The 72089-nt window shown below is 41.0% G+C and overlaps 1 protein-coding gene and 1 long non-coding RNA gene across 2 annotated transcripts; one reads left to right on the top strand and one right to left on the bottom strand.

The window, feature by feature from the left end:
* Positions 1–15374: 15374 nt before the first annotated feature.
* Positions 15375–49958, bottom strand: LOC141941723 (uncharacterized). The gene is made up of 4 exons (XR_012628397.1): positions 49933–49958; positions 46466–46626; positions 36314–36413; positions 15375–17164 (listed from the first exon to the last, which is right to left on the bottom strand). It is a non-coding gene; the product is annotated as an uncharacterized LOC141941723 (long non-coding RNA).
* Positions 49959–50112: 154 nt separating this feature from the next.
* On the top strand, positions 50113–71388 carry TRIB2 (tribbles pseudokinase 2). The gene is made up of 4 exons (XM_074861547.1): positions 50113–50172; positions 51125–51543; positions 55529–55821; positions 69041–71388. Exons 2-4 carry the CDS (start codon positions 51274–51276, stop codon positions 69507–69509), a joined length of 1032 nt encoding a protein of 343 aa, XP_074717648.1. The 5' UTR covers positions 50113–50172; positions 51125–51273; the 3' UTR covers positions 69510–71388.
* The last annotated feature ends 701 nt before the right edge of the window (positions 71389–72089 follow it).

Genomic DNA, 72089 nt, shown 5'->3' with positions numbered 1-72089 from the left:
AACACTGTACCAGAAATAAGAAGAAAATTAAAGGAAGTAACTATCTAGTCCTACATGGAAAATGATAACACTGGATGATGCAGAGAAAGCTAGAGCACTCCACTCCTTATTTGTATCATTAAAAAAAAAAAAAAACAAACAACAAAAAAACCCCCAAAAACATTATGGAAACAAAAAATCAGGTTAAATTTTAATTAAATAAGTAACAAACTTACTGTCAGCTCAGAAGAGAGGAGTGCAGTCAACATTTCAAAAAGAAAAAGTGAAATCACTGCTTTCCACTCTACGACTTCTGGTAAAATTGTTGACTACAATATACTCCATCCGTGGTAATCTTGAACATAGACAAAACTGAGGCCAATGAGAAGAAATGATTGCAGTGCCACAGCACATTACTTCCTCAAGATTGATACCATGGGCTAGAGACAAACAAAATTAAGAGATTTTAGATAATATAGTTGTGTTAAACTCAGCAGGCCCTAATGGGTCACTGGAGAGCACCTCAGCAAGGCCTTGGAGTAGTCCCTTTCAAGGAGATGATAAGGTAGGGAAAGTCCCAGAAGAGTGGAGAATAGTAAGCAATACACTTGTCTTTTAAAAAGTGATCATGGTAGGCCTCAGGAATTATAGACTGGCGTCATTTCAGAATCACAGAATCAGAATCATCATCTAGGTTGGAAAAGACCTTGAAGATCATCTAGTCCAACCATTAACCTAACACTGACAGTTCCCAACTACACCATATCCCTAAGCGCTATGTCAACCCGACTCTTAAACACCTCCAGGGATGGGGACTCCACCACCATTTAAAAGCCTTGAGAATTTTAGAACAAATTGTTGGAAACAATGGGCAAGTGACCTAGAAGGTAGCAAAGTGATTAAAGCATGTAATGTAGATTTAGCAAGAGCAGATCATACAAGCAGATCTTTTTTTAAAATAAGTTAACTGGTCTAACTAGTATGATGGAAGGCACAGATGGGATATATCTCAATTTAAGAAGGCTTTTGACATTGTCTTATGTGTCTTCCCTATATGCAAGCTAAAGAATTATGTTCTACACTTAATCTCTATTAGGCACATATATAATTGACCATAAAATAGCCTGGGATGGGGTGTGTGTGTGTGGGAGGTCACTGGATAATCTATTGTATGCCAGTTGTAGTCAATGCTGCCAGCTAGATTTTGGAAAAAAGAATTCACATATGAAATTTAAGTATGATACTCCTTCCAAAAAAAAAAAAAAAAAAAAAAAAAAAGCATGAGGTGAAAGGACAGAAATATTCAGAAGACAAAAAATTGAAATTACTTCAACAAATAGCAATTTGAAATTCAGTTAAGACAAGTACAAAGAATTTGTACTTACAATTTTGTACTGTCAACAGTGTAGCAGAAGAATCTGAGACTTGTAACAGCTCTCAAACTTAACATAACTCGACACAATATCATAGAAAAAAAAGGTGAATCTCCTCCTTGAATGTATCAAGAGAAATGCTGAATGTTAGATATGAGAGAGATGTTCTATTTAATGTGGACAGTGATGCCAGGGATGCAGCCACTGACATAGCACATCCAGCACTGGACTTTTATAAATGCATGAAAGTGCAGCATAGAGATCTCTGAAAGAACAGCAACAAACAAAAGCTTAGAAAACATGACACACAAAGCAAGGCTGGTGGGAGAGGGAGCTGAGTCTCAAGAGAAGCCTGATGTGCAACATGGCAGGAAAGACTTCAGCCGTAAAGGGGGCTGGCAAGGGGATAGGAATCCCTTGTTTTTCATTGCAGTAGGGGAAGGGTTGAGGAGATATGTTCAGCAGAGAAGATGAAGGAAGTATACTGAGGGAAAAATCGCTTCTCGGTAATTGAAAGAGAGGCCCTGGTTTATAGACTCTCTATCACTGGAAACAGACATCTGTCAAAAACGATTTGTACTTTCTTGTATTCCTATGTCGTCCTGCCTCAATGTGGGAAAATGAACTAGGTGATTTTTTTTTTTTTTTTTGAGATCTAGATACCTGCATCTAATCAGACATACATGTGAAGCACACTGCACCCCAAGGCCTTCAGTCCTTTACCACTTCAGCTGGGAACCTGGAGCAAGGTCTCTACTGTTCCCTTCTCTTTGTGCCTCTGATTCTCCTTCCCTGCACCTGAGCAGAGGCTGGGGGGCCGTTGGTCACCTGTTTTCTGTCCTTGCTTGATGTCTTGGGTTCCCCAGTTTGGAAGGAACCTTTCAGACTGAATCTCTATCATTCTTGTTACAAGTCTGCTTTGAAACCAATTTAACAAGAACTGTGCAGTCACCTCAATGAATGATTGACCATGTCCCACAGTACACATCCACCTTTATGCTATGGTGTGTGCTTGTGTGGTGGAGAGAACAGTGTGCATTATTTAATTTTGCCTCAGAAGAAATAATGCTACATAACTGAGTTATCAATATTTCCTGCTGGAAGATAAAAGTTTCCTTTCTTTCTCTTCAAGCTATGACCCTCCTTAGTCTTTGTGATCTTACATTTCTTTCTATGAAAGAAAAAAAACCACTGCCTAATTGAAACTACTGTGCCAAGCACATCCAGTGTCAGTGGTCTGTGAAAGCCTGGATGTCCTTGAGTTGCATTTACGGACACCTTATCTGCTAGCTATTTACATTCTCGCATTAGCATGAATAAATGGAGTGCAGCTGCAGACTTGTGATGCTGCTTCTGTATGTTTCTTGGTTTCTGCTTTATACTTTTGCAGAAGCAATTTCCTTCAGTCTTATTGTCATTTTCAGTCTTACTGTCATTAAGCTTTTATATGTATATATATATATGTATGTGTGTGTGTATGTGTCCAGCTTTTCCTGCCTTGCTGTTATTTCAGTTTATTAATAATTCAGACTTTTCAAACTGCCTCGTACTGGATAAATCCCTCCCCCTTTATTTGAGGATGATAAATTAAGCTATTTAAAGAATGACTCATTACAAGTATATATCCTGTTGGTGCCACCACCCTCCTACACAAAATAATTATTGAAGTTTGCAATGTGACGCACAGTCAGCACTTTCAAAGCAGGGTATCAGTGCTGGCAGTTGCAGTGCCTGAATACCTTTCTGGCACTGGTTACCCATGGCAACTAAAATGATCTATTTGTGGTGATAATGGCTTGTTGTTCTGTTTGATAGTCTTGCTGTATTCCTTCCTGTTTCCATTTCAACAGGAATCTATAGATTTAAAAATTCATTTTAAAATATGGAACAGTGAACAAAATTTCACTCTTGGTGTCTGTGCAAATATGGAGTAACAGGAATACAACATTTCATTGCAGATTTTAACACTGTACCAAACTCCCCTGAGTCTAAACTAATGAAATTAAATCATTCCACCTTGTCTATGAATGTATCCTTTTATTGTTTATTAGTAAGCACTACCCTGGAGGTTTTGACAAGTGTAAGAAAGTAGGAGAGCACATAATGATTTTTACTTACTGCATGTCTGTTATTTGCAGATTATCATGATTTCTTATTGTCATTAATAGTATTTTAAGCAAACTATCCTAAAGGTAGGAAAGATAATCTCTTGCTTTTAAACTGTTAATACAAATTTATTTAGACATAACATACAATTTGTAATCTAATGAACATTTTCCCTGCTACAAGCAATTGATAATTGGCAAGTATATTTAATTGGCAGTGCTGAACTGCAAATATTTTGGATTATTCAATAAAACTCAGTGTAACCATGGTGTCTTTTGGCAGCTTTTTATACCATAGCATGCTTAAGACCAGAATCTCTCCCTTTCCCTCTCTCAGCTGTTAGAGATCCAATAATGGAAATGAAAGTAGAAATACCAGAATGGCCTTCCTTTTACATCGCTAATTAACAGCAAAAGCATGAGAGGTGGGCAGGACACTGCCTTTTGGACAGGAGCACCAGGCTGCCCCTTCATCTCTGTGCAGCTGTGCTTGGTGGTGCTGCCCCTGCCTGGGAAGGGACCTCCATCTTCTCTTCTCTGAAGGTGTCTTAGAACTGCAAAAAGACATTTTGGTCCCTCCAGCATCTTCCCTCTTTTAAAGATCCTTACAAGTCTCATTGCAGATCTAAAGCCTCTTTTTCAGGGCAGCATCAGTCAGCAATTTTAGGCATATCTGCCCTCACTTGGCCACTGTGTTGCCACCCCATCACCTCCTGATCCATCCTGAGCTTATTTCTGGTTCCTGTTCAAGAGCAAAAATATTTTCTTCACATCCAACCTATGCACAAGAGATCCCTTTATCTTGGGAATCAAATAGGATTGCTTATCGAGTCAGATAAAAAAACTGCTGTATGTTTAGGGTATACTGATGTGAATATAAGATTCATTTTGCCAGCTGAAGGTCATAGAGCCTAGAGAGAAACTTTTAAGGATTTTCTTGTCCATTTTATTGACAATATCTCCTTCAAATCAAGGGAATAAATCCTGGTGCCCTTAAGCTTGTAAGTTTTAGTGAAAAAAATGGGACTTAGTCCAACTATGATCTAAATAAGGTTCTCAAAATTTGGCCTTATGTCAGAGAAGCTGCTTTCTATGGGTTGTGGTAAGGGTTGTGGGTTGTGATTAGAGTTTATTAGTTTCTAACTAGGCTCACCGAGCTTTCCCATAGTCCAAACATCCACAGTCCTAAGGAATTTAATTCATCCTTTCATAAGATAGCAATGTAAATTTCAGGAAGCCTATATACTATTATCCCTGAAATAAAAAGTCTTCAGCATTATCTTTAGTTATCCCAGAGAAACCAGCTGTTCCCAGGGAGCTAGGAAGCAAACAAAGTATCTTCAAGATGTATGGGTAAAACACTTTGTGATGGATGTTTGAGGTTTTTTTGTTGGTTTTTTTTTTGTGAGGAAAGGAAAAAAAGGTGATGTTTAGGCCACAGTATACCTATATTAATACAATTTCAAGACTAGCCTTTCCCCACACATATAATCACCATCCTTTACTTAAAAACTTTTTGTAAGGATTTAATTCTTTAGTTTTGTGAGAAACTGGAAGATCTGTTCCTCTAACAATTGTTTCTGTTTCTACCTTAATAAATAAAATGTAAGGAGTCCAGCCTTAGTTGTAGAGAATCCTGTGCTATCACTTATGTCAGAAAAAAACCACAGAAAATACTGCTATTCTGATTTACTATCATTTTACACCAATCTTCTCCTCTCTTTGCTCTAGAATGATCAATAGCCTGAAGTGTACAAGAAAAGCCTTATTATACTAGGCTCTATTCTACCCATTTTAAACCCAGTGCAATGGTAATTTGATTATGCTGAGGCTGAGATCAATCTAAACTCTGTTGCAGAACACAGATCATCAATTTTGATTTCACTGACCAAGCGTCTTCTCTGCTGGGAAGCTTTATGAATGATGGCCCACATCAATGAACGCTTACTCTGAGAATTGCTCCATATGTTGTAGCACAGGGATGATTCACCTCATTCATTCAAGGACTGCTTGAGTGAAGGGAAAGAATGGTAAGACGGTTGGTCATATATCAGAGAGAGTTTGTGCATTGTAATTTGCAGGCTCACTGTTGTGGTATTTCTGTGTCTTGGGTATCCCAATGAAACAGAATGTGGTCACTAATACGCAAATGATTGGGGGAAACTAATGGCACTGTCCAGACATTAAGGAATATGGATTTCAGTGTCATCGGTATAAGCTGTGATTCTTATGTCCCAGGACTTTTTGTTGGTTTATGTCAGCCTCACTTCTGTCCCTGGGAAAGTCATGGAAAGCGAAAAAGCAGCTTTGCAGAAAAAGACCTGGAAGTCCTGGTCATCAGCAAGATGAGCAGGGGTCAGCAGGGTGCCTTTGCAGCAAAGGCAGCCATCTACATCCTGGACTGCATCAGTGTAGACAAAAGTATAGTGAGCAGCTCCAGGGCAGTGATCCTGCACCTCTGTTTAGCACTTATGAGACTATTTGTGGATATTTTGTCCTGTTTGCAGCTCTTCAGCAAAAGAAAAGTGTTGCCATACTGTACAAGTCCAGCGAAGGACCACTGAGCTGGAGCACATAGAGAACAAGGAACAGCTGAGGGAACTGGGTTGGTTCAGCCTTAAGAAGAGGTGGCTGAGGGGAATCCTTTTGCTATCTGCAACTATCTATTAGGAGCATGTAGAAAAGACAGAGCTAGAGGTGCAGACTGGAAGGAGGAGAGACAGCAGTCACTATCTGAAACACAGGAAACTCCAACCTGGTAGAAAAGAAAATTAGGATGACAGTAATCAAATACGGGAGCAGGTTGCCCAGAGAGGCTGTGGGAACTTCAGTGATGATACAAGGCCCTGAGCACCCTGCTGTACTGGACTTGGTATGAGGAGGTGAGACTGGGGGTCCCTCCAGGGTCCCTCCCTTCCAATCTTCACAATGCTGCAATCATCACACACATCATTCTGTTTTGTTTCAACGATATGTTCTTTTTTCATCACAAAAATGTATTACAATTTAGCGCCTTTCTCAAGGCTATGTAATACTGTCTCCCACACAGACGACATTACGCTCTCCATCCTTACAGCAATTTGCACATCTTAATCTACATCTGCACTAGGTAGCTGAGCAGTTGCAGGCCATGGTCTGTCCCCGAGTCCAGCAGCCACATTGGGTCCCCAGCCAAACTCTAATCTCTCTTAGTCACCAGGGTTGGCTGATGAGACCCATACTTCCCTTTGGCAGGTGCAAGCTGGCCTGGGCCAAAACTGTGCAAGGACCTGAGTTAACAATAATACAGACAACCAAGTCCCAGCACCTGTACCATAAACAGTGTCAGTTTTTAAAAACTTGACTTCTCTAAGTTGGTGTGCAAAGGAGGATGAGCTGTCCATTTTACTGCTTGAAAGAGAGAGACATCTACTGTAAACAATGCTAAGTAAAAAACAAGTTCACCCACCAACACAAAACTGATACAGGCATCCCTGATAATTGGTTGCGTGTGTGTGGTTTTGGTATTTTAAGCAAACAGATGTCAGTTAGTAAGAGATTCTCTGTAAATATTGTCCTTTTGGATTTTTTCTTTACCTTGCTTCCCCTTGTTAATTTATTCTATGTATAGAACACTGCTTGAATTAGGAACACAGTACTGTTAACGTCCAAATGATGTGATTATTCAAGTTGCTCAAAATACACAGAAAGTGACCTGCAGGGAGACACCTGTAGAGTAAATGACATATACAAAAGGTATTTCAAGGTTTCTCATACACACAGTTGACACTGTGTTGCGAAAAAGTGAATTCTAGGGGAAAAATATGGAAAATTATTTCCATATTTCCACATTGCTGGTAAACTGACAGGGTGATGGTAAAGAAAGAAATATAGCAAAGCTTATCATGTTTTGGGAGACATTATTGAATTAAGCTGCAACTTGAGCAATAATTAATTAATGCAATGAGAAGATATAGGGTGGAGATCTCAAAACAACTTAGCATCAGTCTGCCTTTGTTCTGATTGAAGTCAAATTGACTTGTTCCCAGTGACGTCAATGGGAGCAGAGCTAGATCAGTACTGAGTATTTCTGACAAGCCAATCTTTAATATGTGTTGACCCAAATTGCCAAGAATCATTTGTGGTTTTGGGTGTCCAACATAAAGCACCATAATAAGGTCCTTCTTCTGAGGCAGGTGTTCAGCATTAAGATTACCTGGTTCAGTAGAAGTCTGGTAACCAAAAATCACAAATCAAATTTAAACAGTTAAACCTTAGCAACGTATTTGTTACAGTGTCTCCCAGTATCTGAGACAAACTGAAACTATATTTGTTGTATATTTGAAATTATATTTGTGTTCAATTGAAGGAACTGAAGGGCTTTGATTTTCAATAGCCTTCAACAATGTATTTTGTTTTGATTCTTTCATTTATCTCATGGAAAATTACAATTTCTGCAGAAATTGCTTTTTCTTTTGAAGTGATTTTTCTTAGCAAAATTCCCAAGCAGCTCTATTAATTAGATATGCTCAATCACACCAAGGAACATCAACATGCATTACAAGTGCCCTTGAAGTCAACATGGAGAGTAAGTTATTTTGTAAAGCAAGTAAATGTTTTGTTCCTTTCATTGCAGCAACATTCAATATATACCAGATAATCACCAACTTCAGGGACAGATAGGATTCTTTCCCTACATGTTATCCAGCCATAGTAGATCTCCCCCTTCCAGTTTCTTCAGACTTACCCTTTGAACTTTCAGAAAAACCCTCAGTTTGACTTTGCACTGCATTCTCAGCCAGTGTAAATGGACTAATCAAACCATGACATTTTATGTGTAAAATATCTTGTTGATTATTCTCATTTGGAATCTGTGCTCTAGTTCAGAGTTCCACTGACTTCTGGCAGTGACAGAAATAGATACACAAATGAAGCAAGGTGCACTGCACAATACTTCATAGGGGTTTTGAAAAAAAACCATACACACCAGCATTTACTTCTCTTTACAAGGTACAGAAAAACTTCTCTTTTAGTTCATCTCCAGACTTCCAATTCAATGCAAGATCCATCCAAAACTTAAATCCTCAAGTCATAACCATGAAGTAATGATTATTGTTAAGCCGTTGATGTCCACTCAGTATTGTCCTTTCACATGAAATACAAGTCTCAAGAGAGGAAATGCATTTGCAGCAGGGGAGATTCCATTGCTCTTCTGCCAGTCTAGCAGTCAAACATGGAAGTTTTTGTTCCATCTACTGAATTTGTTACCTTTACTGTTAGCTGTGTTTCAACTTTGTTCTTACTTGGATAAGAAAACAAGCTACAGATGTGACAACACATGTCCTAATCCCATGACACTTCTAAATGCAAGTCACACAACATGTATTATAGGTGCAAGATTGGTAAGATTGTCTCTGGATATTTTTGTGGCTCTTACAGGGCCCCACAAAAAGGTTTTTGATCTTTCCGAAAAGCAGCTTTATCTACAAAACATGTAGCAGCTCAAACAGCAGAGGGTGCTTTGTAAGCAAATACAAAACACTTGATCTAAAATTATTGCTGTAGATAGATCCTGCAGCTGTGTGGATGCTTTACTACCAGCTCTATTCATGAAGTAGCAGATTCAACTGCTCGCTGCTTATTAGAATTGTTTCAGATGCTCTAATAAATCTGTGAAAACCACCCCCAAAATTCTACATATAGGGGATAAAATTCTACATATAGGTTATAGGTCCATGTTTTTAAATAAGATGAACAGTATGCTATGAAATAATACATTATTCATAGATTCATACTGTTTCAAAACCTTAATAAAGAATTTGATTAATAGTCCAGGCACATGTCCCTCATATTTATACCCTGGTATGCATACAAATGTAATGTACAACATTAGATACTTGTAATATCCTCTTGTCTTTTATGCTTTTTAAGCATTTACAATGCAGAGCAGTTGAATCAAATTGCAAAACAAAGCCAAGCACACCAAATTGTTATCATTCTGCAAAGTGGGTGGGTGGTTATCCTTCACAAGGAGCTCTATTTCACCACTATTGTGATGATTTGGAAAAGTTTTGGGGAAAAAAAATGCTTGCATGGCCAGAGTTGCATATTATGAATGAGCTGTGATCATAGGATACCATCTAAAGTATAAAAAAGAATCTTCATGCAAAATGAAAAAAAGCAGGTTGGCTCTGCACATCACAAAAATATTTAATCTTATTGGCAATCTACTGCCATGTAAGGCATTCAGCTACTCTGGGTGAAAAGAGAACAGACTTGTTCCTAGGAAGTTGTGAGCTTTTGAGACAGTTGTGTAGGTATTTGCTAATGGACTATACGTGCTAAAGAGTGCTATATGGAAATAGAACTAAAGTTATGGGTTCTCCACAGGAACATATGGACTGATATAATCCACAGTGCTGACCTATGTAAGAAATAAATCATAGTTTTGAGGAAATTTTTTTAAGAGAGGGAGTTTACAAGACCTTCCAATATTTGCTGCTGCCCATTCATCTGACTTTTCCACACTTCTTTCATACGTGGTTGACTGGGTCCTCTTTTTTATAAATCTCCTTTGAGTTAATCTGCATGTTTACATTTTTTTCTTTCTTTGATAAATTAACTTTCCCCTCTTCAGCATTGCCATAGACTGTTTCCATTGTATTTCTCTTCTAAAAAGAGAAAAAGCTGAGCAATGAAAAGAGTGGCAGTGTTTTCAGGTATGGAGGCAAACAGGTAGGAAATGGAGGACAGGGTGAGGGAATCATTAGATCTTCAGTGCTAACATTTATTACAACTCTGAAATTACAGTTCTGAAACTACGATGTCACCAGCTGAGGATCTCATCCAGAAAGCTTTGGAAAGAAAGGTGGAAGAAACTACGTTTTGGGCCCATCCATTTCATCCTGTTATAGTGACAGAAGTGATGGATTACGGTATGTTGAGTAAAGAGCTTGAATGAAAGAAAAAACAGAAAATGTCGAAGACATAGAGAAGCCTGTTTCAAAGGCATCACTATAGAGTTGAATCACATGAATAGGAAAGATTGAATCAGGGAAGAGGAACAAAGGTGCTGAGGTACAAGTACTATCTGGCACAGTCTTTAGAAGACACCAATAGGCAGATTCACTCAGGATGTCATTGGGGAAAAATAGTTACTGAGGTAGAAAGCACACCGCAGAGTACAGAGAAATCCCAGGACGTGAGTTCTCTCACATCCAGACTTTTTAAACTAGACTTCACTCATATTTTCACATTTTTATTTCACTTACACTTCTGCTTGCAAGATCCATTTCTGCAATTGAATTTCCATTGAGTTGCAGCTTCTGTCTACACATGCCATGGACACCTCATAACCCCTTATTTCAAGGACAAGTTCAGGGCTAAAGTGGACCATGTAGATCATCATGTTTGACTTCTGTCAGCAATACACCCTCAGCACAACAGGTCTGAATTCTCGCTGTATGATATTTTTTTAGAAGTGATAATAAATGTCTTCAAGTCCCTAACTTAAGTTATTCCATTGGCTACTTCTCCTCATGAATAAAACTTTGCTGTACTTTTGTAGACTGACCTTGTCTTTTTTTTCAGTCATCTATTGCCAGAAATCTCTTCATATTAGGTCCTCATAAGACACAATGAAGTAACTTTTTTTTTTTTTTTTAAATAAGGGAAGCAAGAGATGTAGATCTTCCATTGTAGACATCTTTCATATATATATATCTAAAAAAATTACAGCTGTTTTCAACTCTTTCTGGTTAAGCATAAGTTTTGAGAAGTTGATGAATCACTGGCTGCAGTATTGCACCAATAACATTTCCTTGTTATTGTTATTTCCTGGTAATGAGGCATCTTCTGCACTGGACTCCAGAGGACATGAGTGATGGGAAAGAAGAAGCAGTAGAAAGTGGTTGCTGTTATAAACAGAAAGAAAGGGCAATATATAGGTTTGTCCTGTTGGTAGACAGGGTTAAAAGGTGATACACAGCACATCTACATTAGAGATGAACACTGAGTACAAAACCTTGGGGTAGTTTCAAATGGAGAGAACACTCCAGACTAAAATGAGAGAAAGATACAGCATTGAACCTGTACTATGGTGATGTAAGGGCATCAACAGAGAAAGACACAGGGAGTAAAAAGGGGACATTACAGTAAAGGGGATATTACAGCTCTGACAAATACGGGAATTGAGGAGGAGGAAAGTCAAGGAAAAGAAAAGTTAGGGAGATGAATGATGACATGGATAGTAAAGGGAGGGGAGAAGCAGTGGGACACAAAGGCAGAGGAAAAAGCTTGTTATGGCAGGAGTCACCAGATGGCATTGTTACACATAGTCTTAAAGGTTATTTTCCTTGGCATATAAGCAAGTTTTTGTTTCAGGAAAAAAATTGTGTATTTTAACTGTTATAAATGTCTACAGAAGGAGTCATAACAAGCAATGGAGTTAGAAACAGTGTTAGAGATGGAAACTCTGAAGGAACTAGACAGGAAGGTTTGATTTTAAATTTAAAAAATAAAATAAAATTACTAGCTCTTCATGGGTGATTTTGTTGAGCCATGACCGATGTATAGGCACAAGAACTGAGCTAGAACTACAAGCAAATCCCACTTTTTGTTTGTTTTTTAAAGTAGTAAGATAATCTGTAAGTCCCTGACAGCTCCCATCCTTCAGTAGAAATGCAGTCTGATGATATCAGGAAGGACGTATGGTCTGAAAACAAGAATCAAGTAAATGGAGGAGAAGAGTATGAAGTGGAAAAATAGCAACATTGGAAGAGAACAGGGAAAACATTAGATACAATCAATGGGTAGTGAAGCGCATCTGCAAGTCAAGGCAGTCGACAGAACAGCAAATACAGAACAATGAAAATGGCTCCAAATACCGTGTAGAAGTGATATGAGGCCAAAATAATGTAGGTACAACATTATAGTGTTGTTTCGGTCTGTGCTAAAAGTGCTAGCATATTTAAATAGCACAAACTGCACTAGAAATGAGGACTTGGTGAGAAGAGCATTGCTGGGGGTAGGAAAGACACTGGAATAGAGGGTGCAAGCAACATCTGCAACATACACCACTTGCATTGCTACTGAATGGCAGGATTTTTCTTCTATGATACAAAATAAAACTATTCACTTAATACCATTTCTTTCTGGTTTTCAAGCTTATTTCAGGGCTTCTTGCTTCCTCAGTTCTTGTGTATAGTCCAGTAATAGATTTGAATTCTGTAAATAAAAAAAAAACCCAAACAAACAAATGGCTTTTAAATGTCTGCCCTCTTGCCAGAAAGCAAAATCCCTAACGAAGAAGTCCAAGAGATGGTCTCTGAGGCATGCTGCTTACTATTCAAATGGAAGCTGGGGAGAGAGGATGTAAACAAATGTATTCCCACCCTTCTCCGGGCAGAACATGCACCATGTGTTCATTCCAGATTTCCCTCCTTCCTGTGGCGTGACCTTTATGATAACTCATATGACAAAACAAAAGCCTAAGAGTTCTTCACAGTCTTGACTGCTCATGGAGCTTCCCAGAGAAGCTCAGATGTCACAGAGTAAGCCTCTCAGCAGAGAGTATGGTTCAAGAACCTGTACGTTCTGCTACAATAAAAGTAAATTCCACTTAGTTGCATATGGTAGTAAAAATCCTTCTAGGTGAAATCTGGGACCCACTGAAGTCAGACCTCTGCCCTCCTTCTCACTCGATGGGCAGCCTCTACTCTGAGCTTGAGCTGCAGCACAGAGCTGTCCCAGATGCCTACAGCTCTGCAGCCTGCCCTTTCCTTACAGCAAAACTGGGAACTCAAAGGCTGATTGCTAGCAGGGCTAGCTAAGCTAAGCTCTACAGCTAGCTGGGTAGCAGATTCCCAGGGTGATGTCCTGGGGCAGACTGTGCAGTATGTGTACAGCTACCTCCATGGACTGTGGAGACAGCCCTGAGTTCCCTTAGCAGTACTTGCTCTCCCACTATGGCCTAACTGGTAGGGGTCATTCAGCCCACTAAGGCTCAAGTCACTCTTACCTTAAGGTTTTCAACCTACAAACACTGCACAGCAGGAAAAAAAATAGCATGTAGTTGAAAACAGGGTAAAATAATAGTAAGAAAGGGTAAATCTTAGAGAGTTCAGTGTATCAGAGTTGGAGAAGTTGAGCCTTTGGAAGATGAAAACAAGCTTGGTTAGGAGAGAAGGACCATGCTGACTGCCAATGACAGGATGGGCTGCTCTCAGGTGAGATGGGCTACCTTCACTGTGGTCCCACACTGCTCTTCTTCTCAGCTTCTCCTGTTAAAAGGACCTAAGCTATATTTGTGCTCAGATCTTATAACCACCTCCATACTTCTTTCCTGTCCTCAATCCTATTCCTCTTGCACTCATTGCATACTGAACTTTTTAGGGACATACTCAACTCTTTGGAAATCCAGGACCCAACCCAGACTAATCTTAGTTGGTTTCAGAGTCCTCTTTTTGGCTACTCTGCTGTGCCTAACCCTCCTTCTCACTCTACTCTGGGACTCCTTCCAGAACTACCTGCTCTTAGGAGGCCCATGTTTTTAAATAGCATTAGCTATTTTCAGCTAATCAGGGCCTGCTCTACTTAAAAGCATATTACACCTGCTGGTATTTAAAGTAACTTTAAAAAAGGAAACAAAGCACTAATACATGACTCCACTCATCTGTTCTCACCTCCACATGGACTCATGGACCATTTAGCATCTCTTTCTGAAATAACAAGTAAGCAGTTATCTTGTTAGGACAGAAGACTAAAAGGAACTGGATCATACTAGGAGGATCTCTTTTAAAGGAAAACATTTTTAACACTGTAGCGAAACTGGTCAGTCAGCAAAATTTATGAGCAGCAGTTTATATTTCTGTAACTATTTTCCTAGGTCTGGATTGCATCCCTTCATATTTTTGTTCTGTTTGGTTTAGCTGATCCCAGTTACATAACTGTTCTCTTTAGTCAGTAAACTTAAAGGTCAGTATAACATAATGTCAAAATCAGGATTATATCATGTGAAGGGGCAACATAACAAGCTAATGTGCTTTGAGCTGGTGAGCCCATGTGATGTAGCTGACTAGTTCCTCCCCACTTCCTATATGTAATTGTCCTGTGACTTGCATCTCACTGATACAAGCCAGAAGAGAAGCATCTGTGCCACCACTCAGAGTTAATGCTTTGAGATGGAATTAGTTCCCAAGAAAGGAATTTTTTACAGATTACTGGAAACTGGGGAGACGGTGTATGTAAAAAAATACAAGGGAAAAAACAAGGAACAATGGTTGCTAGGAAATTCAACAGTCAACAGGCATGGTCATGCTCTTTCAACCTTCAAAAATGTGTCTGAATGAAGTACTGGATCACTTCCAAACTAAAGTAATCATAACAAGGTAGTACAAGTATACACCTCCTATACATTGTAGAGACCACTTCCACCGTAAATGTTCCAGGATATCCAAATACAAAAAATATTTTGTTCCAAAAAATAAAAAATCAAATTGTATATTTTTAAAGAAGTAGAACACTGAAAAGTCAGTGAAGGAGCTTCCAAGTAGCACAAGAAACTCTCAAATCCTCTAGGCAAATGATACAATTTCAAAATGAAAATTTGCAAACAATAATGCTGTGTATGAATTTAAATATCTTTACCTGAAAGGAAAAGGATCAGAATATGGGTAATTTCCCAGTTGTTCAAGAGGATCAATCCCATATCACTTGCAATTTCACACAGGAAAATATAGAGTCTTATAAAAATGAGATACCCACAGTTTTGAGTAGCATGTTGCTACTTAACTTTGCTGTTCATTTCTAGTTATCTGCAAATTTAGTCTCAGTTCACCTTAACTTTGGCACATGCCTTTCAGACTTTTTAGAGTTCACTGGAATTTGTCTATGTGTTTAGAAATTTTGTAGTATTAAGAAATAAAACAGATTAGCAAGGCTACATTTCTTTCTATGAGTTTTATTGTTCTAGATGTTTTAGTAACAACTCATTCATTTGCCATTGAAATTTTAGAGATGGCCATGAGCAAACATGAGCATAGGAAGGTGAGACTTAAAAGACAGACAGAGAACAGTTCTTAAACAGACAGAACTCTAAAGATAAACTCAATCACTGTCATTGCTACTCACTTTTTTCAGTAAAAATACCAGAACCATTTTTCCACATGTGAAGCAGCATTCATCTTCCACCATAAACACAATGCTGTCACATTATGGTCTCCAAATCATTGCTGTTAATCTAGTTCAACATCACACTTGCTACCTTTCATGAACAGGAAAGTTTGTCTGTCACTTTGTCCATAGAAGATCACACTCTAAACCCACTCAATTTTACATGTATTAAAGACAAATTCATAGCAAATGAACTCTTATTTTAACCTCTTACACAAGGGGACAGAATTATGGCTCTTTCACAATGGGGACAGAGTTTTGGGTGACTATGATTTTTAAGTGCTTGACTTAAAGCTGAGACAAATCATCTGATGGTAGGTCTGTTTTGTTATTTGTTTTGGTGTGCAATCTAGTATTTGCTTAGGGTAATGATTTGAAAATCTATAATGCACTGTCTGCTTGTGAACTTTTTAATGAATCAGCCCCAGATCATAGCTCTTGTTTTTGTTCTCTCTTATCAGGCAAGAGATGGAGTCCATGGAGGGAGATGATGACAATAAGCTCTCTAGAACATACCAAGTTGGATGATTCAGCACAGTGTCTCCACACACTGTAATTAAAAGGCAGGCAGACACACATTTTCAATAATGTGAAGGAAAGTGTTTTCTAATTGCTGGGTTTTTTCCAATTGAAATACACTTGTTTAACCTATAGTGCAATCCATCCCTTCCTACCATTATGTGTCATCAGTGAATCTGAAGGTTTATTCAAACTCTGTGTTATACTCCCCCGACCATTTCATACAGGGAAGCTTTAAAGCATGTGTTAGCATTCTGCAGAATTGTCTCAGACAGTCTATACAGGCATTTTCAATATCTTTACTAAAAATTCAGAAAGGATGGACAAATCCATTTGAAATCAGGTCTGAGAGCGTCTAATGATTATAGATGAGAACCATGGTATCATCAAGTCCTATGTGGAGTATATGCATCTATTTACACCTCTCCATGTAGGCGGAGTGGTTTGTTCTCACATACCCTTGCAATGATACATTTACATACAGAGCCTACTCACAGTCCATATCAACTCTGAAGAATTTGGCACCATGTCGCATTATATTTAATGTTAGCACTTATGTTAAGGAAGGATATACCAGGAATACAGAACAGTAGTGTAAAAGCATCTCTTTCTTTCAGTTTCTCTCCCTTTCCTAGCCTGCTGTCACCATATTATTCAGTACAACACAACACTAATTTATATTAAATTTTAACTTTTCTTTCTATAGAGCATAATTAAGCCTTTTTTCTTCCTTGCTTTTATTTTGCTGATTCCCAATGATGCAGTTGCTGTTTAGTCCTGGGAAGATGTCATTACTGTGCAAAGTTTTTTTTCATTCACTAGTATTTTTACACCTGAATACAGTTAGGTTTGGACTTGATCTAATGTTCCAGAGCCACACATTTCATGACCTTCGCTGAAGCAATTATGTTGGCTAAATTAACTGAAGAACCCTTGTACTGCTGCTGATTCAGGGGATCTTGAATTTTCAGCCACTTTTCAGCGAAGACAGTTTCTAGAAACAGTTTCAGGAAAGAGTTTGTAGATTGAGATTAGGACCTGAAATTAAATCAGAAAAGGGCAATCATCACAAAGAGAAGTATATAATTTTAGTGATTTTTTTTCCTCCCAAGTATAAAATAAACATTCCTTTAAACAAAGGGTTTCTTTCAGCTGTAACATGTAGAATAACCATACATAGTCAAAAAAGGAAAAGGGTGAAGAGTTACCAAAGGAAGATGAGAGTTCAATACTGGCATTTTGACGTGCATTGATAGTACTTAGGTTTCAACAATAGCTTATTTTGTTGAATAACAAAATTCAGCCTAAGAGGCTCCTATTTTTTTAATACCTTGTCTTAAAGATCATTTTACTGAGGAAACCATCATGGAGCTTAAAGTCTTAGTGAACATTATGCCCATTATTAAATATTTTTCCTATGATCAGTGTTGATTGAATAAAGCCTTAGGTTGTGGAGAAGCCTGCACAGAAGAAAATTTTGCTGCAGCTTATTTTGTTCCTAACTAATGAGGGAGTAAGAGAGCTCATCTATATGACAAGTCTACTTAGTGATGTTCGGGCCCAGACTTTTATTAAAAAAGCCCCAGGCTGTGGAGCTGTAACAGGTAGATTAGGCAAACCTACCTCTGCTTGGTTTCTGGTGCCTACTTAGTTTACAGTCAGTAATAAATATTAAAGATCATCTTGGCAGGTCACACAAATAGCCTCAGGCCATATCTACAGTGGGGATTTGTTCTTTCTGCAGTCGTTGCACCATCCCACGGAGCTGCTGCACCAACACTGTCCTCAGGCTCGACAGACAGGGCTGGAGTGTGAACAGTGGTGCTCACACTGGCTGCAGGCAGAAAGAGCAAATCACTGATTGTATATAATGGGTCTGTCTGGGTCTATGTGCCTACAGACAGAGAGGCAAATGAGAACCCCCCCATACAAACAGGGACAGAGACCCAAACTGGATCTCTTTTCCTGTTGACATAAAGACAAGACCTCTTGATTCACAATTTTCCTGGCAATTCCTCTAAACACCTTTGAAACACTGGGAGTACCTAATTCTGAAAGCAGGCTTGGTCCTGCTCCTAATGAAATCATTAGAAATGTTGCCACTAACATTGATAGGTGCAGGACTGGGCCTGTAGCTCACATAAATCATGTTTCCTGAAATATTAGCTAGACCATGAGTTGCAGAATGCCACACGGCATCCCTGCCAATCCCCGTCCCTCCAGGAGCTGTTTATATGGAAAAGAAATCACCCTGGCACTCCTGATCTGTTTTAGCTTACCAGTGGTTCAGGGACTTCACAGACTTTAATTGAATGAAGTCTATAAATATCATTTCTTGCACTTGGAATTGAAAAGGTGACTTGGAAAGGAGTTTGCTTTTGTTTTGAAATTATACTTACCTTCTTCCTGGTTTCTTTAAGAACATCAAAGTGAAAAGCTAAAGTTTTTATTGTGTTTTTAGATCATGATATTTGACAGCTCTTGGCCTTCTTTTATGTACAGGGAAGAATCTCCTGATTGTCACAGAATGAGCATTAGCTCCCACAATTTAACAGATAAAGGCTCAACATAACCACTGACTTCCTTCCTCCAAAGTACTGCTTAAGTAAAAATAGATGTGAACAAGGGCACCAAAAGGTGAGGAAGCAAGAAATCTGCCTGCTACCCTTTCCATTCCTAAATGCATTTGAAAGCACGCCTCCCTTAAACAGTCTTTTCTTCTACCCCACGTGAGCAAGTTAGGTGGAGTAAACATGTCTGTGCAATGATAATACAAAGAGAGCCATGTATCATTTCATCCCGAGGGAAGGAGCATCTGGTGCATCACAGATTTGTCAGGAATTAGGTTGGGAGTCACAGTACTATGTTTTTTAATCTTGTTTGACTTAAAACTGTGTTTTGTAATCAGTGTAATAGAAAGACACTGCTGAGACACAGGGATTAGCTGTAGAGAAGAAAAACAATAGTACACACAGCTCTCTGATATATTTCTATTTGAATTAGAAAGTGGCACTTTAACAGCTCAGAGAGCTCCATATAAAATCTCAGCTTAGCAATCACACTGTCCAGTACTTGAACTTCTTGCAAAGCATTGTCAGACAGATGCAAAGTCTGAGCAATTTAGAAGTGCAGTAAATGATTCAGTATGTAATAAATCACAAGAAACATGGATCATATTGAGTGGCTACAGCTATCAGTAATGTCAAGCATGTTGAGTAGAAAGGAGCATTTAGTAATGAAAATGAAATGTTTAATAGAAGACATTTAATGAAAGAATGCCTGTTCTTTAATTAGAGAGAGTGGAAGGGAATCAGGACAAATACTACATATGACTTTAGACTTTCCTTTTGTGTGATTTTTTTGAATCCTGGCTTACAAACAATCATGGAGACCTTCTGTCTGTGGAACATAAACTGGGATTTATCACCCTAGAGGAACTGCCACTGTAGAAATGCCTGTTTCAACATTGTTAAAAGCTGAACATATTTGGCAGCAGAGTAAAGCATTAGGAATTCTTTAAAACCCATCTTTTGATCCAAACTTGTATTGTAAATAACACAGCAGCAGCTGCAAAGGATTCTCAATTTCCACCATTAATTTGGTAGGCAGAGACTTTTTCTTTCTGTAAGTACATTTAAAAATTGCTGAGCTGATTCCACAAAGTTATACACATCCATAAGACTGAATAAAACCAAAATATATGCTTTTTATTATTTTAGTGGATCTGCTTCTACAGATACTACACTAGCAAATCCTTCTTAAATAATAGAAGTTTTGCAAGAATTTGAATTACAGAATCAGAGCTGAGTGTACACTGAATGGTTCCTTTCTGCTGACAGTCAAGTTGCATGCCATCAGCATTCCATGGGGAAAAAAAAAAAAAAAAAAAAAAAAGTTTAATTTGGAGTTTTACAAGGTAAGTTTTAAGGAGAGAACATGGCCCAAAACTCTCCACTTCATGCCACACAAGCTCTGAGAAATCAGATGGTCTGTCTGAGAAAAGGGCTAATGAGGCTAATTTTGGAAAGCTGCTTTAGGCTGCATCAGAGAGAAAGATCCAGAAGTTTAACTTAAGCAGAAAACCTAAGACTGTATTCCCTGAGGTATAAGCCAGTGCCCAGTTCAGCTGTGGCCAGTTCTGTTTCTATTCATGCGCAGCCACATCTCTTTCTTCCAGTGCTAAGCAACTCAATACTTGGTTCACGACTCAGCCTACAAAGATATACAACCTAGACAAACTCTTTGCTATCTCCTAAAGGATTGTGTTTTCCTTCTAGCAAAGGCAGAGCCTTCACTTTTCCACAGTAGTTTAGTGTGCAACTAAACAAGCAGAGTTCCTTTGCTCACAAGGAATTAAAACCCACACCACTGCTTACTAGGAAAGGACACTCACCACCCAACTGTAGACTGCAGTGGTGTGGATGCATAGCAGACACCTCTCTCCTCATTGGTTTGATGCTCCATCTGGCCTGTATCCATTAAAGATAATTGAGTAAAATTATTTGCCAGTGTGAAGACATGAACTTAGTTCTTATTCCAAAAATATGAAATAAACTGTTCTTGGAGCAAGGAGTACAACTCAGGATGTCTCCATTTTCTCAGGAACCCAGGCTATTGACCATGTACTTGGAGAAGCTGACTCCACGGAACACGAGAAGATAATTTTTTTTTCGCCTAAGCTGCCTTCTGCTTTTCTTTTTCATGGTCAGGCAATGATCAAGTTACTTCATGGTCCACTGAAACCTCTAGGAACAGGAATTGATGATTTCAGACATTAAAGTTGCCCCCTCCCCTTTTCACAAGCCAACAGTTTTGCTTACAGCTCAAATCTTTTTAACTATCAGGAACATCAAATTACCTCATAAAGCACGAGGGTTTGGGTGGAACACCTGGAGGAACTCTCCTGGCAAGCCTGAGTTCTTCCCATGCCCAGTAATAAGGACAGCCAGGTATAATAATACGCTGAAACTGTACAGGAAATGTAATTGCTGCTAAGAAAGGTTTACCCTACTCCTTGGCAGCAATCAGAAGTGAAATAGACCCTTTTTGTTTCCACAGAATGTCACAGACTGCCTACACAGAGAGAATGCTGGGTATCAGCAGAGAATTGATGGGAACTGTGAATCTAGAAAGATATATAAGGAGGAGTTTGATTTTTTTCTTTTCTGAGACTTCAGGAACAAAGTAATCAGCAAATATTTGATATATTTAGTATAAGACAACAAATAACAAGACATCTTCTTTTTCCTTTGATCTGTCACAAAAACCTTGCCCTTCTTAAAATTTGCCAACACAGCACCTTATTCTAATTCTGGTTTCTATGATTTTACCCTGAACTCTCACTTCTCAATAAAGCCAACTTTCATCTGTTACATAACTATTTTGTAGCACATGTACCGTGCTACCTGCATCCAGAGTAACATTAAGGTAGTTGGTGTGAATGGCTTGTTCATTAGTACAAAAGGATTTTATATATATATATATTTATATATATATCTCTAAGATTTTTGATGTGCAGCCTGAGCATTTGAAAACTTACATGGATCAAACTGGTGTCTGAAATCTAGATCTCAATGAACAACCTTTTTGTCAGGAGCAAAGACTAGACATGGGGAATCACTTGTTCTGGTTGCTATCAGTGGACAGAGCTGAGGCATATGTTAGACTGGTGAATCCAGTCAGAGAAACTAGCATTATTTTTTGAACAACATTGTTGTTGACAGACTGCCATTCAAGAGCACTATATGCAGCTGGACAGAAAAGTAAATGCAAGGAATATCCTATAACCTACTTAAATGTGGGATACCACAACGCTTATCCCTTGACCTTTCTGATTCTCAGCTGGAGATCAGAGAGGTTACCCTTCCCATTTCCCTTTCTTTCAAAGTAAATTCAATGAGGCTATGACAGTTTTCACCTGATAGGGATTTGGCTCACTGAATAAGAGACTAATGGCTTCAGAAAACACTTCAGCCTTGGCAGCGATAGTAAATACTGTTTCATGTTAGTTATGTATACCTCACACACTTAGGTCTAACTTACTGTAAATAGAATGAAGAGTGCCTTGTTGCTGAATAATTTATTACACATTAAATATGGCCCAAGGCAATAGAATTTTCAAGTTCTACAAAGGCCTTATATATTTCCTGCTGTTATAATTATGTAAAGGAAATACTGACAGTCTGAATTATGAAATATAGATTATCCATACAGCAACAGTTCAAAGATATATTGTGTGTGAGGGTAGTGAGAAAAGACAGGGGATTTCAAACATTATGTGTATTCTTATGGTAGGTACAGTATCTGTTTACCTCCTTGCTGCATAGCAAAGTTACAGAACATGAAGAGACCTTCAGTTACCCCAACAAATGGGCATGACTGACACTACTGACTCATATCTCCTTTACAGCCACACTTTTTTCTCTTTCCTTTGTTTCCTAGTCTCACTTTATCCTTCTTTTCATGTTTAACGAGACATAAAAATACCTTTACTTCACTGAGCATCTTTTATCCAAGCAGCTCACAGAACACCACATTAAGGCTCACAACACCACTGTGAGGAAGGCAAGAGGTACCGACAGATTTTTTTCACCTACCATGAGCTGTATATATCTCTGAGGTGGAGGGCAGTAACTCTTCTGAGAAGCAATGTATCTCAAGATCACTCTTAAACAGCAAATTCCATTGATCTAGTCCTGCAAGGTACTGCACGACAGATCCTCAGTCAAGAAAAGTATTCAATACTTGTGCTTAAATTAGATGTGTAGATTTCTTGGAGCTACTCATTCTTAAAATGTCAGGTGATTAAAAGTTTCACTTCTACACCTCAAAGAACCAAACATTTTAGGAAATCAGGATCAGTGGATTCTGAAGTCTCAGTGAGACCTGAAGAAATTACCAGTTGACATGCATAGGTTTTCAGCTATGGACAAATTTTAAGAAGGATACTTTGCAATTCTGTTATGACTTCCATCACAGTTCAATATGCATTATAAAATTTATGAAGCACATTATCTCTGTTTTACAAATGAGGAACCTATGCACAAACAGATTATATGATTTCTAAAGTTTTACAGCAAACTATCATGGTACAAACAGGAACACCCTGCTGGCTTCCTGGCCCCTACTTTTCACATCAGGTTGTACTCCCTCTCATGTACTTTTTAGAGAGATTTATATACTCCCTTTTGAATCTAGGCAAAGATATCCATTGATTTTAATGCTGGAAACTCTGATCTGGTTGTTTTGTTTTGTTTTGTTTTTTTAAAAAAAAGCCATCAGGCAGGGGACAAAGATATTTTGAAAATTATAAACATGTAGATTCAAACACATTTTTCTCTTGATTCAGGAGTGATTTTTTTTGTGTGTTTATGTTTCTTTGCTTTTTAAAACAGATATTCAATGGAAGGCTTTCAGAAAACCCACATTTTTGGTAGGAAGTTTGCTAACTTTTCCAGATCCTCCCAAAACATTCCTGGCCAAATGGAATTATGAAACTTTCCTATGATACTTTTGACTGATGTGTCATGATATCTATGGAGATAATGCATCATAAGATTTCTGTATTTCAGAGCATGGAAAAAGAAATGGTTTGACAATCAATGACATGCCAATATTTTAACACAAAAACTACTTTTGCTGAGTGACATTCACTATCTGATTGCCAGATCAAATGCACTTTGTTCTATATATGGCATATATACAGCCTTAGTCATGCAGTCATGGAACTTCACTCTCGCTATAACACTGTATGAAAGGAAAACAGGCTGAGAAAGTGATTCCAGCTGATATAATGAGGATTGGTTGGATTAAGTTTAACTGAATCAAAAGTGCACTGCAGCCACTGGGAGGGGAGAGTGAGAGAAGGAATTCTTGGCACCTGTGAGAAATAGCAAAACAAGTGTGATTTGACTAAATGGCAGATTTAGGGAAGGGGGCTTGATTTGCCCATACAGCCCCTCTGCTCTTCCTTGTACTTAAGCATTATGATTGAGTATTTAATTATATTGATCATGTACTATTTTTTTAAATTCTGCAGAATCACTGCCTCATTTAGTGGGTGGTACTCAGTAAACAAGGCAGCTGTTCAATATTCCTTTTTATCCACTTTATTCACTGTGTGTGGTCTCATGCCTTATTTAGTTCACACAATCCCAAATCGGCCCTGGGTCTGGAATTATTCACCAAATAGTATGTGATTATGCAATTAAAGACTGTATCAAAACACACAAAAGGGTAGAATTAGGACTGCATACAACTGAATTTAAGTTAGTTTAATTCCCTACATTTTGAGTGCTTGATTTTTCCACCTTAATAATCTTCTTTCAGTAGTTTTCGTTTTATTTTTGCTAACCTTCTGAGGAAAAGTCTGTGGTGGACCTTTGTAAGCCTCAGTTACTAGAACTGCAAAGTTGTGGCCTAAGTTGTGAATGGTTTGCTGTGTGGAGCTAAAAAGCCTTAATTCTCAGTGTATCCCCAGAAAAGCCTCAGGACTTCCTCTGCTGGGTCATTGCCTGATGCAGCAGTATCATTCTTTCCTATGCCATTCTCCTAACGGAGCCTCCTGAGAAACAACCTCACCTTTGCTGGAGGAGTGAAAAAGGCTCATTGTAGATCCTACCTAATATAACACTGTGCCTTACACAAGGAAACCCACAAGGGTCTGGAGAGAGATGACGCATCCTGTTCAACAACCCCTGGCCAGATGGGCATACCTCAGGTACGATGGCATCCCTGATCACAAACTATGGACTGTGCTTGTGGGTTTCTGGGGACATCTCTTCTTCCTCACTCAGCAAACAAAGGGTATAAGCTGGCCCTTTATAATATTAGAGATAAAAGACCTATCCTGTCACCTACTTCATTTCCCCCATGGTTTTCACCCATTTTTGCCTTATTCCCATGTATAAGGGAACTCACTGTTAGCAAGGCTGTTTTTTCATGCTGCTTTTTTTTCCCCTTTATTTAATCCAAGTCTAATTATACCCAAGTATGTCTAATTATATCCCCTAATAGCAGGCTAAATAATTTCCAACCCTTCTTGGCTTTTACCCTGTTTAAATATTTAAAACCAGGGCCAGAATCTCCTCTCATTTCTACTGGGCTATGTCAGAGATTAAAATTTAATTTAGACCAATGGAGCTGCAGACTCATGGTAGCGTCAACGTGGTGTGAGAAGCACTGTCTCATACTCCAGGTTAATCCTAGGATACAATCACTTTGGTAATTTGGGCCTAAATTGATTCAATTTGGCAATTTTCCATAACCAAAATTTCTGAGGCTTTGTGGGAGAGAGGAGGTGGAAGGGAGCAGGAGGATTAACTCATCAAAGAATAAACTGATTCTTTTGAATTCAAGTGCTGAGGCTTTGGTAAATGAATGCACAGAGAGCTCCAAGCACACACCTAGAAGCACTGGGTTGTGGGCACTACAAAGGGATAACTGTTAAATAATTATTGTCACATATGTTATGTGAATTGTTAAACCACAATTGCTTTCACAATAAGGTATAGCTGGAAATGTCACCTTTGTTCTCGCTTTACATGACCTAGTGCAAGACACAGATGGACATTCATCTAACTTGTTTAAAGTAGCCTGTGTGCTGGCTGCTGCTCACATTTTTTCTTCCTCTTTATGTTGGCTGTCTTCCTAAACATATTGCAAAATCCAGTGTCCTCCACTTACCACCACTGTCTTCTCTTCCTCCTGTTCTACATCAAGCTATGAATAAAGAAAGGCAGCTGGATTTTCTGCCACTTTACCTATTTAACAACTATGTGACTTCACTCCAAACCCACCCATCTGAGACCGGACCTCACCAGTAGCCTGGACCTGTTCCCACAGAAGGAAACCTAAGTAATACCATTGACCAGTATCCAATATCAAATATCCCATACCAAAATTTAGAAAATAAACTAATATTAAAGGAGCCTTTCAGTTGAATAGAAGCTGAAGCCCTTGTTTTGAAGTACACACAGCAGAACACCTGAAGTTCTTGTTTCCTAACATTGCGGGGGACAGCTATCCCATAAATATAATAGGAAATCATGCCTTCAGAGTAGGATGTTGAGGAAAAAAATCTATAAAAATAATTTTAGTCAATATTCAAAGATTTCTAGATCTATCATAGGAGGTCCTTTGGAGGTTTCATAAAGATTGGTCTTCAAACATGAATATAACAGACATATTGAACAATATAATATGAAAATATATGAAAAATACAGTATTTCCACTTTGTCTTTCACTCAGACTGAAATGCCTGAGAATATACAGATAAATTAGTACATGTATAAGTTTAAGTTAATTTTCAAATACAGCTTTAAAGAACTGTGGACTCTGTATCTTTCCTTTTTTTAGTACTTTTGTAAGAGGAATTTGTAAGAGGGATATTAAACCCAAGCCTGCAGGTTGGGTCTAGTCTGACAAAGCAATTCACCAGGTACATCCCATTCCCTGATGGTTCCTTTCCAATCACCCCCTTAGAGGCAGGCCCATAGTAAACACAAAGGCATCACCTCTGGCTAAACAAGTCCCTGAAATGCAAATGCAGGAATCAGTGCAAAATACCACAATAGTTTCTTCTGCTCTTCTGCAATTGGCTTAGATTGAGCTCTGGTGTGACCCAGTATTACCATTCTTATTATCTTAATTTGATTGTCTGACAAATTCATTTCTAGTCTCCAGAGGAAGGGTTGTGGATTACACTGACCAGAAGGGTGGACACCCAACTACTCTGAACCACTAACAGTCAAAACTCACTGAGATTTTCTCTCTCACCTACATTTCAAATGAGGGATAAGGAAGAAGGAGAAACTGAATTTCTTTATTATTAATACTACTAATGTTTTAATGTCTTCTTTATATATATATTTATGTTCCTAAATGACTGCAGACTTGGAGTTGACTGTTCTTTCACAGAGAATTCCACAAATAACTTATTTTTTTCAAAACAGATGTTCAAATCTCACTGTCTTCCAGGGGAATGAGGTTGCAGAGCTGATGCTTGCAAACATTATTCTTTGAAAAGGCTTTTTCTTCATCCCCCTATCCCCAATTTCTGAAAACAACTCACATCTGGAAAATATGGTAGATCAATGTATTGGGTTTGTGTGGCAAGGTTTTGGTAGCAGGGGGGCTGCAGGGGTGGCTTCTGTGGGAAGCTGCCAGAAGCTTCCCCCGTGTCCAACAGAGTCAATGTCAGTTGGCATTGCAGCTGGCCAAGTCTGAGCCCATCAGCAATGGTGGTAGCGCCTCTGTGATAACATATTTAAGCAACGGAAAAAAAACCTGTGGGGGAGCAACTGCAGTCAGAGAAAGGAGTGAGAATATATGAGAGAAACAACTCTGCAGACACCAAGGTCAGTGAAGAAGGAGGGGGAGGAGGTGTTCCAGGAACTGGAGCAGAGATTCCCCTGCAGCCCGTGGTGCAGCCCATGGTGAGGCAGCTGTGCCCTGCACTCATGGAGGGTAACGGTGGAGCAGATCTCCACCTGCAGCCCAGGGAGGACCCCACGCTGGAGCAGGCTCATGCCCGAAGGAGACTGTGAGCCCATAGGAAACCTGTGCTGGAGCAGGCTCCTGGCAGAACCTGTGGCCCCATGGAAAGAGGAGCTCATGGTGGAGCAGGTTTGCTGGCAGGACTTGTGACCCCGTGGGGGACCCATGGTGGAGCAGTCTGTTCCTGAAGGACTGCACCCCATGGGAGGGACCCACACTGGGGCAGTTTGTGAAGAGCTGCAGCCTGTGGGAAGGACCCATGTTGGAGAAGTTCGTGGAGGACTGTCTCCTGTGGGAGGGATGGACCCCACGCTGGAGCAGGGGAAGAGTGTGAGGAGGAAGGAGCAGTGGAGACAACGTGTGATGAAGTGACCGCAACCCCCATTCCCCGTCCCCCTGTGCCACTCAGGGAGAGGAAGTAGAGAAAATCAGGAGTGAAGCTGAGCCCAGGAAGAAGGGAGGGCTGGGGGGAAGATGTTTTAAGATTTGATTTTATTTCTCATTACCCTAACCTGACTTTTGATTGGCAATAAATTAAACTAATTTCCCCAAGTCGAGTCTGTTTTGGCCCATGACAGTAATTGGTGAATTATTTCTCCCTGTCCTTATCTCAACTCATGAGCCCTTCATTCTATTTTTTCTCCCTGTCCAGATGAGGAGGGGAGTTATAGAGTGGCTTTGGTGGGCACCTGGTGTCCAGCCAGAGTCAACTCACCACACTCAAATATGTGAATGTATAGAAATACACAATTATGACATCTTAATATCATGGAATATGACACACAAGGGAAAAAAAATTAACGTGTTTTTTACAATCAGCTGCATTTACTTTGAGACTACAAAGCCTACTACATGCCTATCCTAAGTGTATTGCTTTTTCTTTAGATCACACAATGCAAAGCCCAGGGTATGTGGTCAGACTGCCAGTCCTAACTTGGTTAGATGTCTTTTATATTAACCTCATATCTGATTTTCAAATGTTGTAAGAACTGGTTTTGGAATACTTCTTATTTGTTTGCATTTGTGTTTCTCCATGTAAACTGAACTTTTATCTAGCATCATGGAGATCTTGTCTAGGACTTTCTATAGAATCCCATGATTCTCTTTCACTACTTAACATACACCTAATATACACTTTTCAAGTACAAAATCTGAAGTGATCCATTGCTTGAATGGTTGCTCATGGTTCTACAGTAATTCCAAATTCTGCAAAGACTAAAACAGATGCTTTAGCCTTTGAGTGAAAGCTCTGGAGGTCTGCAGATCAGGTTAGTGACAGCTGATGAACTCTTGATATACCAGTAGGTTTATATATGTATCATGATAAATCTTCCAACAACAGAATACAGTGTTCTAAAACTTTGGACCATGCATTAAGTTTGCACAATTTTATTTTCCAAAAAACTTCTTGTATTCATTCTGCTCATAATTTTTACGGTTGGCATGGTAACTGCCTAAAAATGTGCTAGAGGCATTACAGCTCTAAGCTTTTCTTGTAGCCTATGATGCTTAATCAAAAAGTTTGCAATACATCCCAGTACTGTAAGTGGTAAAGCTAAAAATATTGCTCTCTTCAGAGCATAAACAACTGCAAAATGCTTTCAAAAAGAGTTTGTGCTTACAACGAAACGGAAAAACACCAACACTTACCCCTTTATCCATTTCTTCACTTTAACAGCATGCAGCAATCCTGGAAGTCTTGAATGTCTGGTACTGAGTAAATTTTTCCTTTACAGCACTATATACTTTTAAGATTGAGGTAAGTCTGTAGGTTGAAAGAGTTTACTCTCTTTAATATGTGACAAAGCTATTTAAAGCCATGATACTGCAAATGCATACACATGGGAGGATTTGAACAAAAATGAATAGTAGCACTGAACTCATGAAAATGACTTACAATAGCTGGAACCTCTGTGTTCAGCTGGCTACAGAATTTGGGTCCAGCCCTTTGAAATCATACAGGTGGCAAAATATTTTCTTAGCAAATTACTGGTATTGTAAATATTCAATATTTCTTAGAAGACACAGATGCAGACATAAAGAGGGAAGGTGAGGACTGTGAAACCATCACAACACTTGATGGAGAAACATGTAATGCCAACGAAGGACTAAACTGCACATAGCTATCTTCCAGATAAATGCACACCTGTCTAAAGGGTGACACTGAAACTAGGCCTATCATAAGAATTGTATGAACATGGAGCATTCCTTGCAAGAGTGAGATTCCTTGTATTAATAAGATGCACAAAGTGGTTCTAGCCTTTGCTCCAACACACAGGGCAAATATAGAATCATAGAATCATAGAATGGTTTGGGTTGGAAAGGACCTTAACAATCATCTAGTTCCAACCTCCCTGCCATGGGCAGGGACATCTTCCGCTAGAACATATTGCTCAAAGCCCCATCCAACCTGGCCTTGAACACTTCCAGGGATGGGGCATCCACAGCTTCTCTGGGCAACCAGTTCCAGTGCCTCACCACTCTCACAGTAAAGAATTTCTTCCTTACATCTAATTTAAATCTCACCTCTTTCAGTTTAAAGCCATTATCCCTTGTCCTATCGCTGCACTCCCTGATAGAGAGTCCCTCCACACCTTTCCTTTAGGCCCCTGAAAGGCGGCTATAAGGTTTACCCAGAGCCTCCTCTTCTCCAGGAGAGATGCTCCAGCCTCCTGATCATTTTCATGGCCCTCCTCTGGACCTGCTTGATCAGGTTCATGTCCTTCTTATGTTGGGAGCCCCAGAGCTGGACACAGTACTCCACGTGGGGTCTCACAAGAGCAGAGGAGGAGAATCATCTCCCGCAACCTGCTGGCCACACTTCTCTTGGTGCAGCCAAGGATCTGATTGACTTTCTGGGCTGCAAGCGCCCATCGCTCATATTCGGTTTTTCATCCACTAATAACTCCAAGTCCTTCTCCCCAGGGCTGCTCTCAATCCACCCATCACCCATCCTGTATTTGTGCTTGGGATTGCATTGACCCACATGCAGGACCTTGCACTTGGCCTTGTTGAACTTCATGAGGTTTGCACAGCCCCACCTCTCAAGCCTGTCAAGGTCCCTCTGGATGGCGCATCCCTTCCCTCCAGCGTGTCGACCACACCACACAGCTTGTGTTTGTTGGCAAACTTGCTGAGGGTGCACTGAACCGCACTGTCCACGTTGCCAACAAAGATGTTAAACAGTGCTGGTCTGAACACTGACCCCTGAGGAACGCCACCCATCACTGCTCTCCACTTGGACACTGAACTGTTTACCGCAACTCTTTGAGTGTGACCATCCAGCTAATTTCTTATCCACCAACTTGTCCATCCCTCAAATCCATGTCTCTCCAATTTAGAGACAAGGACGTCATGCGAGACAGTGTCAAATGCTTTGCGCAACTCCAGGTAGATGATGTCAGTTCCTCCTCCTTGTAGGAGGGGCAAATGACAGCTTTCACGTGGCTTGTTTATGTCTGTAATGTGGGTGAGAATTTTACATCTGGGGAATACAGTCCTTTTTGTTACTATTATATATGGGTCTGTAAAACCAGAGATCACACCACAGTTTCTTTCTAGAAGATTACGATAGTCCATATTTTTATGCACCTTCAACTGGCACTCATGCACTCAGCATGAGGCCAGAGAAACCCTGCTGCTTAAGCAAACGTGTACCTTTAGAAAGCGTGTGCCTGGTTTATAGGGCTACGGCACAGCCATGCATTTCCTAGCACACAGCAAAAGTGATACAGCTATTTGGAAGGTGTGTTATCTCTCCTAAGATGCCGGTCTTTCTATTCTCCTTTTTCTGAAGGTTTTCAAACAGGGATATTATGTCTACTCCTGTATAAGAGGTATGACTAGCAGTGGATTGGTGGCAGCAGTGGTAATGGTGGTGACAGCAACAGATGCTGACTCTGAAATTGTTGATTAGATTTTCTGGAAAATCCTATGCTGTAAAGTCTTACTGTCTTAATATCTGGCAGTTTCAATGTCGATGGGAGTCAGAGGTGTACAGAGCTTCTGAGGATCAGGTTTCTCAGTGAGGTGTCATGTGTGACTTGGGTAATCTGTATTTGAAAACCTTGCTTTGAAAGGTTTGGCTTCATTGCTCACTGTTGTACTCTAATGACAATAAGAAAGGCTTCTTGACTGTCATGTACAGCTCTAATGAGGGTATGTGTAAGCCTGTAATTTTTTTTTTCTGGCCTTAAGCGACAAACAATTTAATTGCAACAGAGGAAGGTTGTTTCTATGGTTCCAACTTTTTGGATGCAGTTACAATTTCTTTCTCTGTACATCACCAACTTCTTGCAATACCTTTGAAGAGACAGGGGCAGAAAAAGGGCCAGATCCACAAGAGTAAACAAGTTCCATCTTCCACAAGCTTAAGTAAAGGCGCATACATCAGAGTGATGGTCTTATAGAATATAAACACAGAAGCACTCAAAACCTCCAGTGTGTTTAATATGTTTACTTTTGTTAAGGAAACACCGAGTGCTTGTTTGCAAAAGAAACTTTCATTCAAACATGTAAGAGGTAATGACTGTACTGGTGTGAGTACAGTCTGTTTATACAGGATTGTAGGAATATGCTCTTAAATAGCATTTTTCTCAATGTTTAAAACATTTAAGTTTCTTTTAGGAACAACTTTAAGGTATTACTAAGTATTACATTTTCACAAGTAGGCATTCTGCTCTTCATTGAAGCTATAAAGCTGCTGAAAAAAATTTTTTTTCATTATTTCAAATTTTTTTTTTACTTTTTAATCTAGTTTTCTAAGGTATAGGGGCCAATGTAACCATGACACACTTACCTGTCCATTAGTCTCACCATCATTCTCTCTGCCTGGCTTCACAAATAGGTTTTGGACCTCTTGTAATATTTCAGAGAAATAGAAATTTCAATGTTATCATATTGCTAAAAGTGCTTTGAAAATATGAAACTGCATAGGAGAGAGATATGATGTTAACTGTCCCCAATGGGAGTAAGGATGCAATGTGAGCTCACTCCTGATTACGCATAAGAGCATCCACACACAAAACAGAAGTGTCTCAACCATTACAAAAATTTCACTGTGAGTTTGTGCCTTAGTCAATGATGGAGAATCTATCAGTTATAGTGTCTCACTGGTGTGGTTTCACTGTGTTGTAGCAAGGGCTGAGCTGGTCCTGAAATTTTAGTGGAACTCAATTTAAAATTTTACCTCTGTTTCCTATTTGTTGTCAGAAAATACTCCACAATTTTGTAAAGATGCTAATTTCAGATTCATTTTGACTGTCTACAATTTTGTGTATGATACATTTCTGTCCCATGAGCATGATGGACATTGTTTCAGGTATTTGGGGCTTCCCTGCAAACTGCATGGGCTAGCTAAAGCCAAAGTTTTTTCAACACTCAGGTAGGCTGTCACTCAGCCCTAAGGGGCCACAGGCATCACTCTAGCTTTGAGCTCCACCCATGTGAAGGGTATGGCTGAACTGAGACTTCAGTTGATGGTTCTGTGATCATCACAGCTTGTAACACCATTCAGTGAAAACTATAAAAAAGACACTTACAACATCCTTCAAAAATAGATCTTCTGAAATCCAAGAGAATATCTATGGAGACATTTTCATGATGCTCGTACCGGGAGAGACAACATCTCAGTTTGGAGAAACAGCGACCAGATGGGAGTTATGTTTTTCCAGATCTTGTCCAATTAACTTCAAAACCCTGAGTATATAGTGAGGTACTTCTGACTCCTTAGATGAAGGAAGTCTCACCTTAATTACTGGTCAAATTTTATCAGGAAACTATCAAAATTATTTCAAGCTAATATTAGAAATACTAAATGTTACAGAAAATTAAGGATAAACCTAGAAGAAGTGGGAAGTTATTCTTAGGCCTTATAGTGTTTTTAGATATTTTACCATTCCTCAGTTTGTGCAGCTACTATTTCATGAAAATGAAACACTCTTTGCAGTTGAATTGCTCTTTAAGCAGAGGAAGTTGCCAATAGCTGCGTGTCTAACACAGAGGTTGAATTCAAGGTGGTGGCTCCTCTGACTCAAATGAAACAAGAGGGTGGCTCCCAGGACAAGAAGAAAGGCAGTGATCTATTCTTTACTGGGACTCTGAGTGACCAAGCCAGTCCTGAATAATGATAGTCTTGGGATGACAACACTTTAAAACCACTGCCTTTCATTTACATACACTTAAAATACACCAAAAGTAAAACAAAAAATCCCAGGATTTTCTAAAGATTTAACATTATGCCTATGAATACATATTTTCCATTTAAAATATAATTTTACATATGTAATATATATATTGCAGGGTTTACTTTAACTTCTTCCTTTCTTTGGAACTCTTCCGTGGCAATATTCAACTCAATTTATTTGGCTTCTTCAACAGTTAAGACTTTCAGGAGCATGACTTTCTGTTAAATGCTACCTGTGCTGCATTAGCCAGGAAAGCCTCTCTCCTTTGATGAGTCTGATTCCTGCAAGACAATCTGAGATACAAACAGCCTCAGACCTTGCAGACACGTAAGCAGGTCTACCCTTAACAATATCAATTTGAAGTTACATATGTGAGTAAAATATGTGGATATGGGCCAGGGTAACATCGAGGGATGCTTGCCAGATCCTAATTGAGCAATAAGACAGGGTGTAGACTCTTATCCCATGCTTTGGTATGTTGCTAGGCAAAGGGCAACAGCTCTGCACTATCACTCAACAAGGTGTGTTGTCATTGCACAATAACTCTGTACTGTGTGCTTGGATTATTATAGAGTGCTATTTTCAGTGTATAGAAGATATTTTATTTATGTATATTTTATCCTGCTGACATGCAGAGGAAATAGCTGCTTGGTAAATGTCATGTTATAGTAAGTGCATAGTCTATTTTTAGCTAGACAATAATGTGAAAGGTGCTGTTGTTTATAGGCCACTATAGGTGGGCATGGTCTTACATACAAAGGCTGGATGGAAGACATAAAAAAACCCAATGCCTTGTTCCTGCAATGAGTTGTGGGCATGCCGAATCCTACCTATGCATGACACTGAGGAGAGAGGAGTTCAGCGCCTTGCTACCTCTGACACTGAAAGTATACCAATAGGAAAAATTTCCCAACGCATTTTGTGAGGAAATCCAGGATATGTAAAAAGATAACACTGCTCCTTGGAAAACAACTTCTCAAAGGAAGTAGCACAAAATTGTTTTCTGCTTCACAGTTATCTTGTTTGTTTTGCTAATCCTCACAAAGATTAATAAAGGAGTGATGAGACAACAGCAAACTGTAAGCACAGGAAGCAACTATTGCCTAAAGCATCTGGATATGATTATGTAAACACGCTGTAATAAGAAAGCTGAGAGATTTAACTTTTGAAATCTCTTTTATTCCCTCCTAAAAAACCCACCCGCCCAGAATATTTACCTTATTCCCCAAGTATCCTGCGAGTTGTTAAAACACTGAAATTTTCACTGCAAGTTCCTTGCTACTATTGATCAATCTGCCCTAGATTTGATCTTTTATCCAAACTTTTCCCAGCATGTATTCTTGTATCTGACCCTTTAATTTGAGAGAGAGAAGTAATTATAATTTGAAGGGGATGTTTTGTATCTAACTGCTATATGTACTATTTTCCTCCTACCTGCTGGTAAATACAATCAATATTTTGAACATTTATTACATGGCATGGTTTCCTTTTCTCTGTCACTGAAACAGTGACCTATTCTTTAAGAAGAAGAAGTTGAACATTATTCACGGTGAGCCAGTCTAGTCACCCCAGTTGACAACTGTGCTACTCACTGAAATTCCCAAGAGATAAACCTTTTAAGAATACTGTTCTATCGTATATAAATGCTAGCAATTTTAATATTCATTCTACTAGCTTTTAGATTTTTCCTCCCTCAGCAATTCCATTTTGTATTGAGTGCTAGGTGTACAGTTTAATTTTTTTTAGCCCTTTTGTTCAAAGTAAGGACTCCAGTTTTATTAATAAATCCCCTTAAATCTGTACTTGGTATGAAACATACAGTAAACTCTTTCTGATCTCTTTGTGGGTTCTCTCTCCATAGATAATTGTTACAGAGCTTGTCCACATAAGGCTCCTGGGAGATTCTGTGATACTACTATCTGGCAATTGATGCAGAGACACCTGGTAATGTCTAAATTTGATCCTTTTCTCCAGGTGAGTGGAGGTCACTTTCCAGGTCACTTTCTCAAGTGACTCAGGTAAACAGAGGCAGTAGGAAGAGTTTTGCATCTCCTAAAGCTGACCCACAAAACACAATATGCTGAAGGAGGCTGTCCAGAGTGAGTCAACAAGAACCCTCACCGTCTGGCACGTTGTCACTGGAGATAGGGGTACATCAGGCATGTGTGCATAACGCCTCAAGCCTTACATCTTTCCAGCTTTACTTCAGACAATTCTTAGACAGCCATTGAAATGGTGCTATTTGTTATGGTTCCTACAGCAATCTACTAGTCTGGACGCATAGGAAGGGGGGACCTACATTCAATTTGAACACATGCAGACCCAAAGATTCTGTAGGTCAGGACAGTGCCACATCCAGGTCATAGACAACACAGGCCCATCCTCGACCTTCTCTTGAAGCTAAGCCACCAAGAGATCCCAAATGCAAGAGACATTGAGAAAGATGCAGAGGAAGATGAATGGCTCAGTAACTTGGGCACTTCATTAAAGCAAGAGAAATACATACCTCTTCTGTCATTTTATACCCATCTAATAATGTAGAATGACTGGAGAGTCCAGAAGGAAGGAGCTGGACTGGTTCCTGTCTGGCAGTTGTCTGGCATCCCCTGTAATGCACAGAAAATCCTGCTTAGCTCTTGACAGAACATGGTCATTGCAGAGGCCTCTTCAGTGAACTTAGGTCTCATTTCTACTAAGCATATGCAAAAGGAGAATATTTTGGTGGTAGGAGGCTTAAAATTTGGTCAGGTAGATTTGTTTCATGGGGCCACCAAAAACATTTTTCTGGTGGTAGAACAAAAAAATCCCTCTCTTTTCCTCTAGCTTTTCCTGTTTAAGCACAGGGCTGAAAGAGCCTACCAATGACACTCATGAGGCCAAACATAGATTCCGTTGTCCTTTTTTTTTTTTTCCAAAACACCATTTTAGCTGAATTTTTCCAAAAGGAAACACATAAAAAGAGGTTGAGACAGATGTCTGGCAGTGTTTTTTTCAATTCAGTTGGTTGGAGTCTGATAAGGTTATAAACAACAAAAACCAACGTTCCTCTTGACTAACAGTTAGTCAACCTTAACAACAGTCAACTAACTTTGCTCATAATTGTAATAAGGAACTACCGAATGCCAGACTATTACAGTTTTGCCCATAATGTTAAGTTATAATAGATAATTACAGGTATCAAGATGGGCAGCCGTTTCTCTGAATTAATATTGTCCTTTCATATTTTTCATTTAGATAAAACACCAAAAATGCTAAAAATGAGTAGTCATTCATTATATAAAGCAGCAGCTGAGCGGTAGGTGGAGGAATAGTTGTTTGTTCCTACTCCTAAGCAAACACACATACAATTTCATTTTCTAAATTATTTTGATGGCAAAAAACTCTTCTCTAATGACACAAGGTTTCGACCGGTAAATCTTCTTTGCAGTTTTTCCTGTTTAATCTCTGAAAGCTGATGTAGCTCATTCCAATTGCCCACAGCATCAGCTTTATTCTCTTGAAAGAACTTGCTCTCTTTTTAGTTTGCCCTTAATGTTTTGAGCCCTTACCAGAAATGGTAATCTTCTTAAGGTGTTGGCAGGAGCCATAAAATTCACCAAAAATAAAGCTCTTGCCTAACCAAGTATCCCATTATCAGGACCACCCAAGAGATCCAGGTCTGTCACAGACACAGTATATTCCTTTATATGATTTTCTAGGATTAGAAAGGAAAGTGAATTTGGCGTGTTGATTAGTCAGGCTAGAAAAGGTTATGAAAATCATACTCAGGGGTTTGAAGTGAATTGGACAGTCTTTTAGTTGTTTTGGAGCAAATACATACAGGTCTATTTGTTTATTACAGCCAGTCCGTTTATCAGGGTTATTTGATTTCATGAAGCCATCCCAGTGCTGGGTCGCACACCTTGCACTGAGAAATTTCCCTTGGTAATTTATGACAAGCCTTTGCCCAGACTCCCCTCTCTCTGCATGCTGGCACTGGGTCCTATGCAAGATGGAAATCTCATGGGAGCTGCGAGGTGCTGCTGCACCTCTTGATTATAAACTTTCCCCTGACCATGGCTTTGTTTGCTGAAGCCTCAATTACTGCGACATGCTGCCTGGGCTGAGCCATGGAGGCGCGTAGCTGTTGCCTCACGATGGGATGGGGAAGGCAGAGCATTCCCTAGGAACTGGTCTGGGGACAGCTGGTCTCTTCTGCAGTAAGAGCCCAAAAACCAGGTGTGAGCATCAGCTTCACGGTTTATTTCTCTTTTTTTAGGGAAGTAAAAGCCCAGAACAGGGATGGCTCTGGAAACTCTGAAGCATTTTGATTGTTTCAGCACAGGTTGGGAGTTGCCACTGTAGCACCTATTGAAAAAACAGTGGTTTGCATCACAAGAGCAGGGTGAGACATAGTGATACTTGAGCTAAGCCACTGCTTCCCAGCACAGTTCAAGGTGATGACTAGTCCCAGAGTAGCTGGCATCCCGCTATAGGAAAGATCACTTCTTTCACTGTCTCATACAGTAGTGATGATAATCTGCCAGATCAATCTTTCCTTTCCTGGAGCTGGAATCTCTGTGACTGACAGAAGATCATATTTGGAGGCTCCACAGTTCTGAAACTGGCTTATTCTGGAAATCTGCCAGTGTCACAGCCTGGCAAAGTAGAGGGATCAGAATTACACTTGGCTATTCAGTCAGTCTTGCAAGCTGTTGCATCACCACTGCAGGATGTTACAAGCTTTTGAGTTTAAGGGACAGCTCTTTACTTTACTCTTAGAATCGTTTCCATTAATTTCCACATACCTAAAACGTGGAAAAAATACACACTTCTGAAGTCCATTGCACTTTGAAAACATAAAATTTCTCTGTTTAATATTCCTTTGTCCATCTTAGCTGAGGAAGTCAAGAAAATAAGTAACATGAAATGCCTGTAAGTAGCGGACTGGGGACCCACATTGAAAGATTAGATGACAAGAGTTATTCATTCATGCCTTGTGAGACAGAAATAAAATGACTTTATGTTCATTTCCTCCCCACACCTCCACCCTTTTCTAAGGTTAACAGAAAGGATTCCTGTAGTACACAAGTTATTTTAAGGCCTTGAACAACTTACAGATCTAACATCTTTTTCCATGTGTATAAATAACCCCACCTGTTGCAGTATCACATATAAGTGATCATTAAAATAGATGCATGTAAAAAATAGTAGTATACTACATTTCAATCTAAAAATGATTCTAGGAACAAAACACAGATATGAATGAGACAGTCTTTTCCTATTTCGAAAGATAAAGGGGATTCTCCAGTCTGAGGTGGATTTTCCAGTGTCAAAAACCTATTATACACTCAATCAACATTTTAGAAGTTACTGTAAATCAAAAAAAATTGAAATTTTCCGTAGCCAGGTTGTTGAAGTTCACAATGTTGTGTCACTGCACATAGTAGGGGTTGCCAAAGTGGTGCCAGGGATGTGTCAAATTTGTCTCAGGTTCACAAATTCATGTGTCCCCTTTTACTGTTGCAGGTGAAACAACCACAGTTCTCCAGGAGTTAATGAAGTGCTTTTTCCCCATTTTTCAATAGAGAACTGAGACACAAACTAAGAAAGCTCAAAGACATTTTGTGATAAAGTGGGCACAAGACAAGAGAAGACACAGTATCTGCTCCAAACTGTTTGCAGGCTGATCCTAAGTACAGTGGAACAGCCATACTTCAGATTAGAAAGAGATCTGAGACCAAACTTCCTGCAAATTGTTCCCAGTGAACTAAAAAGCCATGGTGCGAAGGTGGTTATTTTTGAAGTGATATTTTGGCTTCTTTGTTTGGTGGTCATATCACATTTTCAGCACCTAGAAATCCTCCGCTTATGACAGTGTCTGAATGAAATGTTGTTACTGACGTAACAATTATCTCCTCACCCTGTAGCTTTCAAGTTATGACTTAATGTTGAGAAAACTGTGGGCTAAGTGAGTGAAATAACTTCAGTACCTTCAAAGGATGTGGTTAGAATAGTCTGTAGGGGTGGGAAGAGAGTTTTCCTTTGCAGTTGGTAGAGCAGCAACAACAGAGTGGCTTTTCAATTGCTTCTGTATTGCAGCTCAGGGCTTTTAGGCCCTGTCTGCTGCACCCACACACGATCTGGTGCAGTCACTTAAAAAGCATACAGCAACCTCTCAGCTCAAGGAGTCCTTTCAAAGCAAGCTTCAGTCACCCAGGGGGCCGGCAATCTGTAGAGGCTGCTTTTTCTATCCCTGAGATAGACTATCACATTGGCTCTGCTGCACTGGGACCACCCTATGCCCATGGTGGAGAAACAGGATTTGCTTTTCATTAACTCTGTTACTATAAAAAATTCCTGTAGGATATTCTGTAGCTAGAGCACTGAATCATTTCTGAAACTTCCTATTCAAATATTTGTTTTATATGGCAATGGTATTAGTAATGTGCAAGTTTTATGCACTGCTATTTCCTCCCACACCCATTGAAAACTAACAAGAGCCAGCCTGTCAAAATAAGCATGTGAATTATAGATCAGCTATAACATGCTTCAAATAGCCAGTGTTCCAGCCTAGGTGATACCATATAACTCTACTTTCCCTGTGCTTGTTAAATTGCACAGTCTACAATTCACTAAAAAAAGCCTATAAATTGAAGTCTGGATTTATCCCATCTCATTGGAGATACTTAAATCAGGTGCTTAAAAATGGAGAATTTTCTCCTACGGCTGAAGGAAAGAGACACAAAACTTCCTTTTAGCTCACCTAGGATTTAACTTGTCCTTAAGGAGATCCACTGCTGGCTACTGATGGAGCCCAAGCTGACTCTGATTTCAACTTAGGAGCCTCAGTTACGTAGTTCATTTTCAAGGAGAAGAAAAGGAGCCAAGCCTATCTCTGAAGTTCCAAAAACCTTGTAGGAAGGCTGAGCTCTCTCTTTCCAGTCTGTCCCCTTTCACGGACTGCATCTGTATGCTACCTTGGAGGCTGGCTCTGGCATTACTCTGTGGTGCCAGCTGCTCCCAATACTGAACACCTAGTACATATATTGTCCTGCAGTCTATATTCAAAACAATCAGGAAATGGGAGAAAGTAACGTGTCTTCACTGTTTGCTCATGTGGGGTAGGTAATAAAAATGAAAGCTGACTCTGAGGAGCTGCAGAGGGGTTTTATGCTACAGAATGACTGGGTAATAAAATGGCAGAGGAAATCCAATGTTGATAAATGCAAAGCAGTTCACAAGAGGGAAAAATAACCTTAACTGCATGATCCAGCAATGGGCTCTGATCTGGTCTTAACCACTGAGAGGACACAAAAATCTGAGAGTCATGAATACACCCATAGTCACAGACTGTCACATGCAGCACAGCAATTAGTAGTAGTCAGAAAAGCAAGTCAGTATCAACAACTATCAGAAAGAAATACAGAACAAAACAGAAGCAAACAGTGTGTCACTATAAATCCATTCTCCTGCTGTATCCTGAATATTGAGTGGGATTCTGGTTTCTCATCCCAAAGGGTATAGCAGAAGCAGAAAAGGAACAGTGAAATGAGATCTTTTATAAAAGGAATTATTAAATAGACTGAGATTCTTCAGCTGGGAAAAGAGATGAGAAAGACATAATACAGGGTCTATAAAATCATGAATGGCAGGGAGAAACTAAATACAGAATTACTGTTTGCTGTCTCCTCTAATGCAGTAACAAGGGGGTATCAAATGAAATTAGGAGGCTTGAATGACATAAGTTCAAACAAAGAGTTACTTTTTCATATATACAATTAAGTTATGGAATGCCTGGCCACAGGATGCTGCGGTTGCTAAGAGCACATAAGGGCTCAAAAGCAAATCAGAAGAATTCGCTGAAGAAAAATCCGCTGATGGCTATCAAATAGAAAGGCACTGCTGCTGGTTCAGCGAGCAAATGGGCTGCAAATCACTGGGAGAGGGGACTGAGAGACTGCTATGAGGGTGTGTCATTATATGCTTGCACTGTTCTTGTCCTCTCCCACAGACATTTGCTGATGCCCTGTGTCAGAGAGAAGATACTGCGCTAGATGGACCACTGGTCTGACTTTCTATGGTCATTATGTTTTTCGTGTACCTACAAAACTCCTGTGCTTGAAGATGAGAAATGATCATTCCGAGTAAGATCATATACCTTTTTGTCTGGTTGATGTCATCACTTAAGCAAATGGAGGGTAAAAAAATGCTCATGGAAATCCAAACAGGAAGCACTTTGCAAACAAAGAGGCACAGGCTGGTGCCTGCAGAGCTGCAACTCTTCATGCTCCATGGGACCTGAAAGAGACCTCCGCTACCTGCAGCCAGAGCACAGACGCAGAAGGACAATGAAATGATCTGATTCTTTTCTTGGTTTTGTTTTTCTTCTCCAGATTTTGGCAGACCTGATGCTTATCGTTTGAAAGCTAGGACACACCTGGGCAGTAGCAGGACAGTGCTGAGCCAGAATCGTGACAGACAGTAACTTCTCCTGGCTAATATGTTCTGATGAAACCCAGGCCAGCACTCAAGGAAAACTCTCCAGTTTTAGTGCTCTCACGGACTTCAGTCTTCAGTGCCAGCAGCGTGGTAACACTGACAGTATAGCATGAAGCAAGGCTTTGTTCCAAACAACCCGGAATTGGCTCATCTAACCAGCCCTACCTCTGGGTGTAGAGTGACCTTCCCGATTAGCCTTTTAAAAGCCTTTCACTATATATGGCACTTTCAGTCTTGGCAAGATAAATCTGAAGGGAGAGCAAAGGGATGTCTCATGATGCAAGTACTAAAGCATTCTTGGATTTTCAAGAAAAAATACACAAAACAACTTCCTGACTCAAAAAGCTGTATCTGGCATGGGAAACTTCTACATTAGACCTCATCCTGACAGGGAAATATTAATCACAAAATTTAGAGTTTGCTTAGGTGAAAGAGATAATGAGTTGGTTTTATGTTTTATGTGCTTTTAAAATGCATTTTACATGTTTTACATGCAAGCAGGATAAAGTCCTAACCAGTAAAATTTATACTCATTGCCTCGAAAGATCCTGTTCCACAAAGCTGAAAAAAATGAAGAGATGTATCAGCCAGCCTGGAGGAGAAAATTTAAACCAACAAAAATGTGAATAATAATTTACAGCGACTCAGAAAAATTTAATTAGATCTTCAAAAAGCCACAATTAAGAAAGATGCGCACACTGGCTAAAACCAACATCCTTCTGAGAAAGGACTGGAAGAAAGTTAATATTTTGCCAATGCTTCTGCAGACAAAATAGGGCAAGCAGGTAATTATGGGCCTGTCAGTTTGACGTCTTTTCCAGGCAGAGTGATGGAGTTGCTGATAGGAATGTCAATTAATAAAGTATTAAAACAGTGCAATTTAATTAATGGCAATCAACACAGATTAATGGAAGAAAGATCTTATCAAATTAATGTGCTATTTTTGTAAGACTACAAATTTGGTGGATAAAAGCAATTGTGGTAATATTGTATACTTTGACTTTGGATTCATTTGCCATACAGTATTACAAGAGATTCTGACAGAAATCAGAACTAATGTGATGAACACACCTGGCCAACCAACTTGTTTTAAAGCTGGCTATCACTAGACCTAACAGCCTAATGTAACATGGGGCTATCAGAGAGTGGGTTCTGCAGGGACTGCTTGTAAGCCTTGTGCTTATTAATAATACTATCAGCAAAGAGGTAGAAAGTAGTGCCTTTGCAAATAATATTTTTCAATTAACCAAAATTTGGAAGTGGGCAAAAGTGGGCAATGCCTTTTCAACATTGCTTGAGGAGCAGGTGCAAAAGAAATAACACATCTTTCACATGTAACCCAACATAAAGACTCTATTTAAGAACAAACATCTCAGGCCTTACTCACATAAGAAGAGTTCTCTTTTGGGAAGCTGAGACTGAAAAATGAACTGGGGGTCCCGGCAGACAACGAGCTGATCCCCAGAGCTTTCTGAAATCACGTTGTTAAAAGGGACAATGCAATCTTTTTCTGTGTCCAACGGATAGCATCAAAGAGGGAGTAAAGAGGTTGTATTACTTCTGTGTCTGGCATTGGTAAAAGCTATTGGAATAATGTTGGTCCTGATGTCAGCAACTCAAGGATGTTGGCAAATTGAAGGTAGTTCAGGGAAGAAGTACAAGAATATGAATGAAAAGATAAAAGGCTCTAAAATGGAGTGACTCCACAGGGTAAGTCTATTTAGATTTAGTGTATCAAAGTAAAAGCTAAGGAATAACTTAATTATGGTTTGTAAGTGCTTTCATGTGGAACAGACACTGTCTAATAGGGGAACTTTTGCTCTGGTAGAAAAATATTCAAGGAAATCCAATGAAAAGCTGAAGGCTCATAATTTCAGTTAGATTAAGGATAGGCAACTATTGCAACCATTTACAATTCACTGTCACAGAGCTGGGTGTCTTTTCTGCCTAGTCCTTCTCAAGTCCTGCTCTTGTTCAGCAGGAATCAATTCCAGGTAAACTAATGACCCATGTTGCGTCAGAAATGGTCTTAAGATGGTTTACACCCTTAACATCTGTGAATGCAACTGTGCAAACTGTATCAACATACATTTTTCAGTAAATAAAATAAAGATGTTTCTGAGTGAAGAATGGGATCCAAATTTAGCTAATGGGAATTTATTGTGCACATCAAGAGATGCTTTGTGAATGATGGGGGTGGTGTTTCTTTCTAGCTCTGTTTTGGGAACCTGCTCATTTTTCAGTGCTACCCAAAAAGCTGGCGACACAAGATTGCAATGAGGTTTTGGAGAACAGCTCCTAGAAGCACATCCAGTTGTCATGTTTCCATCTCACATTCGCCTCCACCAGCATCATGCTGATGGGTGCAACTGAGGTAGCAAAACCTGCCTAAGAGGGATTGAGTTCAGGTTATGTACTTGTCTGGAAAATAACTTCCCAACATTATATAATATAGACCATAATATAGTCATATTCTATGATTTCAATAGCTTCTCTTGCACATAAGGCTTTCCCTGGAATGTGCAAACATAGCACTTTTCTTCCTGATTTTACACCCATGGGTGTGCTCTACTCACCTGGCCCATTAGAAAAGAAATAAGCCCACCCTTTTTCTTCTCTTAGCAATACTAGCATAACTTACATTTGATGCCACTTACATCTGACCAGTGAGGGAGTGCTTTTCCTCAGTTAATTTCATAAAGCTAAAAGAGGAGGCTGTTCAGAAGAGAATTCCACCATGTAAGATTGATTTCAGTTAGTGAGGGATAACATTGATATGGATATACATGACCCAACCACTTTTTAGCTTCTGGGAGTGGTGCCATCTGCAAATAATGAGAGCTAGTGGTAACAGAAAAATGTAAAGTCTGACCAGGGTAGCCAACAGCCCACAGTCTTAACAGTTTGATTTGGAGGGCAGTGTTGTGATTTAGAAGGTCAATTTGCTTTTGCCCATGCTACCTGAGACTCATCAGCAACACATCCGACACACAGATGGAGATTTCTAAACCAGGAATGGCTAGGCTGGGAACATACTGTGGTCATAGCCACAGCTAAAATCTGGGTATGTAATACTATCACTTAGAAAAACCTAATACCTTACTGGGATCTGGAACCAGAGACAAAGATGACTGATTCTTGAGCCAAGGACTGCTTTGCCTCCTAGGCAGAACACACTCCCATACACAGAGATTTGTCCTGCAGACAACTAAGACACTTCTTAGGTCCCAGATGAATAAACATATGAAGGCAAGCCTCACAGCACTTCAGTTAACAGCTTTTTTCCTTTACAATTTCTGTACAATATAACAAGAAGGCAACTTCTTGCAGAAATGTTGGACCTGCTTCTCTCTACCTCATTTAACTGGCTTCTGTACATAAATTACTTTGTGGAGGTTTTTTTTTTTTTGGTTTTTTTTTTATTGCACTGTAGTCAGTTGTAAATCTTGCACTGACTTATTCAATAACACCTTTTTTTTTTATTGTTTGAGTGAAGAATGAAGCCTAAGGCTTGATTCTGACTACAGATATGGCACATAGGCATTTATCCTCACATACTCGGTTGTATCCTTATTGCACATGCATGTAAGCCCCACACGTGCAGTTCATGCAAATGGGTACATTTCTTGTCAAGTTACCTCTTAACAGCAGCTCATTTAATAAAAAACGGGCTCACATACCAAAAGTCAAAATCACACCTCTTTTTAAAGAACAAATGCTTGCTCCATGTCTTTGAACTGCCGTTCTTGATGTACGGAGAAAAGACTTGTCCCTTTACTGTCCCATGATTTGTCATTTTGCTTAGCCTTTCTTACTAACATACTAAAGTTCTAGTGTAAATGATTACAAAAAACGATTACAAAAAATAGAAAAACATATCCAAGTTGGCATGGGGATCCAGCCTTGACAACTGGTGGGGAGGTACTTGCAAGCATATTTTGAGCTAGCTACTTGGATTAATTTTGCTGGAACAATACTGTCTTCTCAATATGACAGTTCTCAACACTTAATAGTTGTTTAATGTTCCCAGTAGGCTCAGCCCTCCACTTTGTAAATCAGCAAAAAATAAAATGAAGATCTTTATTTTACCATTTCAAAAATTATCATCCTTTTTGTTCTGGCTTGTGTTTGTATGCTGATAATATATTTTCTGTAAAGGGACGAGGAGCAGACTGACCTGGAAAAGGAAGTCTTTCTTATGTAGAACTGTCTTTGATCACTCACAAGACTTGTGCTCTGATCTAAGCTCATTGACATCAATGGAAGAAAGACTGCTATTGACTTGGAGGAGAGGGTTGGCTCCTGTCCACACAAAGTCTATATACGCAAAAGCAGTTGCTAAAAGATAAAACATATTGGAAGTCAGTTACAGAAAAGATACTTTTCTTTGCACAAGGTTAGATTTATAACACACTTTTAATATTTTTTTCTTAGTCTCTGACATAGGAAACTCCAATTTTACATTTATTGCTGATGTTTAGCTGTAGATAAACCTTGCATACATAAAGGGGAAGAGCTTGGTGGATACTTTCCACAGCATGAAAATGGAAGGCCTCCTCCATAGACTCTCCCAGGACACTGAAGAATCAGAAAAGGGACAATAAGGCTCCAGGGAAAACCCCCCCCCCCACCCCCCACCCCAGCTGTATTTCCCGCAGGAAGAGCCATTCCAGAGGGGGAACTCAGCACTATAGTAATGGACACGATCATCAAAGAAGTGGATAATTGCAGAGTCTGTTTAAAAGATAAAGAAACTTCTAATGGGATTGTGTCTCTTGGTGACAGTTTCCAGACAAGGTAGATCAGCACAATGAAGTCCAGAGATGAAAAGTCAGTTAATAAACACTTCTGAAAGGAATCCTCCCCAGATCACTTGGGGGAAAGAAGGCAACCTTCATTCTGACATGTATCAATACCTTCAGAAAGGTCATGGGGACATCATGGTATTTTTGTTGTATGACATTCTGCTGGCTATTTCTTTGGTACCATTGATTCAGTAACTGGTTTATATTACATATTCAGAAAATTCCTCTCATTCAAGCAAAAAAATATAATGAAACAATATTTGCCACTACCAACACAGTGTATTTCAAACAAGAGTCTGCAAGTACTGTGAACACAGCATTTAGGCTTGGACCAGCCAGTGGCATCCCTTTAGCCCTGACATTCTGGCCAACGTGTTTCAAGTCAAACATCTCTTTCTCATTTCATTAATGCCTCCTACATAAGCACCACAGCTATGCAAGACAGGCAGCAGTTAGACAAAACTTCACTGCTGACTTGCTCTTCAGACTTTGATCTGACTTTTAGGATCTGATTCCCTTTCACATCTGACATATTAAACACTGACCTTGCTCTACAATTTCAGATGACAGACGTAGACTTAGATCAGTAAAAACAGGCATGGGATTATGTACACCTAATGCCTCTATGAGATTTATACAGATTTGCTCATTCAGAGTTTATTCCTTTAACATTGGACTGAAATGGCAGTATTTTTATTGACATATCTAAGAGCAGAAGCAATGTTTACTGAGTGTTAGGTTTGGGGGAAGATGTCATAGAAAAGGAAAGTAAAATTATTAAAATATACTGGAAGAGCAAAATTCAGCCCATGGATAGATAACTGTGTCATTGCCACTATATGTATCCTTCCATGCCTCTTAGGGTAGAATTAAATCCAGAAAGCAAAATTTATAACCTGTTCCTTCCAAACTTGGATATTTATGGCAAGCGTATCCCATTCCGCCCTGAATCACTTCTTCAGGTTCTATTAAAAATCAGGAGTTTCCAACTAGAGGCTTAGAATGAACTAAATTTTTCACCCCTTTCTCCTTTCACTCTTTTCTTCTGTTGGGCTTGGAGGCTCTGGGTAGCCTTTTCAGAGTTGCTAGGGACTGTGGCTCCAGCTGATGCTGGGTAACTAAGAAAGTTAAACAAAAAACATTGGTCTGGAGAACAAAGGTTGATGCAAGAGCCTAGGTCTCATGCTTTGTCATAGACAGAAGGAGTACACAGGGGCAGAGGAAGGGAGAAATTGTGTAAAAAGCCATCTACTAAGAAAAGAATGTTTGATTTGGATCACAGGATGTGAGACTGGAGAATGTATTGCATAACTTTATGGCTTGTCCTTATTTGCAATGATTCAGTATCCGGCACTGCTCATCCCATTTCTAAAAATGGTATTGAAAAGTTACAGAGTATTCAGAGGTGATGGGAATAAGTGAGGAATGGGAGGAAAACACCTTTTCATTTTACAGCAGATAGCAAAGACCAGGTCTGCAGGTCGTCTTACAGGTTGTTGCAGATCACTGGGACCTTCACTGGGTCAAATCCCCTCTTCTGCCAGAGGCTCATCTTCTCCATGCCAGACTTAAGATCAGGACGATCCCTTCTCAGTGTTATTTATCTTATAACTGCATAACAGGGCACGTAGAGCTCCTGGTGTGGGGGATGAGATGAGGCAGGTGCCGTGCTGTGGAGGGAGAGCTACCCACAGCCATTTCTGAAGTCTCCCCTGATGGAAGAGTCCTGACAGCCTCTTTGGAGCCCTGTTACAAGGTGTTTCTCTCTAGCCCAAAGGAGGCACCTCCAGGACAGCATTCTCTATCAATCAGGGTTATTTCATAATTAGCATGCTCATTTCTCCCTACCCCTCAAAACAAGCATCATCCAAATCCACAGGTCCTCAGTTGCAGCCCAAATCAACCCATTTCTGAACCTCCCTTGTGCCGATGTGGGAAACGGGAGCCAAGACACGGCCAGTCCCTTGGCATCACCCTGCACAGGCTGCAGCTCTGGGACAGAGCCCTGCTCTCCCCACCGCCCTGTTCTCTTCTCACCGTTGTTAGGTTTGTTTTGGGTCTTCTTTTGGGGGGTGGTGGTGAGTTTTTTGTTTGGGGTTTTTATTTTTTGTTGTTTTAAAGGGATTCACAACCAACACTCAGACAAAAACCAGGGAGTAAATGCCAGGCTCATTAGGAGGCCTCTCATCAAACTTTAATATACATCCAAATTCCTGTTATTTAAACAATAAAAGGGGAGCGGGTGAAAAAAACCTAGCAGACCGCAGTGATGCTGGGCGGGGACAGACCGACCTCATTCATGGCTTTCTCTGTGCAGAGCGAAAGGGTTTACGTTTTCCCTCAGCCCTTTTAATTTGGGGATGAATTAAGACAAGCCTGGAGTCGGGAGAACTCCTCCCACCCGACTGCACCGGGAAGCAACCGCTTTTGCTCCCGTAAGTACGCGGAGACCCACGCTGCCCGGAAAAAAACCCGGTTTCTTCATTGAGAAAAAAAAGCCCTCCCGGCCCGGGCTCCGGCGCCAGCAGCACATGTCAGAACGCAGCCGGCACCGCGCCCGGGCGGCGCGGCCGGACGCGTCTTTTAGGGGCGTTTATTCCATTATCAATTATTAGTATTGTTGTTATTATGTATTAATTTGTTATTATATTAAAATTAATGAGTTAACATCTCACCCCCAACCGCAAGGGCAATCCCCCGAGAGGCCGGACCTGCCGGAGCCCAGCAGCGGGGGGGACCCGCGGCCAGCATCGCACCGGTGCGCACGAGGGGCCCCGGCTGGGCGGGCTGCCCCGGAGCCCCCGGCACAGCGCGGCGGGGCTGCGGAAGGACGCCTCACCTTGTTTACCCCGATGGCGGCTGGCGGCGGGGGGGAGGCGGCGGCGGGCGGCCGGGGCGGGCCGGGGCGGGGCGGGCGGGCGGCCGGGGCGGGGCGCGGCGCGGTGGGCGGCGGGGCCGGGCCGGGCCGGGCCGGGCCGGGGCGGGCGGCGGCGGCGGGGCAGTCAGCCTGCGCGCTGGGCACCGTGCGGGCGTGCGGCGGCCGGCAGCGAGGCACGGAGGCAGCCAGCGTCCCCGCCACGTAAGTAGCTATTAATACGCCGGGGGGAGACGATGCCTTGCTGAAGGGGAGCGGCGCGGCCATCCCTTTCCTCCCCCTTGTCCTACCTCCAAGGAAAAAGAAAAAAAAAAAAAAAGACGACTCCAAATCAGCTCCCTGCAATTTTTTTTTTTTTTAAACGATTACAGTTTATTCCCCACCCCCGGCCTTTCGCTTCTTGCCCTTCCAGCCCCTGCAGTAAGAAGTCAGCCCCCTTCTCGCCGTGCTGGTTTTTCTTTTCTTTGTGCGTGAACTACATCAAAACGCCGCGAAGGCGCCGAGCCCCCCCCCGAAAATCCCGCTGCGCAGTGGAACGGTGAAAGCGCTCCTCTCCCCTCGCCTGTGGTTGCACTTTTTGTTCTGTCGAGGCGGCCGCGACAGGGGCAGCGCGTTTCTTTTCGCCGGCGCGGAGCGGTGCGCGCTGCTGTGCTCCGCGTTCCGCGGCCGTTGCCCCTGCCCGCGCGGCCGTTGCGCGGCCCCCTCCGCCGGGGCGGCTCTGCCGAGCCTCCCGCCGCGCCGAGCGCTCTTTTGTCGGCCCGGCCGCTGCCCGCTCCAAGTTAAATGCTCCCTCGCTATTTCGCGGGGCATTTTCGGAGCGCCCCGGGCGCCAGCGGCGAGGCTCACACGCCATCTACAGCCCGGCGGCGGCAGCGCGGCTCTGCCTCGCCGTAGGAGAGAGAAAGGACGATCCCCGCTGCGCGCAGCGCGTTACCTAACCTTTTGTTTTCGCCCGCGCTGCGCGCCCCGCGGGAGCGGCGGCCGCCCAGGCCCGGCCGCGCCGCTCCGTGCCCCGCGCCGCCGCCGCCCGCCCCCCCCCCAGGCACCGGGCGCCGCTGCCCCGCCGCCGCCGCGCTGCTCCGCGCCGCTCCGCTCCGCGCCCGGCCGCCGGCGGGAACAAAGGGCCGCGGGCTGAGCGCTCTCTCCCTGTGCCCAGGACGCGGCGCTGAGGCTGGTCGCCCGCCGCCGCCGCGCTCCCGCTCCCGCCCCCCCCGGCACACAAAGGCAGCCGCAGCTGGACGGGCGAGGGACCGCGCTCCACGCCAGGGCTCCGGTGCAGCGTCTCGGCTGGTCTTCTCCATACTCATGAACATACAAAGGTCAACCCCTATCACGATAGCACGATATGGGAGACCGCGGAATAAAACCCAGGATTTTGAGGAGCTCTCGTCCATACGGTCCATCGAGCCAAGCCAGAGTTTTAGCCCGAATCTAGGCTCGCCGAGCCCGCCGGAGACCCCGAACTTGTCGCATTGCGTTTCTTGCATCGGGAAATACTTATTGTTGGAGCCTCTCGAGGGAGACCACGTTTTCCGAGCCGTACATCTGCACAGTGGCGAGGAGCTGGTCTGCAAGGTAATACCTCTCCTCCTTGTTCTCCCCTCGGGCTAGCCCGCTGTCGCGCGTGGGTTTCCCGTGTCTTGCAGGAGGACCGAGCACGGTCGGGTAGCTCAATTATTAAACAGTTGAGAAACAAAAGGCAGGGAGGCAGGATTAAAGGCGCATCCTGTAACTTTTCCCTCTCTCTAGACAATGGCCACGTTATAGCCGTGGCCCGGAGCCAGTTCTGCCTCTTACCCGGGAGATATTGTTCTGGAAAGAGCCGTTCTTTAAGTAGGTCTTAACGTGAGTTCAGATCAGGAGAAAGCCTTATCTTCCCCACTCTCACTTTTCAAAATGGAGTAGGGAATCCCCGGCTAATTTTAAGGTGTTGGGACCTGCTGCCTTCCTCGATTTTTCCTGTCCCTTATTCTGTGAATTGGGGTACGGAAGAGGATGGAGAAGCTGGGGTGGGGGGAGATTGCCATCAGCTTTGTCTTAAAAGTGATATTAAAAAAAATCCACATCGAATTAATCAGCCTGAGTTCCCTCACGGTGGAGGTTGTTTGCAAACAGCATCCTCCCCCATTGCACAACTGAGCAAGAATAAAACCTGCACACCTACGGTTTTTAGAAGAGCAGACAAAATAGCTAACCCACTCTTTGTAGCCAGCCTGCTTTTCTCTGCCTCCTCCCAGTTTGCTCCTACTATTCAAAGGTGAGCTGTGGGAAAAAGAAACCCACATGCATGCACATCTGTAGAGGGATGTTTTTTTCGGGCTGAGGGAATATTTTCCTTTGTTCCTAAATTGCGATTCTCATTGTCTGTAGTGAGCCAGACTTATGCCCAGCAAACTGAGGCAGTACCCAATAGTAGTTTTTATAACTTCGTAGCAAATTGCAACCTTGCAACACATGCTGCAGTGTTTGTATTGTTCCCAAAATATGGAATTGTGCCATTTGGCCATCTTGGGCAAATTTCTAGTGTCGAACTAACTGCAAAATGGAAAAGTAGACATGTTACAGCTTATTTGTATTCCAGGGTTTAATTCTAGTATTGCTGAATGTTTCATACTTTCCCATACTTGATTCATCAGAAGTTGCGGACTAGCCTGTAGCAGGGAAGTGAAAATAATTGCTCCCGTTTGCTATTTGTAAAGATTGGAGTTCAGAGGGCAATTTAAATGTGCTTACTGATTGAGTTATAAAACCTGATGTTGAGGCAACCTAGGACTTTGTGTGATTATTTAGGGGGAAAAAAGGGCCCGTGACTTTGCAAAGGACTAATATTGCATGCTGAACTGAATGCTTTGTTACTAAACTGAAACAGAACATGAGAATTTCTAGAATGAAAGCCCTGCTCGTTGCAGTAGTACAGTGCTGCACTCTAGGACATTGGCATCTTTTCATGAAATAAACAGAGCCCTCAAAGCTGCTGCTCTGCATGAAATTATAGGTGAACTTGCATAGCAAGTAGTGAAGCGGGGGCTATGCTCTTCTTTGTTTCCTGTTTGGTTTGCAGGATTAAGGCACTGTTTTGATAACAGTATGAACAGCATAACTGCAGCTCACAAAGAGCTGAGTTTATTTTTTTTCCTCCCATTTAAGCTGTATGTTTTTGAGCTGATCCTGACATTTGAATAGTATCAGTTTTTCCATATGTGCGAGGCACTACTTCTAGCTGTGCTCCAAAAATATGATCTTAGCCTGAATTGCTAGTTTGTGAATACGCAGTTGTCAGTCCTGAGCTCATCTTAATTTAATGTGTGCTTTAAAATGCCTGCAGTATCATGACTACTATTTGTCAAGTAGCCTTCCGGCTAAAAGACCTGCTATCTGGTATCTTATTGAAGATGCTGTTAGAGATTGCTTGCAGAAACATTGGTTTGGATAACAGACACGTAGTGATGATTCTTCAAGATTCATTTGGCTGCACCCACTGACTGTACAGACGCTGTTATTTGCTTCAAGGCTCTGTGGCATCCAAACAATGGTAACTTCTCACTTCCAATTCCCAGCAAGAACTAAATCAAACTGCAGCTTATTGGACATTTGCTGAATTGAGGCCAGGGATCTTAAAAGCTGGGATACAAAGAAGCCCTTTATAAAAGGTATTCTAGACTGTAGCAGTGTGATAGCACTTCCCATCTCTCCCCTTTGAAACATAGTACCAGTACATATTCAGACCTACTTGTTTAACGTAGTCTGAGAACCACAAAATGTAACTAATTTATATCAGGATAACCTGGTTTGGAGAGAATTTTGGAAAGGCTTTTTTTCACATAAGGGTTTGAGCTATATGAATGTTCCCCCTTTTATTTTATTTTATAGCAGCCACTTTGTAGAAGTGCCATTCACTTATATTGTAGTAGTTAAGAGTTTTGAGATTCAAATGTCAATGAATTCTCCTCTGGAATGAATTACACACCAGGGATTTCCCATTCCCACCCCAGTTCTGCTTTCCTGGCGCACCATGTCACCAGAATGCCTCAGTGCTAATGTACCCCCCGTAAAATGTGTTGGATCTGTTGGCAGCCTGTCTTTAAGGTTGTGTTTGCCTGTGCCAGAGTAATAGCAGCACAGGTATGGGGTGGGGGGAGAAAGAGGTGTGTGAGGAGGGGGTGTCCCAGTTTCTTAGGGTTTGGGTCCTTTTCTGCGGAAGGAGTTTGTTAGGACTGCGCTCTGAAGCGTTAAATGACTCAGGTTTTAAAGCCTCAGGTAAATTTTGATTGAACCGTATCTCTCTCACTCAGTTTTGAAAGCTTTTTAAAGCTTCAAAGAAAGGGAGATTTGCTTCTAGGAGAGGGTACAAACACCTGTTATTGGAATACAAAAACTAGAATACAAAAAGAAGAAAAACAATTGCCGTTTAAGCCAGGTGGTTAGAGACCTATGCCAGTTCTTCATTTTTATGTTCAGTTAGAATGACACATGACTACCTTAAATTCTTTTTACCAAAGTAAAAAACCACCCAAGAGTAAGTTACACATTAATCAAATTTTTATGCTGGTGGAAATGCTAATCCCTTGCTTTGTAGTACCTCTGGAGCAGTTATAATTAAAAATAAAAATCACTCCTATCAATACTTTGCTCCTATTCTGTTTTAGCACACTGACTTCGGTTATTCTCAATGAAGTCTTTCTTTTTCTTGTAATGTGGGCATTTCTCAATTGACTCAAATACTGATTCATTCGTCATCACTAGATTATAGTAACTTTTTATATTTGGGTTTCCCAGCAGCCTTTCTAATTCTTACAGCTCATTCATAAGATCAGTGATAACATACTGACTAGTAAAGGGACACTTTGCTTTTAATGGAGCACTTGATTGAAATGCAGAGAGTTCAGGGTGGTTTTGTCTTTGCTTTTTGAAGGATGTTTGTCTGCACTCCCAACAGGCAGGGCTATTTGCCGGGTTGTCCTTCTGATCTTATAAACAGCCATTGTAAAACAGACTTTGAAAGTGAAAGTGACTTTGCTGTTTGTCAGAGATGAAAGAAAGGCAGGAAGTAAATATGAATAGTGCTAGATGATTTTTTTAAACCTGAAAATCCTTAAAGCTCTAATGTGTTAAAAAAATCAAGAGAGAGAGAGAGGCATGTGGATCAGGGTGTATTTAATATATCTAAAGCTACTGGCCATATTCTCTGTGAGTTTATTTGGATGGAAAATAGAAGATAAACACGTTTTCTTCTAAGTGTCCAGCTCCTCTATGTCTTCAGAGCTTAATTCAGATTACATTCTAAATTTGATCCGTTATTAGCTAATGGAACTGTTCTTGCTACAAGTTTTGAAGACTGGCCTTTCCTGTCAAGGTCACGCGTATGTTCTGTGTGGGGTTATGTAGTCTGTTTTGTCTTGTCCTCAGTGCTGTGAGCTTGTGACATCCTGTTTACATCAGTGCAGCTTCAGCAGCAGCATAAATTGTACTTGGAGATGGTTCTGTTAACAGAATTAGATGTACCATAACTTCACGGTCCTTCATGTCGCTAACCCTGGCTTTACTGTCATTGTTCCTGCAGGTGTTTGATATTGGCTGCTACCAGGAGTTATTAGCACCATGTTTTTGTCTGCCTGCGCATAAAAATATCAACCAAATTACTGAAATAATTCTTGGGGAGACAAAAGCGTATGTGTTCTTTGAAAGGAGCTATGGGGACATGCATTCGTTTGTTCGTACCTGCAAGAAGCTTAAAGAAGAGGAGGCAGCCAAACTCTTCTATCAAATAGCTTCCGCTGTTGCACACTGCCATGATGGTGGACTGGTACTGCGAGATCTCAAGCTGCGAAAGTTTATTTTCAAGGATGAAGAAAGGTAAGAGTCTCCCTTACTTCACAGGTCGGGTTGCCTGAGGTCAGATACTCAGAGTTACAGGATGCTGTGCCCTTCGTTGTCACCGTGCCATTCGTTTATGGTACACAAGTGTTACACTTCCTTTATTTTCCTCTGCAACCTGATCATGGGATGGATGTGCCATTTTGCCTTCTGGCTTAGGCTTTGGAGTAAAGTAAGTATAGAGTGCTGTTTGCATACGTGCCTGGCTTCTGCATCTCCACCTGGAGGAGCATCCTCATTCCTGAGGAGGGGACGTGTTCTGGAGGAAGCCTCTGTATAGATGTCTGGTGTAAGAGCTCTGGTTTCATAAATGTTGCTGGTGTTAAAAGAGGAAAGAAGCAAAAGATCCACTATGTTAAAGAGGGTTGGGCCATGTGGTTAATGCTGACAGGTTGGAGGGAAAGGCCACCAGTGCTTTGAAGGACTGATTTGAGGACAGCTTATTGTTTTCTGTGCTGGAAGGGTCTGGAGGCTGTTTCTGAGAGTATTATGTAGTCACTAATCATACTAAGACTACAACTGCCTTGCTGTGTGGGTGCCTGTTTTTAGTATCAGAGCTGTTCTGGTACTTGGGGAACTACCTCTTTTTTTTTTTTTTTTTTTTTTTTTTTTTTTTTTTTAGTATCTCCATCCTGCACACCGTCCTCTCGATAATTGGGTAGTAAATGATTTGGGGAAGAGTATGGGAAGCCAGGGAAAGAAATAAAGCTGGATAGTCTGTGTATATTGTTGAAGTGCTATTTCTGATGCTGAGCTGTAGCTATACCATTGTACCTGTGGAAACTTCATATCTCTTTCCTTGTGGTTATCAGTTTTTTGTTACGTTACATCATGTATTTGCTTTCAGCTTCCACATAAGGCACCAGAGTAATAAACGCTGCTAGAGTAATGTCAGGCTTTCACAGAGGGATTAAATTGGAAGATGGCCATTACAAAAAAAATGAAACTAAATAGGGGCAGAGCCTGCCTTTGTGCTTCTTCGTATCTTGGTAAAGGATGGGGAGATGTTTTTCCCTTTTAGTTAAATCCTATAAATTGTCTGAAAGCTTGTTCAAACTGTTGCAGAGTGAAATAGATGTTCTGGAGAGCTTTGTTAAAAATAACCAGTGCCTATCAATTCCATTTGGGGCTGTTTGGGGAAGTTAAACAACAGCCGAGGCACGTAAGTTTTCTACAGGCTCAGTAAGTCCATGATCTGAGAATTAGGAAAAAACCTAATACACATTTCAGTCCGGAAAGAGAAGTTCCTGGCCTTAAAATAAAAATGACAACCGTCTATCCTGTTGAAATATTCTCTACTTTAATTTTATTACAAGCTGAGTTTTGCAAAATAAACTTCTCCTTTTAATCTCTTTACAAAATGAAAAATAAAAAACATATTTTCACCTCTTAATTCACTTCAGGGAGTTATCTGCAAAGCAAATATTTATTCCTTATTTTTCTACTGCAGCCCCAATATATATGATTACCCCTCCCTCCTCTTCAAATAAAAAAGCCTAAAATGAAACTAGCCTAATGTCCATTCAGAGAGAAATGCAAAGCAGATGGATGTAAACTGCATTTTCACAACTCTGAGTTTAATAATTAAACAGCATTATAGCACCTCTGATTCAGATAAGAAGGAAACTTGTACAAAATAGTTGAGGAGGGGATTGTTTTCTGTTGTAGTTGATAACATCATAACATTAAAATAGACTTTTTTTCCTGGAGATATATGTAAACTTGTGTGGTTTTGCATGGAAGACAGGACTTGGAAAAGCTGCTTCAAGTGAAGGCAGCATGAGCTCAGAGCAGTGCAGTGGGAGCAGACGTGGGCCTGTGCTGCATACTTTTGAACTCCTACCCTGCCGCTTACTAGGAACTGAATGCAACACGAGGCACAGGGCCAAAACCTTTAGCCACCCAAGAAGAGTGGTGCGTACTATAATAGCAGCGTTTGCTTTTATGAATGTTTTTAACGTAACTGTCGTCTGCAAAATCACAGTTACTCACCTTTGAACAGTGTCTTGTAATGATACAATAATTCACTTTAAAGGTCAAAAAGGACTTACTGGTTATTTTTAAGATAATCATAATGCGGTTTTCATCTGAATGCAGTGTTGATTTGTAAGTAGAGAGGTATTGCAGTCCTTTCTCTGCTAAATAAACAGATGAAATACTGTGAGATAGAAATAGAACTAAACAGCGACTGTCTTTTTTTCACATGCTCTGATCATCAGACTGTAATCAGTCATCACTTTCAATCTGCTGCTATATTTAGGCTGAAAAATCTTCCTGGTTCTTCCGGGTTCACGGAGGTGTTTGTGTGTTTCTTGCACCCCTCCAATCTCACGTCTCCCCGAGGCTGCTGGTGCTGGTGAGGATGCCTGTGTGTCGAGCAGCCTGCCTTGCAGAAGCTGCTGTCGGCAAGCAGTGCCTGGGAAATGGGTGCTGCACGATCTTTGATGCTAGTAATGAACCAAGGAGGAAGAAAAGAGGTGAAAATAATGTTCTGAGAAATGTGTCTGAACTCTGCTGCTGTGTGTCGCCTGTTCTTCAGTGGAGATCTTTCTTAGTAGTTCTTAACTATTTCTGCAAGTCTGTTTTTCTGCAGTTCACCTTTAGTACCTACTGCTTTGAAACTTCCTCTTTTTGAAGACTCTCACAGTTTTTATTTTCATAGAAGAAAAGATGGGAAATCCAGCATGCAGGCAACACATGAATGGAAAACTTGTTTCTTTTATTTTTTAGTAAGATACTTGTCTGCTCTTAGCTGAAGAGCTGCTAGACTGGAGGAGCCAGAGGGAATGTGAAGGACATATATGGACATAGTTCCAATCATTTAAAAAAGAAAATCAGTTAAAGCGTTTCTTAGTACAACGACTTCCGTTTATCCTAATGATATCCTGTTAGTTCAATACGAAATCAGAGCTCCTGGAGTTTTGCAGACTGGTGCATACAGCATAGAAACTCTTTTCACCCCATTCCCGTTATCTAAATTACACCTGGAATTTGCAAAGATTCAGACTCCTGATCCAGTAGTGTCATGAGTGCTCTTTGCTCCTCCTGATGTCACTGCTAAGGATGTGTGTTATTTGGATGTTGTGAATTGCAGTGCCTTGAGATGTCTGTAATGAATCAGGAGGTAAGAAGGTGGAAAAAAGTAGTGTTGGAGGCTGGTAGTGCTGAGAATTTTGTAGGAGTCCTAATCTTATTAGTGACATTCCCTTGATATGCTAAATCAAAGGTAGACTGTGATGGTATATTACATCTTACTATTGCATGTGTGTAAATACATCAGCACTGAAAATTAAATCCAAAATTCCACAGTGTGGAAACAAACAAAAATAATTTGTCTGTGTTTCAAGGTACTTTATCTATAGCTTCTTTTAATCCTGACCCACAGAAATTTTGAACATATGGTAAATTGCATTCCATGAAAGTGATGTGTGCTGTTGCCAAGCCCCTAAGGTCTTTTATGGTGTTTTTTTGTTTTGCATGAAAGAAGGTTGGGGGGTTGTGTTTTTTTGGGGAAGGTGTGTCTGTGGTTCCATTTGTAAATGATAGGTGAAATAGCCAGTCTTGTGGCATTGAAATTTCAGATTTAAGCTCCTTAAACCTGCAGATGATCTTGATGAAGCAGAACTTCTAAGACATTACAGCATGGCTGGAAATGTTTTGTAAGACGGGGTTAGCAAGCAGCAGCACATCCGTTAAATGAGGGCAGTAACTTTCAGAGCACTGAAAATATGGAAAGCACTGACTTGCCATGCTGGGTCTCACTGGACTTTCTAAAGTACCTATAAGATTCTTGAATACTTTAAAAATTGGGTCCTTAAACTTCTAAATAAAACTCGAATCCAAAACAGTGGAGATGAGCTAAGATAAAACATGTGGTTTTGTATGTTTTCTGTTTCCATCCATGTTGGTAATTTTTTTGGTCCTGGATATTAAGCCAGGTCAATATTGGTGTTGTGGGGCTGTGTAGTAGGCCCTGGAGCAGAGCGACTGTGCCCTTCTCCTAGCTGGTGTCCCATAACGATGTTGCAGAATGGGCAGGGCTTTTTGGGTTGTGCTAAAAATAGCACTATACATAGTATATAACTAATAAAGCAGTTCATCAGTCTGATATATAGCAGATGCTTTGAAAAGGAGCCACCTCAAAGATTCAGAATTAAATCAAGCATTTCTGTGTTGGTTGTTCCAATGGTTTTCTTAATACAAGAGCATTTCTGCTGTCAGGGGATTATTAATTTCTTTAGTGCATTTTTAAGCCTTTAATTATATTAAAATATTAGCTGTCGTAATATTTGAAGCTTAAAGACCTTGTACATTCATCATACTTGTTGAAGGGAAAATTAAAATAATTTTGGTATTTAGATATTGTAATTTTCCTGTATTCTTTGAGTAAATATGAGGCAGGTAGGATTCAATAAAAATAAATGGAATTTGACACTTTTTACTCTGCGCCAGGGGAATGCAGCCAGTACAATAAACTAATTTAGAAAGCCTGTGTTAGCATAACATATTTATTTGGTACTCTTAGAATGTTTTTTTTTTTCCCTCTAGAATTTCTCAGCTTTGACTGGATGATGCTTTAAGGTGACCTAGTTATGTTATTTGCAATCCTAGTGATACAAAACTGATCCCACAAAAAGAGAATGCTTTTCCAAGTAGACCTTTCATTTTCTTAAAGTTAGTGGTAAGTTTCCTCCCCAGCATTTGTCAAATTGTAATGTGGTCAGCTGCTTTTCCCCATTGTGTTAGAACTTGCTGCTTTACTTACAGTTCCATAGAGAAGATGTAAGTTAACGCTTTCCCTGAGTCCTAGAAAGAGAGTCCTAAAGTGGAAGAAAATCAAACAAAATAGGAGTGCTCTTTAAATACCAGAAGATACAGAAACAAAACCAGTCTTCATCTGTTTTGTCATTTAAGCACTACACAATACCCTGAATGGGGCCACAGGACCAAAGAGCATAATTTCTTCAATAGTGGAGAATCACAGATCAGATTTCAACCAAGAAATGATTCCTAGAATATGGGGAGGAAGGCAAATTTCTTCACAAGCAGCAAATCTCTGTTGTCAAGCTTAGGATAGAGGATGAAGCAGTTGCACAACTGTTTTCTACAGAAGGGTTCGTGCTCCCTTTTGCTTTCATGTGGTTTGGTTACTAAGCCTCTGTTTTCTCCCAGTGTTCCTGGGAGCAGCACACTTTGGATTTGTTGGGTATGTGGTACCCTTCCCAGTGGGATGCAGGAGGCTATCTGCAGATGTTGAACATCACACCAGCCCTGTGAAGTGCTTAAATCTCCTGAGGGCATATACGGTCATAGAGGTTAAGTGCTTCACCTAAGTGCATAAACAAAAGCAAAAGCCAGGGAAAAGTTGGCTGCTGGCTGGCCTGGGAATGAGAATGGGGACCTCCAGTGGACCTTGAGTCAGCTCAAGGCCCTTCAGTGAGACCATGAGTGGTGAGAGCCTTTGCTGTAGTACCCAACTCTGAAGTTTGCAGAAGGCTTTACCCATGGACTGTGCTGTCTTCTGGTATTTGGCTCATAGTTGAACTTGTATCTCTTCTTCACTCTTTCTTCAGTCTTTCCCCCTTTGCAGCCTCATCTACTAGCTCTGCTGAAGAGTGGTGTTGAGGTGCAGCCCTGTGCCATGCTTGGAGGAGGAGGGGAGCCCTGCCTGGGGACCTGCCTTTAGGCTGGGCTGTACTGCTGCAGGTTGTTCCCATGTCCTGCCAGACCTCCCCAGCCAGGAGGTCTGACTTTCCAAGAGGTGCCTTTGGCTGAATGCTGCGTTACATGTTGGCTGTAATGCCAGACATGGTTGGCATGGTTGGGTGCCCATCATGAGATGCCCGTCACAGGATTGATCTCCCTGATGATAGTTGCTTTGCAGTCCTGGGAAATAGATGTCTCTTGAGACCTTGCATTAAGAGTTCAACAGCAGGTCATTCTGAAGACTTGAAAACCTCCATTCATAGTGTTGGTGCAAAATACTCCATGTTGACTTTTGAGTGGAGACTGAAGATTTCTGTGGACCTCTGTGCTGGGGGTGAGGAGGGGACACAGGGAGGCCAGCTAGCTTCAGCTGCAGTGGACTGTTATGGTGAAATTCTTCTGCTGCCTTTTCTTCTAGTTGTCCTTGCTATCACACCGTGAGATTTCTTCAGGCTTGGGAGGGAGAGGAAAGGTTGACATTGTAAACAGGAGCCAAGCTGGGGCATATTTAGTCTTCAGCACCTGCTTTTTGGGAGATGTATACTCCTTGGAGACAGGTTTACAGACATCTAAGCAAAAGGTTTCCAGTGGGGTTGTGAAATAATGGCATTGCTTTAGAGGTGCTGAGCACCCACTGCAGGCTCACAAAGTGTAACGCTTTTTTCACAACATGCAGAGTTACGTTAACAAAATAAAATCTTGGTCTCCTTTTCCTATGGAGCTTCACCATGCATTGTATGAAAAGACCTAGAAAAGATGGTGAACACAGTATACAGCTGCCAGCAGAGCCTTTTAAAACTCTGACCTTCTATGTGATCTAAAAAGGTAAAAGTGAGGTAAAGTAGCTGCTCTGAGCCAGATGCTTATCAAATAATGGACTCCTCTCAGTATTGTAACCGAGCCCCTCTATGGAAGGGTCTGCATCTGAATTTCAGAGTCTGCACCCCAACACACACATCGCTACCTACCTACCTACTTTTTGGGGAATGCGTTGTCTCCTTAGGCAATAAGGGCATGGAAGAAATTAAGTGTATGGTGTACAGGACAGGCTGTTCCCAGCAATCCTATTTGAGTGTTGTAAAGATGAGGTCTTTGGGGTCCCAGCCCTTCCTGGAGGTGTGCAAGAGGGTGGTCTCAAGCATTTTTTAAAGTGAAATTCTGTAGAAAATAAACCAGCGTGAAACGAGTTAAAAGCCCTAAGTTGCTGGGTCCTGCACATCAGGAAGGGGGTGCGGGGCAGGGCTGAGTGTGCTTGTAGCATCCCTTTGGAGGAAGGGTGGGGGATATGTAATTTTTAGAGGCTTCCTTATTCTGCGGAAGTACCAGTGAGGGAATCTTCCCTTAGGAACAAGATTCATTCTGTAAACCTGCACTGCCTGCAAGTCCCAGTTGTCTTTCGAAACATATCCTTGAGCCTGTTTCATTATGCAAGAGACGGTTTGTCTGGCAGCCTTTGTGCACGGTTTGGTATTTTTTTTTTTCCCCCTGAAGTTGTGTAGGATGTTGTGCGGTGAACTCCCAGGCTGTGTGCTGATATGCACTGGAAGGGATCTTACGCTAAAAGGAGCAGGATTTAAATTGATGGCATAACATTTCCCCTCTGATCTTGCGTGCCTCACCGCCCCCGGAGGAGATCGGGTAGTTCTGAGTTCAGAATGAGTCTTTGCACCAAGCTGCAAATCATCTGCACAGGGTTTCATTAGCCACCTTCCCTATCTCACTGTCTCCACAACTGCAGCGTACTTCTGCATTATTTAGGAGAGATTCCCTTAGTTAAAAAAAAAAAAAAATAATCAATTAGCAAGAGATAACTGTTTTCAATGTCGAGCTACCCTTTTTTTTTTTTTCCCTGTCCTTGTGACTCTGCTGGCATGATTGCATTCGTGCTGGTCTCGGCTTTATGATGGGGTGCTAGCAACTGACCTGGATTAAATGACCTGTAAATTATTGGCCACAGAGGAGCAATCCCTGATCTACTGGGCAGTTGATGGCTTGAGTGCTCTACCTAGGGAAGGGCTTTCCTGGCCTCAGTCAGAGTAATGTTGAAATATGAGATAGCATTGCTTGGGTGCCTTCATTTTTTATATGTAGGAGGGAACATTGTGAGGCACTTCCTCCGTTTAGAAGTTGCCACTTTTATATTTACCTGCAGTCATATGAATAAAATGGCAATTCAGATGGTGATGACGGTTGTTTTCTGATCTCTGGAAGCATGAAGTTGCTATATAGAATCTGTAAATCTGGATCATCTAATTTTGACCTAACCTGAATAGCAAGTGGATGGTGTACCTGGACTGTTCATAGCAGGATGGCTTCTTCCATCTTCTCCCAAAGCAGCTGATCTGGGGGATGATGCTGCACTAAAATTGTGGGTCTGGTCTGCAGTTAGTGTTTCCAAAATGGTAACGGTGGCTCAGCTGTGGTTCAGGTGTTACTTCCCACACAGATGGCTTCAGGGACAGAGTAGAAGCAACTGCTTTCATTGATTCCAGCATGGGCTCCTTTACTACTGACTGTTTATTCACTGCACTGGAGATATTTTCCTCTGAAACACTCAGACTTTCAGTCAGTGTTTCTGCTTTAAATGTTCCAGATTTTTTTTTTTCTTTCTGCTTTATGAGCTTAGAGCCCTCTGAATAATTCCACTGATTTTGGTATGGAAATTGTGTTTGCTTTTGGAGAGCAAGTGTGAATGTCGGGTTCTTACAGCCCTGGCTTTAGTGTCAAAAGGCAGGATAGCAGTTTGCCAGTAGCCCCTAAGCTCTGCAGGGAGGAATAATACGAATCACTCTGAAAAAAAGTGTGGGATGTGCAACAAAGCCATTGGGTGCTAACTCAGGAGGTTGCATTGAAGAATCTTCTGGAAGACATTTAATTGATTAGGTTTTGTTACATTGCTGAAGAGCAAAGTCTGAATGCAGTCAAGTAATGAATGGCATATTGATAAGAAATTCAGAGTGGTATTGTTTTTCATGGGTTTCCCTGACGGTTTCTATGGGGACAAAGACGCATTTCCCGTCTGAGTGCTGCTGCTGCCCTCTGATTGCACTTCTGTGGTTTCATTCACCAGTAATGGGAAAGCATTCATAGGCAGAATAGCTTCCCCTTTTTAAATAGCCATGATTCAGGGTTGTATTTTTTTTTAATGCATTAGACTAATGCAGTGTTTTATCAATGATCTGATAGATGCATAATGCTCTTTTTCCAAGTGCTTATTCAGGGTCTGCATTAAAACTTGAAATTATGTACTGTAATTACGTAAGCCTTGACAAAAGTCTTTGTTGCCTACAGTATGTGTACAAAGTGATTCTCATCCGGCTTTGGCAGTAGCTTACATTTGAACTTTAGGGATTAATTTTGTTGCAACCATTTGAATGGTCGAACTCGAATGCTGATGCTTTTGGAAAACTTGTTTTCTCTTGTGGGGGTCCTTCAGTTGACTGATGTGAGTTAATTATTTAGAGAATGAGAGTTTTTTAGAAATGTGACTTTTAAAAAAAAAGAGAATTATTTTTGTTTGTCCTTTTTCTGCTGTGTGACGGGAGGCATTTCAAAGCTGATTGTGATTTCACATCTCAGTGTTTGGTTTTGAGTCTGCCCCTTGCCTGCCAAGTGTCGAATATAGGGTTGTCTGGTTGCTCTGCAATTGGATGCACTCCCCACTCTTTGCAGTATTCTGTATTCTCAGAAACTACTTGTGATTTTGAGGGTCTGTTTGTTGTTGTTGGCTTTTATTCTTTTTCCTGGATATTTGATTTCAGTGCTTCCTCTGAGAGAGAGTGTGTGGGGGAGAAAAAAATTGCTTCTCATCCAGCGTGTCTCTGCGTTTCTGTGTATTTAGACTCCCTTCTTTCCTGTTCCCCTCCACCCCCCCTAAAAAAAGCTCTCTGGCTTGCAGAAAACAGAGCTCTTTTAGGGAATGCTTGAAATGTGGAGGAAGGGAAGGCGAGCCAGAGCTGGAAGCTGTTTCTTGCAGAGATAGGGTGCCGTGTGCTGGGAAATAGCAGCTCCTGAGCCAGGCTGCTCCTTTTTGATTGCCTGAAAAAACGTGAAATGACTGTAAAAAGGGGAGTGAGACTTGCCGTTTACACCTGCATATTACCCAACTGTATTATGGTCACAGACTGTGTTCTGTATGTGAGGCTGAGGTACGTGAAGTCATCTGTCATGGGTGAAAACAGGCTGGAGTGGGTCTCCCCAGCCCCGGTGCTGGCTTGCAGTGAGGGGTGCCGGCAGAGCTGAGCCAGGGCCCTTGGCAGCAAAAGCTCGTGAGCGCTGCTGTGCACTGGCTGCGCCAAGCGTACAAGCTGCTGCTGTGCCGGCAAGCCCTTCCCTTGCTCCTGCCCTCTCCTTGCTGTGAGGATGGAAAACCTGTGTTGTCACCTTCTGCAAAGACACCCAACCTTAGAAATGAAAACAGCAACACCCGAGTTGCTTCTGGTGGTAATTGGGAGGGGGAGAAAGTCACGCTGAGGCTGTGTACCTGGCAGTACGTGCTCAAGAGATGCAGTTTGTGAGGGAAATGCGTACCTGCGCGGAGTGGCGTGTCCAGTGCTGCACTGTAGCACCGGCTCGTTGTGGAGCAGCCATTTCAACCACTTGCACCTTATGCACGAGGGTCTTACTGGTTGAGGGTTTGGGGGCTGGCAAGGAAGGAGGAGGAGAACTGAAGGTTGTGTTTTTGTTTAATTTGGGACCTTTTGTTTCCTCAAAGCCTGTCAACTCAGCAGGATAAAAAACCTGGTTTGAGTGTTTGCTTCATTTGGCTATGGCTTATGGAGGAGCAGGCAGATAACGGCCAGCTGTTGTTCCATTTGCTTGCTTAAACAAAACCCGCTGTAGCATGCATGGAGAGCTGCAGCCTGCAGCACCTTGCAAGAAAAGCAAGACTGGGATAAGGCTTTTGTATGCTGCTTCTGTTTTATTATCAAGAAATTATTTCTCCTGTTGGAGAAAAAGATTATTTTTTGATACATCTTGCAGTCTCCTCTTCATGCTTTTGTACCACGTCCATTGTAGAAAATAAGAGATAGGGAATTCCAATAATTTTCTGTAATATAAAAGCTTCTCATTGAACTGTATCTCTAAATTCTTTGGCAACTCTCAGAAATGTAAAATAGGATGGGAGACTAAACAGCGTTTCCCTGTGCTGTTGACACTGAGATGGCAGGAGAGTGTGTGTGTGGGGTGAATTCCCTTCTGTAAGTTGTTTATAAATAGCATGCTCTGCCCCGCTCCCTGTGTGTGTGTGTTCTGCTTCTGTTAGCTTGCAGGAGTGAGTTGATGCTTTCCTGTCTGGCAGTTCAGTGACTTAATGCATGTTTGAGTAGCTGGCCTCACCGTTTTATTGCTACACACACTTTTCAATGGAAAAACTGAGGTGGGCAATGCAAATGGAACCACAACTCATGTCCCTGCCTTCCCTTTTCCTTTCCTCCTCTCTGTTCTCCACCTGCCTTGATGGTTTTTTTTTCCTCTGGGCGTTTCTCCTCACTGCTCTTCCTACGCTGTGCAGGTGCAGGAACATGTCGAAGCTGAGCATTGTGAAAGGGCTCTTCTCTAGTCATTCTCCTGTTTTGGACCCTCTGAGCTGTGTACAGAGGGAAATTGCTGTGGTCTTGATAATTGTAGTTACGTTTCTCCTTGCAGCCAGCTTCCTGTGTGAGGTATTGCTGCTGTAAAGTATTGTTTGAGTGATAATGAGGGGGTTGTCCATCACTGGGAGAAGTGCTGTTAGGCTGGAAATGGGTAATTAATCAGGAAGCAGGTGTGTTGAGCAAACCCCATCAGCATTCGAACTGGAGGAGAAAACACTGGCCTATTTAAGGAGAGAGGGAGCTGCCTTGACACATTGCTTGGGAGCCAGGTATTCTGAATTCTGTATTTATGACTTCTTGATTCGAGGCACGTTGCCAAAGGGGCTTTCACCTCTGCTAGTAAATGTCTCTAGCTGTTGAAAAGGTCCAAGTGTCATTATGAGAGTTTATGGCACCGTTGCCGCTGGAGTACTCCACAGAGTAAAATGCTCTTCTGTTGGTTCAAAGAAGATAGCGCTGAGCTGCCCTGGAACCAAGTCTAAGCCAAAACTGGCCCAGCTGTCTTTTGCAGCTCAAGCCCGAGCAATGTTGTCTTCAGTAAACATTTAAGAAACAGGGCTCTCCTTGTCTGTTTTAATGCCTGTTAAATGATGTGCTTTAGTCAAGAAAAGCAAGTTCTGCTTTCTGGGATGAAGTTCAGTCCCTGCCTGTGAATGTCTGTGGTATGGGAACATGGCCATGACACAGGGCTAAGAGTGATGATACAGACCAGTGAGGTTGAGAGATAAGGACAGTAATATCCAAAGCTGAGTTATGATCCTGAGATGCTGAAAAGAAAGTCTGTGCTAGTGCTAGGTCACTTCCATCCAGATGCACTGGACAAGTCATGTCACATTGTAGTGATTCTGCTCTGAAAAGCAACCATTGCTGGCAGATAGTCTAAAGGGTGGTCGGTAATCCTTTTGGATGCCTTTAACAGGGACAGATTTTTAAATATAGTTACGGATGCTAGCAGTGAGAATTAAAAGGAAAGAAAGGTTATGTTCATCTAGTGCTGTGACAAGCAACTCGGCATCATTTTTTCTTTTCCTGTGTGATATCCATAAGGGAAGAAAATTCTCTTGCAGAGATAATTACTGCAGCACAATGACAAGTTCACAGTGCTTGGCAGGTGAATAGGAGTTTACAGTCTAGATAAGGCATCCCTGTCATTTCTCTGCAAGCCCTTTGCTAGTCTCTCTCTTCATTCCAACATGAGAAGCTCCTCTGGTTTGGCTGGGGAGATAAGCTTGCTGTTAATCTTGGTGGCATTCAGCTCACCTGATTTCCCTTTGCCCGAAGGTCTATTTAGAAAGACTGAAATCTGTTAAAGTTGCTTTTCCTTGATGCTGGGATACAAAAAAATTTTGGTGGGTCAGAGGGATCATTTAGGCTCAGCAGAGGGACCATTTTATTCCTCTTGAACCTTGTGAAATTACAGGTGCAAGTAACTGCCACACCAATGTGAAAGTGTCAAAATAACCTTGTCTACTTAGGACTAAGCTTTATTTGGGCATGGGTCCTACATTAGGGTGCAGCCAACACAGAAAGAATTTTGAGGTTTGCCTCCTTTTGGAATTCATGTCTATGTAAAATTTACCAACCACATGAATATGGCAATTACTTTTATCTTTTTAAGACCTTACTAATGAGTTTATGGACATAACTGTATTTAAAAATTTTGTAGTTGTGTGTGTGGCGATATCCCCTATATGTCCCTAGTATCTCTGACCAGTATAGAAGAGACAGTATCAATAATCTGTGAGAAGTGCTGTGAGTGGGATTTTTAAACTGATGCACTTCAGTGATTGTTGAATTTTGTAGAGTATTACTATTATAAACATGTAATTGTAATGGCCAGGAATTTGTGTTTTGATGTTTGCTTACCTTGATGGTTTTGTTTTTTTTGCCCGCAGGACTAGAGTGAAATTGGAAAGCCTAGAAGATGCTTATATTTTAAGAGGAAATGATGACTCTCTCTCTGATAAGCATGGATGCCCAGCCTATGTGAGTCCAGAGATCTTGAACACAAATGGCAGCTACTCTGGCAAAGCAGCGGACGTATGGAGTCTAGGTGTCATGCTTTATACCATGCTAGTTGGACGCTATCCTTTCCATGACATTGAGCCTAGTTCCCTCTTCAGCAAGATCCGTCGTGGGCAGTTTAACATTCCAGAAACTCTATCCCCCAAGGCAAAATGCCTCATACGTAGCATACTGCGTCGGGAGCCATCGGAAAGGCTGACTTCACAGGAAATTCTGGACCATCCATGGTTTTCTACAGATTTTAATGTATCAAATTCAGGATATGGTGCTAAGGAAGTATCAGATCAGCTGGTGCCTGATGTCAACATGGAAGAAGACTTGGACCCATTCTTTAACTGAGCACAAAGACTGGTGTTCAGAAGGTACACAACCTGGAGATGGACACATGAAGGAGCCCTTCCTGACCGTGTTAAATCACATCCTGCATCAGCCTAGCTTGGTAGCAAAAGACACTCAGAGGTCCTCGGATTGAGAAGGAACCTCCACATGGAGCTAATATAACAAATGTAGCATGGGGACAGATTGGGGGGCGGGGGGAGCTTGCTATCAGGTTAGATTGATTTGGAGGAGAAAAGGCAGCATGGAGCAATTGTAGCTTCTCACCTTTTTGGAGCCAAGGAGACTGCACATGCCAATTCTGGTGCAGCTGTATCACTCCTGTTTCTGTTCCATTAAAAATAGTGGTAACTCACGACAAATAGAAACTTTTTTGCCTCAGCTCACATCTTGGCATCGCACTGTTAGATATTTAACTTCAGCCATTATTCAGGGAAAGTACAATTGGCTAACACTTTTTTAAATCGGATGTCTAATAATTAACGGGATTAATTTAAGAAAAAAATTAGGTGCACAAAGACGGACATGAAAAGTGGGTGCTAAAAACAAACAAAATTTCAGTTCATGTCTCTTGATAGCTATTTTCAACTCATTTCTTCTAAATAAACTACTTAATATTCTTGTCAGGAAATGACATTTTAATGCTTTGTTCCCTTAAGGGGAAGTAACTGTCATTTAACAAGCTGTTCTGTTTTGTGTCAAATGGTTTGTTGCAGGAAGCTATTATAACTCGAACTTCCAGATGCATTACTGCTATAATAGGGGAAAAAAAAGAAGAAAACTGTATAACTTTTTTTTTTTAAAGATATGAGATACTGGCTTCCATATCTGCCATGCTGCACATATATGACTAGAGAGGGCAGAAAGCCCTTAATCGTGTCTTTATCTGAGAACCAATCTCTTCTTTAACTGACTGGCCCACATGTAAATAGAGGGCTCTTTATTATTGAAGAAGAGTATTATGGGTTTTTTTCTTTGAATTCCTCTCAACTTGGGAAAAGAATTGTTTGGGTTTGATTTTTGTTTATGTCCAGAATAAGAAATAAGAGGGTATTAATAAGCTGAACATTTATATTACAGATATTCCTCTTGAAACATACACAGTAATATGCACCTTTTGTATTGTCAAGACTTATTCTATTTATTGAAGAAAATGTCACAGTAGTGATGTATTAAGCCAGTACTTCAATTACGGGTTGACTTGGGATGACATGTTACATGCTGTAGTTAACACACTTCTTTTCTGTTCAGGTATTTCTGTCCCTAAATAACTTTTTATTTAGCTTCTTTTTCTAGATAGCTTTATTTGATTTAGACTGGCAAATGTTTTTATTACTGCTTTTATATTGCTGTATGATATTGAAATCTCTTGGCATAAATATTTGTGTTTCCAGTACCTCAGTTGTTCTGATATTACTGCCTGTATACGTTTTGTGAAGTGGTCATGTTTTTTGGGTAGGTACATGTGGACTCTGTAGTATGTAAATGTTACTTGAATTTGTGCTTAATTATAGTATGTGGCATGTGCGTACAGCTACTTGGCATTTGACGTATGGATGCTATTTGCCTGCCTTGCAGGAAAGTTATGGTCCCACTCTCAAGAGGATGTTTCACAGTTCTTTATCAAGAGACAAAGCTAGCTGCAGCTGACCTGCCTTGGTTCTATTTTGGTAACTAAGAATATAAAGGAGTAATGTTTTTACACTCTGAAGATGGTGCTGTGTCAAGAAGGACTTTTTTTTATTTTATAAGTACCTTATAGGAGGAAAGATTGGTGATGTGCATGGTGGGGTTTTACTGCCTCTGGTGCTTTGTCATGTATTTGGTTTAATGTTTTTGTCCTAATCTCTTCAATAAATAAAATTGTGCATATTTAACTAAACTTTAGTGGTGAACGATGTTCTTACTGAATGTCTGAGGTGTTGCAGGAGTCTGCTGCATTAGGATCATTTAGCTGGTATTTTTTGTGCTGCTAACAAGCTCTTGCCAGACCCGTGAGCTGAGAAAGCTTAGCACTTACATATTTACAAGGTAACACTGTAAGCCTTTTCATCAAAAATTTTACAGTTTGCTATGAATGAAACTGGTTTTTATTTTGTTTATTTTCTTTTCGCTTGTCCCTACCACTTATCATCAAGCCCATTTACCTTTTTCAAGTAGGGTATTGAAATACAGTGAGAACTATGGGTTTTTTTGGTGATGGGAGGCTCTTTGGCTGGAGAGATACCAAAATGGAGCAAGTTGGCATTTTCACTTTCCAAAGATCTAGAGAAATGTGCATCTTGCATTTGTGCCTCAATTCCAGAAGGATGGATCTGAAATAGCACCTCCTAATTTACTGTCTTATTATTTAAGGTTAGATTCTGTTTCTGTCATTCATCAGTGAGATCATGTAGAAGTGCATGTGGAGTATTAACGTGCTTAGTGAACATGAGGCAGGACAGATGAATCCTGGTCCATTAAGAAAAGACCATTTGAATTGGGCTTTGATTTGAACCAGGATGCAGTCTGTTTTCAGCAGTTTTATGGTTTGAAAAAGCTTTAAGTGGCTGATGATCACCCCTAAAGAAACCCCCCAGCCCC

Source organism: Strix uralensis, chromosome 3 (assembly GCF_047716275.1).
Source record: "Strix uralensis isolate ZFMK-TIS-50842 chromosome 3, bStrUra1, whole genome shotgun sequence".
Lineage (NCBI taxonomy): Eukaryota > Metazoa > Chordata > Aves > Strigiformes > Strigidae > Strix > Strix uralensis.
This window is presented reverse-complemented; position numbering and strand designations above follow the sequence as displayed.

What these genes read in the sequence shown, in the direction of transcription:
- TRIB2 (XM_074861547.1), top strand. Translation starts at nt 51,274, where the DNA reads ATGAACATACAAAGGTCAACCCCTATCACGATAGCACGATATGGGAGA. An exon ending in GCGAGGAGCTGGTCTGCAAG is followed by an intron (nt 51,544 to 55,528) that starts GTAATACCTCTC and finishes TTGTTCCTGCAG; the next exon opens with GTGTTTGATATTGGCTGCTA. An exon ending in ATTTTCAAGGATGAAGAAAG is followed by an intron (nt 55,822 to 69,040) that starts GTAAGAGTCTCC and finishes TTTTGCCCGCAG; the next exon opens with GACTAGAGTGAAATTGGAAA.